Source organism: Helobdella robusta (assembly GCF_000326865.2).
Source record: "Helobdella robusta unplaced genomic scaffold HELROscaffold_1, whole genome shotgun sequence".
NCBI lineage: Eukaryota > Metazoa > Annelida > Clitellata > Rhynchobdellida > Glossiphoniidae > Helobdella > Helobdella robusta.
The window spans coordinates 3,459,872-3,517,371 of NW_008703570.1; the positions used below are offsets into that span (position 1 = coordinate 3,459,872).

At 33.4% G+C, this 57,500-nt stretch overlaps 6 protein-coding genes across 6 annotated transcripts in view; 4 read left to right on the forward strand and 2 right to left on the reverse strand.

Moving 5' to 3' along the window:
* HELRODRAFT_158703 (hypothetical protein) overlaps positions 1–735 on the forward strand; it is a gene marked incomplete at both ends in the record, with an annotated part of 2,976 nt that extends 2,241 nt beyond the window's left edge. Inside the window, one exon of the mRNA XM_009010705.1 lies at positions 710–735. Coding sequence (XP_009008953.1) covers positions 710–735 — 26 coding nt within the window. The remainder of the gene's footprint in view (positions 1–709) is intronic.
* Positions 736–10,956: 10,221 nt separating this feature from the next.
* On the reverse strand, positions 10,957–11,196 carry HELRODRAFT_63413 (hypothetical protein; the record flags this gene model as incomplete). Its single annotated transcript, XM_009010706.1, has 1 exon — positions 10,957–11,196. One exon carries the CDS (start codon positions 11,194–11,196, stop codon positions 10,957–10,959), a length of 240 nt encoding a protein of 79 aa, XP_009008954.1.
* A 5,420-nt stretch (positions 11,197–16,616) lies between these two features.
* Positions 16,617–18,424, reverse strand: HELRODRAFT_158705 (hypothetical protein; the record flags this gene model as incomplete). The annotated part of the gene is made up of 4 exons (XM_009010707.1): positions 16,617–17,023; positions 17,415–17,616; positions 17,694–17,806; positions 18,079–18,424. The coding sequence occupies 4 exons, from the start codon at positions 18,422–18,424 to the stop codon at positions 16,617–16,619; spliced, it is 1,068 nt and encodes a 355-aa protein (XP_009008955.1).
* A 5,291-nt stretch (positions 18,425–23,715) lies between these two features.
* Positions 23,716–29,649, forward strand: HELRODRAFT_105243 (hypothetical protein; the record flags this gene model as incomplete). The annotated part of the gene is made up of 8 exons (XM_009010708.1): positions 23,716–23,871; positions 24,005–24,186; positions 24,274–24,429; positions 24,535–24,700; positions 27,541–27,606; positions 27,709–27,909; positions 29,145–29,229; positions 29,537–29,649. 8 exons carry the CDS (start codon positions 23,716–23,718, stop codon positions 29,647–29,649), a joined length of 1,125 nt encoding a protein of 374 aa, XP_009008956.1.
* Positions 29,503–36,041, forward strand: HELRODRAFT_63317 (hypothetical protein; the record flags this gene model as incomplete). The annotated part of the gene is made up of 2 exons (XM_009010709.1): positions 29,503–29,645; positions 35,867–36,041. The coding sequence occupies 2 exons, from the start codon at positions 29,503–29,505 to the stop codon at positions 36,039–36,041; spliced, it is 318 nt and encodes a 105-aa protein (XP_009008957.1).
* An 18,546-nt stretch (positions 36,042–54,587) lies between these two features.
* The window catches only part of HELRODRAFT_158709 (hypothetical protein), a gene marked incomplete at both ends in the record, with an annotated part of 3,095 nt that continues 182 nt past the window's right edge, over positions 54,588–57,500 (forward strand). Inside the window, 3 exons of the mRNA XM_009010710.1 lie at positions 54,588–54,725; positions 56,186–56,476; positions 56,921–57,500. The exon at positions 56,921–57,500 is cut by the window's right edge and continues 182 nt beyond it. Of these exons, the coding sequence (XP_009008958.1) occupies positions 54,588–54,725; positions 56,186–56,476; positions 56,921–57,500 (1,009 nt within the window). The remainder of the gene's footprint in view (positions 54,726–56,185; positions 56,477–56,920) is intronic.

The window sequence follows — 57,500 nt, forward strand, 5'->3', positions numbered from 1 at the left end:
CGTCCTGTCAAATTGTGGCTCAGCCTCAGCATTGAGTAGATATACGAATCGCCACAACAAAATTCTCACATTGATAATCGATAATATCAGGGCAAGCGCAAGGCCGGGTATTGAGATTTTTGCAGATTTAGAAAAAGAAATGGTACAGCCAATATCGAATCTATTCAAATCGTTGAGACCTGACATCGCTGTCCTCAGCAAAGATACCATTGAAGTACTCGAGCTGACCGTTTGCCATGAAACAAACTTCATGAAATCTAAACAATATAAACTTAATAAATATATAAACAATTTAAAAGATAACATTTTAAACGATTTTAAACATTTCAATATTTTAATAAACACTTTTGAAATTTCACCCATAGGTTTTTACAATCCATTCAATCTGTCTTTTATTAATGTTAAATGGACTGATCAATTTAGATATAGCTTAATTAATAATGTAATCTCATCATCATATGCCATATATTGCGATAGAAATAATGCGTGAACAATATGTAATTTTTATACTACTTTATCATCACTATACTCATTTTTGAATGACGAGCAGCGATGACTAGCCATATCTTTTTAACAATTAACTGTATTTATTTATTTGTATATTTTATTTTGCTTGTCTATTTATTTGATTATTTTGATTTTACTTGGCTTTGATAATAAAAGAGTTCACATTATTATTATTATTATTATTATATTATTTTCTCTCCAGTATCAAATATTCAAAAAATAAAATAATATATATGTTTATTAAAAAATAACGAGTCAAAAATTAAATACATAATTAAATATGTATGAAAATAAACAAACAAATATAAAAATATATACACACAACCATTTAAAACGTAACATGATATTAATGAATGGATGAATGATAAATACATAGATGTGTACATTGCAATGATGCAAGAATTGTAACATGTTGTTGCATCTGACGCCTAAAAGTTGAAAATGTTTATTTCAATTAACTTGGTCTATTTCTTAGCTGTTTGAAATTAAAAGCATTATTGTTGTTAAACTTTATTGAAAAAGATTTCTAACAAGAAACTTTCGAAGAACGCATCAAATGTTTCGAAGCTTTTGAAAGTAGATGGATAGAACCTCTGTGATGGTATTAAGAACATTCTTTAATTTATTAATGAATGTTCCTCCTCAACATGTTTTTCATGGGGTGTCACAATTGATTGTTATTTAATTTAAATAACTGGCCACTGGAGAAGTCCTGTTGGAACGTTCCTAACAATTTTGTCCGTCCTTGTACGGCACAGCTCGTCAATACCTGGTCCAATCAGAAATCATCACCAGTTTATCAAATTAATATTAATTTCCATTCAGTCATCATATATCAAACCAAACTTTTATTGTTTTCCATCAATCACTTTCTTCCATCCGTCTTACATTGCCCCACATGTTTTTCATCTGTCAAACCATTTATTTATCCATCCATCCTTCCTTCCATTATATTTACTTATTCAACCACTTAACTTTTAACTTATCCATCTATCATGTTTCTAACAAAACAATTCTAGCAAAACAATTTCTGCTCTTCTTACTGATTCAAATGTTTTTTTCGTTATGTATTCATTTGCTTCTTATTTGTTCACTTTGTTCATTTAGGCAACTGTTTATCATTCAATGTTTACGAAACCTTTCCGTTCAACAGGTCTTGCTCGCTTAATATCAATTTATGGCTCTCGTAATAAAAAAAAACATCTTATAAAAGTTTATGGCATTTCAGATAGTCTGTAGCTACCTAGAACCATCAACACACGCAAGTGCAGTTAGATACATACAGCAACAGACACATCGTAGAAGTGATACATTTTGGTTACCAATCCATTCACCAGGCTCACCGACTTCCATGCATCCACCCTTTTTCAACCTATCTGGAAACACTTTGGTTTTTCTCTCACTCCATTGCAACCTTTCAATACAAATCGGTAGATAATTTTTTGAGTCATCATTTTCGTCAATTTTTTATATAAACAGTTAAAAGTGCTCATAAACGTGCGCGCACACACACCCACATATACTATATATGGGTTCGTCTGTGTGTGTATGTGTGTGCGTGTGTGTGCGGTGTGTGTGTGCGTGTGTGTGTATGTGTGTGTGTACACTTACACGTACATACGTAAGTTTGTATTATACTTGTGTGTGTTTAGGCGAAGCTGTTATGTTGCTTGAATGCGTGTTATTCACATCATAGAAGCACATGTTATTGATTGATGAATGGATGGATCGATAGATAGATGAATGAGTGCTCGTGCTAATTATAGTAACTGCAGGTCTACAACACACGTGTCTTCAATTGGTTTAACTCTTACAACATGTTGAAATTCATTGCATGCAGTCCGTAAATCGCTTGTGTGTGAGACGTGAACATAGTTTCAGCAAAATTATTGCGATGAAAATGACCATTATGATGGTGACGATGATGATGACGATGATGATGAAAACAAGTTTGCTTATAAAATATTTCAACGCTATTTATGTGGCAAATTCATTCTTTCATTGATGTACACTTGCATGAATATTAAAACGAAACGGTAATGAGCCTGATCAACAAATGTGGAAGAACAGCTGATGTGACTCAATAAATTAAAAATATGACTATATGTGAAAAAACATAAAAATATCGGATATAAAAGCAAAATATTCTTACTGCAAAATCAGACGGGCAGCCGAGGCTTGTATGAATTTGAAGAAGTATTCAAATTTTTTCAAACTCTGATAATGGCTTAAACAGGCTTGAAAATGTTTGAACAAAATGTTGGAACGAGAGTGTGAAAATGTAAATAAGAACAAAATACTTAGAAGATAAAGATATAAACTAATCAAATAAGATCGAAATGCACGAGGATCGTATCAAATCAAAAAATCAAACAAACGCTATAATAAAAGAAAATTTATGAAATATATATTATATATATTTAGGTATGACTTTGTCTAACTGACACTGCAAGTGTGATGGTCGGTGCATAACGTGCAAAGTTTCTAACCACCGCCAAAGGTGCATTATCGTAAACACCTAAATCGTTTAAACCAGTGGTCCGTCCGAGTTAAAACGTTTAATCTTGTATATAAAATCAGGGTTGAGACTGTTGCAAATAAAATTAAGAAATATTACTGCATTTTCAGCTCTGATCAGTTTCAGGTTCAGTTTTTCAATATTTCGTACCTTTGGTGGTGTTGAGAGGCTCGTGCTGATCATCGTAGACAAAGTCATACCTAGATATGTAATTCATTCTGTGTATTTCATAAATTTTCTTTACTTATAACATTTATTTGATTGAATTATCGAACGAGATACGTTTATCCCGAAATACAGAAAACTTCAGCTGGCTAGTTGCATTGCAAGAGGGTAAAAATTGTAAAACAGGAAATCACGTGACATCGTGACAGAAAGACATGTACATGAAAAGGAGAAAAAAAGGGGTAATAATAACACATTTAAAAAATTAAAAAACACTTCCTTTTAATAAAATTTATTTGTCATTAAAATTTATTGCTTACATTTATTAGTTACATTTACTACTTAATTTTATTTAATTATTTATTTATATAATTAAGTCCGTCGATTAATTCATGCATTGTCATCGGAAAATTGCACGCGCCACATATCTTTGAAATTTATTCGCTAGAGCATTTAGTAAAAAAAACACCACACTTTCAGATTTCACATTCTTTTAATATAATTTTATTGATACTCTTGTATAGTAGCCTATTGGCTGTAATTCAATTGATTTTGATCAGATTTAGCCAATTAACGAGCTAATTAAATTAAATTTAATTAACGCTCGTCGAACAGGGGACGGTTGTTGGATGTATTATTCTAATACACGTATTCTAAAAATTTCAGCTGATCGGGTGCGCCAGAATTGGTGAAGATTTTATTTATTTATTTGTTTGTTTGTTTGTATATTTATTTATTTGAAAAAAGGGTTTGGACAAACCCCTTGCAACAAATTAAATTATAAAAAGTCTCCACTGAATCATTAAAAAGTCATTAAATGCACTTTAATTTAATTAAAAAATTTTTTTGTTTTTTTAATGAACATGACTATTATTTTCAATTGGCCGGCGAGATGGCTTAGTAATTCAAATGCGCACTGAGTCGAAAACATCTCAATGGCTACCATATGTGATGCGGTGCTTGTGCGTCCACCGTCCACATAAATACATGTGTACGTCGTGTGAAAAGGATAAACAGCCTTTGTGGCAAAGATGGCTGCTTCAAATCAATGGATGAAGATTTGAGGAACATAATAAGGATAATATTAAGGCGTGTCAAATTTTAAAAAGTTTTTTTTTTTAAAAAACCAGGGCATGGCAAAAAAAGCTTTTTGATGTCCTGTTTCCGTTGCTATTTTTCAATTTTGAATGGATGCACTTTAAGCTTGGTAAATTTTGAGTGAAAGTTTTACAAATATAGTACATTATTTACGAGAGAGCAAGTAACATGACTTTAAGTTGAATGTACCCCATTGTTAGTTATGCTATAAATAATGAAAAATTCATGAAGCAGCATTTGTCAAGCTTGATGTGTATCTCTTTAATCAGATTCTGCAGTTTCATCTAATATTTTATGTTGTAAAATTAGACACAATTAACGCACATAAAATGTTGTAAACTTGTTTTTATGTTTTTCAGATATTGCAATAAATTAAAAAAATACTATCATTGTTATTTTGATTCTGATTATAGCTGCATCAATTAGAACCAGAGGAAAGACCTACACTCATCTTAGTCACTATGTGGAGTCTGGCAGGGAGATCCTTACCTCAGAGCTACCCACTGTGAGGATTTATTAAGATACGGTATTCTGCTAAAACAGTTGAACGAGAAGGACAGGAACAATTATACCAAAAAAGAACTAGCCAAAGATATTATGACTGCCCTCTTTGAGCAGTGGACCAAAGCAAAGAAGTCTCAGCACTGATTGAGTTAAAACAGACTGTGATTGATGATCTCAGCACAGACCAATATTATTGATACATGATTGTTAATGCTATCAGATCTGGTGTTGTGTCTGACAGGCTTGCGAATTTACAGATTGGACCTGTCTGTCACGCAAGATGGTTGACTACAGCTTTAAGATGTTGTAGATTATGATTGTTGAATTTATAGTCGGTTTTGCATGCCTAATTGGTTTAACATCAAAGTAAAGCATATTTGGATTGATGGTCCGAGACAAAGAGGTGATGCAGATAGTGATGCCTGTGGTAAGAAGATCAGCCTAGTATGAAACTGTCATCTAGACACTGATTTGTAGTGACCAGGAGGAAGAAAAAAAAATTAAAATTGAAAAGATTCTTGAGATCAGAGGAAATGCAGATGAGAATGTTCAGATGAGGGATACAAGTTTAAAACAAAGGGTAACACCAGAGATCAATCCTGATGCCAGCAGCCTTATTGAACTCATTCATTAGGATTCTGAAATGTATCAATCTCCTCTAACTTGTAGCTTAACAACGGCTCAAGTCAAACAATTTTTTGCACTCCAATGATAGTCCCAGAGTGACCACATTCAAAGTATTGAGAGATGTGTCAAGACGGTTACAGAGGCAAGTGAACATGTCTACAGTCAGGAAAGAAGGGATGGATATATTAGATCACAGATCGCCAGCAGACAACTAATGAGTAGAAATGCGAGCAAGAAGGACATGTACAATCTCGTAAAATTTAGAAATAATCGACACTTGCTGTAAGTTGTGAAACTAACTGTCTACTTTGTAATTGACATAACATTGATTAGACATTGTATATAATGCTAATACTATTTCAGTATTTAATAAAAGCATAAAATTTTTCGTTGATTAAAATTAGTTTTCTTTTTTCGATAATTTTTATAATTAATTCCTCAATTACAAAAATAAACATTTTAGCTAAAATTTCAACATAAAATTTTCCAAACTTAAAATTTTCAAATCTAAAATCTGATGGTTCAGCTGGATTCAGCATACAAAAATGTATCTTTTTGTAACCACTGGTTTTTAAAAATCTAAAAAAAATCAATTTTCGATGTACAATTGACACTGTGGTTCTGCGTATGTCAGAGCTACAATAATAAAGACTAAAAAAAATATATTTTTAGGGATAAAAATGAAACAACAATTTTAAACTCAAAGATTATAGTGAAATTCAAGTTCTAATTCTTTCTTGCATTTTTACAATACTGTTTTATTCGTATTTCAAATATAAGCATAGAAATTTTGAAAAATAAGACATCACATTTAATCGAATAAATCTATAAATATAATTATCAAATTGTTCAGCTAGGTCTGGCGCAAAGAAAAATAGAAAAAAACGTTATTGGTAGCCCTGTTGCAAGGGAGCACGTTGCCAGGTAAATGAGAGGTTAAAAAAATTCAGACGTCCACTCGCTGTAGATCTGTAGAGCCTACAAGGCATAAACGCTCGCAAACATTTTCCTTGATAGATAGATCCCTGTTGTGGTCTGCTTGTTCAAAAACATCTCAAACTCTTGTTTGATGTTTGGAAAAAAAATAATAAAAAAAATCTGTAACAAAACAAATAAGTTTTAAACTGAACATTCCAACAGATTGGGACAGCAACAAGCCAATAATCATAAATAATGCAATGAATCCTTTTTATATAAAATGAATGCGCCAAATTAAATCAACACGGTTAAATAAAAATTATGAAATGAAATATCTTTTAATACAAAGGTTCCATTAAAAATATTACATTAGTTTATATAAGCACGAAAAACATGTAATAAATTGTAATACCATAATATTTGTCAAGTCAACAACAATTTGTTAGCGATTGTTACTGAAGAGATTTGGCGATTTTTAGTTGAAGTTATTCTTATTCACGAGGATTGCACCTATTTTAACGTAAATATCCATAAAAAGCTTTCATTATTAAAATACCGATCTTAAACATTATTTGAAAATTCGTGTGAAGAAGACCTTCACGTAATTGCGGTCGCGCATTTTGTGTTGGAGGAAGGGTTAGCATTTAAAAATAAATGCCTGTAAATCTCTCTCTCTCTCTCTCTGTCTGTACATGCTTCTTGGTTGGGTATTGGAAACACCTCAGGCCATTTGCTGAAATAGTCCGCTACAACCAGAATGTAACGGTTTCCATAATCTGATACAGGAAAGGGTCCAGCAATATCTATAGCAATCCGTTCAAAGGGGACACCAACATTGTAGATTTGCATTGCTCCTTTTAGTCTTCTTTTGGGTCCTTTGACTGAAGCGCATGTGTTACATTTTCGACACCAGCTCTTTACATCTTCTCTAACGTGAAGCCAGTAGAATCCTTTTTGTATTTTGTCAAGGGTCTTATTCACTCCTAAATGTCCCCCAGAAGGGCCGCCATGCATTTCATCAAGGATTTCGGTCCTTCTACTTCTTGGTATTACAACTTGCATGCGGTGTTTTGATCCATCAGCTGATTCCCATTTTCGTTTCAGCAAATCCCTTCCAAATACAATGAGTCCCACTGAGCCCAATAACCCTTTAACACGGCACTATATTCTGAGATACTTTGCCAGTCCGGTCGCTTGCCCTCCTTCTTCCATGTGATCAGATGTTGTAGGTCCTCATCCGCAAACTGTGCATCAGCAAGATCCGTCGGTGTCCAACCGTCATCCGCTGATATTGTTGTTGCTCTTATGTCTTCCGATTGTATCTTTTCCTCGTGACGACAGCAATATTTGCATCCTGGTAAACATGGTCGACGTGAGAGAGCATCAGCATTACTATGAGTTGTTCCTTTGCGGTGCACGATCTCAAAGTCGTACATTTGTTAATGCTCCAACCATCGGGCCAGCTGTCCTTCAAGATCCTTGAAGTTGAGGAGCCATCTTAACGCTGCATGATCAGTTCGGAGAAGAAATTTCGGTCCATAAAGGTACTTGTGGAAGTGTTTTGTTGCATTGACTATTGCTAGTAACTCCTTCCTGGTCACACAATAGTTTCGTTCGGGCTTTGTGAATCCTCTGCTATAATACGCTAGCACCTTTTCTTCTCCGTCTATATGCTGTGACAAAACGGCTCCGATTCCGTTGTTACTTGCATCAGTATCTAACACAAACGTCTTGCCACGAACTGGATATGCTAGCAAAGGAGCATCACATAGTTCAACTTTTAACTTTTCAAATGCTGAGTCGCATAGGGTATTCCAGTTGAAAACTCGGTCCTTCTCGGTAAGTTGGTGGAGAGGTCTGGCAACTTTTGCAAAAACCTTTACAAAACGTCGATAGTACGTTGCCAATCCCAGAAAACTGCGCAATTCATTTGTATCCTTTGGAGTTGGCCAGTCTTTCACAATTTCTATCTTGCTGGGATCGTTTCGAACTCCATCTGAAGATACCACATGTCCCAAATAGTTAACATCTTTAGAAAATAACCTGCACTTTTTAACGTTCAGCTTTAAATTTGCCACCCAAAGTCTTGTGAAGATCTCCCGTAAGTTTTCCACGTGTTGATCAAATGTTCTTCCTAGAACAATTATGTCGTCTAAATAGGCAAGACAGGTTTTCCAGTTAAGACCTTGCAGTACACATTCCATCAGTCGCTCAAATGTAGCTGGAGCATTGCACAATCCAAATGGCATGACGGTGAATTGCCACAAACTCGATCCGATAAAAAACGCTGTCTTTTCGTGATCGTTCTTGTCGATTTCTACTTGCCAGTATCCGCTTTTCAAATCAAACGTAAAGAACCAACTTGAGCCAGATAGGGTGTCCATGATGTCATCAAACCTCGGTAACGGATAGCTGTCCTTTTCAGTCACATCATTTAACTTCCTATAATCAACGCAAAAACGGGTAGTGCCGTCCTTCTTCTTTACCAAAACAACTGGCGAAATCCAGAGACTTGATGACGGTTCGATGACGCCTTGATTCTGCATTGTCGTTATCATTTCGTTTACTTCTGTTTGTTTTGCTAGAGGAAGACGTCGTGGTACTTGTCGGATCGGTTTCGAATCCTGAGTATCAATTCGGTGAGTTACCAGAGCTGTTTTACCTTGGTCATTGTCACCGGTTGAAAACACGTCTGCAAAATCAGCAATCAACGCCTCGGCTTTTAGACGGTCTTCTTGATATAAATTGAGTTCATCCAGTAGATTTTTGGTAAGTTCTTTGAGTCTACCTTTGTCATTTGGTAGAACCTTTTCCTGTTGCTCCATATCTAATGATTTCGCCAAATTTATTGATTGGCAATTACCTATTTCCTCGCCTTTTTTAATTTTAATAGTGTGTTTAGCGGTATTCATTATTCTGACAGGAATAAGACCATTTTTGTTTGCTTCTATCAGGCATTTTCCAATGACCGCGTTCTGTACATTTGTCGTTGAGGTTGGCTCCATCAAATAGAACAGGTGGCCCCCAGGATCGCAATTCAACTTGCCCCATAAGATGTTTTCAGATGATTGAGGTAGTTCTATGTCACAATCGACTGTCACTCGAATGCATTTTTCGTCGCTATCCCCCATCATCACTTCTGTATTTCTCCATCTAAGAATGCGTTTTTCTAAGTCAATTTTGAACCCATATTTTGTCAGAAAGTCGACACCTATTATGCATTCGTCGATGATATCCGCGACTAAGAATGAACCTTCGAATAACAAGTCGCCTAGCTGAACAGTACGGAGAATCTTTCCATAGACTGGTGCTGTTCCTCCGGTAGCTGTTTGAAGAATTCATTTGTTAGAAGTCTCTTTCTTCAGATTGGGTACCAAATCAGATCTTAAAATCGATTTTGTTACTCCGGTGTCGACTGTAATTACACATTCTCGTTGATCAACTTTTCCGTTCAGCCATAGGTGGTTTCGATTTCGATGTAGTCTGGAAACGTTAATTAGGGTACTGGGGGCGTCAATTCTACTAGCCAACCTCTGCCCCACAAAGTCGGCTCTTATTAGTTTTCCCGCCCCGTCCCGATCGTGATACAGGATCATCTTCTCTTCTTTTGCGCCATCTTGTCGCGCAATTTCGGCAGTAGTTATCTTTTAGGCGGTGTTTACAATCACGACGTAGATGGCCTTTTTCACCACAAATCCAGCATTGGGGTAAACCATGCTGTTGGGGTTTGCGTTTCACAACCACCTTCTGGCAAGAGCATTCTTCATGTACTTGGCGTAGACGTACGTCACTTTTTGATGCTTGCTTTGCCGATTCAAAAGTGAGACTGTGCGCAACGGCATCCTTGAGTTTTCGTTTATCTGACAAGAGAAGGGATTACTTGAGTTCCGAATCACGAAGGGCTTTGATAAACGTATCCAGGGCAGTTTCGTCTCTATGCTCGGGGTCTGATGTCGGATACCACAGCAATGTCAACCGTTCGATATCTTGTGCCAGCTGCTGAATGGATTCACCAGATCGTTGCGTTCTGTTTCTAAGCTGAGACCGATAAATCTGTTTCATGTGTTCTTCACCAAAACGTAAATCCAACGCGCTAACCAGAACTTTATAGTTGAAGTGGTTCTCCGCCGGAATCGTCTGAAGAACCTCTGCTGCTGAACCTCGCAGGGCCAGTATCAGTGCTGTTGCTCGTTCTTTTCCGTTCCAACAGTTACTAGTTGCCGCTGCTTCGAAATGGGTTTTATAAACGTTCCAGGAAATCTCTCCGTCAAATGCTGGTACCTTCAAAGTTCTTCCGGATGCGTGATCTATAGGCATGGCCATTTTTTTGGATTGCTCCAATTCTCGCTTCATTTTGTCTATCTTGTGATCTACCTCAACGGTCTGACGATCAAGTTTCTGCTCGATCATTTCTATTCTAGTTGACTGTTCTTCAATCTGTTCTGCCACTTCCAATTTTACGTGTTTTAGCTGGTCCTTGATCTGTTTTAACTCCTCTGTCTGTCGTTCGGACTGTTCCTTGATCTGTTGTTTTACCTCTTCTGTCTGTCGTTCGGACTGTTGTTTTAACTCTTCTGTCTGTCGTTCGGACTGTCGTTCGGACTGTTCTTTGATCTGTTTCATTTCAGTTGACATACTAAGCAGAGTTCCATCATTTTAGCGGTTGTAAACGTGCCTGTGCTAATTTCATTGTCTTCGTCAGCACCATCAAACTTGAATTCGTCTGGGTTCTTACCTTCGTCAATGAGAGCTTCTCTCAGACGTGCTACTAGTACTTCTTTGTTGCCACTTGTGACAAGGCTTCGTTTCTGTAGTTCTTCTCGTAGCTGAACTACGTTCAAACCACACAGTTTTGACATCGTGTTCTTTTTCTATGAGTAGGAATTCGCTGGTCGAAGATCCACTTCTGACACCAATGTTATAATACTCGCTGTCGTAACCGATTTACGATGCGACGGGTTCGAATCTTCGATTGAATAAAATACTCCAAACAGTTATTAGTTATTAAACTTTATTTACAGAAGAAATCAACTAATCGTTTATTTCTAGCAAATTCCAAATTAACACAACAATTAACTTTTAAATTGTTCAAAATCTATCGTTATGACAACGTCAACAAAACAAATCAAATATCGCTTTAAATAGTTCACCGAATCGCTATTCACAAAATCACAGAGTCGCGAATTTCACTAATCACGAATTTCACTAATCACGAATTTCACTATCGCTAATCTTCTTGCGACGTGTGCTTATATACTCTTCGCAAGCGTCGTTTCTAGATTCTTCTAGATGGTCCGATTCTAGCATATTCTAGGATGTTCTAGTACGTTTGGTAGCACGGTTATAACAATATATATATATATTAATTGCTGTTCGTAAGTCTCGCTAAAACTTGAGAACGGCTGAACCGATTTATCTTATCTTAGTCTTGAAATGTTCATGGAGGTCTAGGGAAAGTTAAAAAGGGGAGAAAAATTCGAATAATTGCCGGTAAAACCCTAAAAGCAGCAGATATTGTGTTATGATATCTATGTGTTTCGATATCTATATATATAAGAACTTTCTTTACTTTCTTGATCCTTTGTGATAGTGACATTCAGAGTAATGGGCTCTTTTTTGGGATATTTTGTGATGTTCCTTAGGGTATATTTTCAATTTCATCAGTAGCTTGGATGTTCAGAGTACCAGAACTTCCGTCATTTACTCCATTTTTGTTGATAAAAATAAAAACGGAATGAACTTTTTTCAAAGTTTTATAAATTTTGTTGAAGATTTTTTGAATATTAACCGCAATTTTAAGTTATGATTTGTATGAAGACCTATTTTAGATTTTAATTTTCAATTGCATCATGTTTGCCGGACGACAATTTTTTTATATAAAAATATGAAAAACGACAGTGTACAGTGAGTTGAATATGACTACCTTTATGGATTGATTTGAAGCGAAGATAATTATGTTTGTTACGTTATGTTTGCACGTCCTATCAATGTTGCCATTTTAATTACTTTGAAACTTAAATTAATGATAAAACATCACAGACCAAATGCTGGATCCAAAAAATGACACTTCATTATAAAACTATACGTTTGATGGTGTTAATTAATTTTAAATTGATTATTTGAAATATTAAATGAGTATTTATTTCACAGATTAACCAACATTGAAATGATTTACATACTGTAAGAGTGCAGCCTTTCGATGACTAACGTTAAAACTGTAACTGGCAAAGGAATATTATTTAAGCGTCTATGGATTTACGGAAAAATTCATATATCGTAACGAAGCAACTTGTTCAGGAATGTACAGACGTAATGTCAAATTTTAAACTTCGCATGCAGTTGAACAACACTGGCTGTCAGTTTGTGGTGGTTGGCCCAGTAGCGCCATACATCATCGTGGAGGAAAATTCATCGTGGGGGAAAATTCATCGTGAGGGAAAATTCATCGTGGAAAAATTCATCATAAAAAAAATTCATCGTGGTGGGGTAAAATTCATAGTGCATAATTCATTGTGGTATTGTTATAAGATGTTGAGGCCCGGAGCGGAAATATATGTAAGGTCGTTTAATTAATTAATAATCGAAACCGAATTCGTTTACTTAGATTATCGTTGATAGTGGCGGCAGGTTCAATTCCTATCGTGCAATATGATACTAATTGCTAACTACTGTTTAATCGTTAAAATGCCGAAATCTATTCATTATTCGGCCTAATTCGTCAATTGATTGCCAAAATTGATTCATTATTCGGCTTAATTAATTAATTTATCGACTAATTGGTACAGTTGTTGGTGTTGTGTTCGATTCCAGACCTTCGTCTCAATGCTGTCGTTCAATCAACAATCTATTATTGAATGTTCGAAAATAACTCGTTTCAATTAATTTCGACAAATTTCAACTTTAATTCGAGTGAATTTCAGGCTTATTGCACTTGCTGGGCTTGCGATCGAACCCCTATGAGAAGGTCTACAGAAAACGGTCGGCACTAATATTGGCCGGACCGCTCGTTACGCCTGCCTCAATTGTCAACTACGGTGCCATCAAGATTTCGTTTTACCAACGAATCACCGCCGAAATTAACTATATATTATATATAGATATACACCATTTATTTATAATATACAACATTCATAGTGTGTATAACTGCAAATACTGTAATTTCAAATTAGCTTCACGGTGAATTTTCCCCACGATGAACTTTCCACGATGAATTTTCCGGACACCGCGACTATAGTATGTGCGTGGGTGTGGTGTGTCGTGGACTTTTATACCAGTGGTTCCCAACCTGTGGGTAGCGACTCACTCGGGGTCACCTTAGACTATCGGAAATTTGATTTTTCACTCCCTTATATTGTGTAATTGTACAATTTGTGAAAACTTTTTTATACTGTTATATATATTATTGTTATACTGTTTGTGCCTGCAATGACTCAACATTTGTTCATATGTGACTACCGGTTGGTTAACTTACGAAATTCTGTCTGGCTGACCCTGTTTGCTGCACTTGGCAAAACTCCATTAAAGAAAATTTTGAAGTTGTTGTTCTCGAAACACAATGAAAATAGTTTATATCGAGCATGTTTATAGCGATGTAGCGAGACGTAATTTTTCTTCAATGTCAGCTATGAATTATGCTCCAGAGAGAGAAATAGAATAAACAACTGACGAATGATCTGTTTTTAAACATAAAATATTTTCTCCATTAGTTATAGTTACTTAAGCCTTTGAACAAAATAACTTTTTAGTTGAGGGTCGTCACAACATGGATTATGGTAGCTAAGGGGGTCGCGACACTGAAAAGGTTGAGAACCGCTGTTTTAAATAATAGACCAGTACTGACGATCTAATTTAATTAAATTAGTAATGCTACCTGGAAAGGCATGTGTAATGTAAACTACGTAAAATTCCATATTTCCAACCATGGCGATTTAATTATTCATTATCAATAATTGTTTTTATTTATTTTAAAATTGACTAACCCATTTTTAAATTATTTAAAACCTATTCTTAGAAATTAAAAGCTCATACTAATACAATAATTTTTTGACTCGTCTAAATTTAAAGCTAATTCAGCCTCTTTTTTTAAGAATATTTTGGAGTAGATAATAATTGCTCTGTATGATTTGAAAACTCGATGTTTTTCATTTAGCTTCACTATTTCTTTTGACAATAAAATTTAAAATGCGATTAATACACGATTTGTATCAGTACAAACATTTTGTTTTGAGAAGTGAACATTACATTTATGATAAAAAATTCACTGTATTAGGCGATATACAATGCATGCAAAAATGAACGTCTGGTTGCACGAGAACAGCGCTAGTTAACCAATCCTATTCTTTCAACAGTTTCTTGGATGTATCGTAGCCTGTCAAGACACGAGGGTGTAAATGTAAAATTATTAAAGACAACACCTTACACTTTAAACATTATTATTATCTTTGAAAGTAAATCGAATTTTTGCAAAGTGCTCCAAACGTCGTAAACCAAAATTTGTTCGCGAAAATATTTACGCAATTCATAAATTTCAACAACACTCAAACAGCATTTATGAGTACGTGCCAAACAAAGCATCAAATACACAGCGTGTGTTAGGCGGGGGTTCCCTTTTTTATTCGAGCCCGCTTACTGCGTTCCAGCACCAGGCTCCTTTTAACCGCCAGGGCATCACTCTAATTAGTAATTTCTATGTATGAACATGATTAATGATGTGCATGAGTTAATAATAGACGTAAGAATTTCCTATTTAATTCGTCGTTTCTGTCAACAGCTTTATAAAACCCTGATTGTGTCGCTTTGAAAAATCACCGAATTTAAAAAACTAGACAAGATTGAAACTATAGGCTTCGTTGCTTTATCCATCTAATGTAAATTAAAACATACCATTGATTGACAAAATTAATCATATTCTTTAAAAGCCTTTTTAAAAACTGTCAACATTATTCTATAGAAATCAAACCATTGATTATACTATTATAATTTCGTCTCTTAAAATAACATTACCCATCTTCGTTATTATAGTAACTTTTTTCTTCCACATTTTTTCAACCTCGCAGGAGAGCAGTTAACATGCAGCAGAAAGTGAAGGCGTCCATAAATTGGAAGAGATAGATCTGGCAAATAGAATAGTTCCATGTCTAGATCAAATCTTCCAACTTATATCATGCCACACATCGCTTAGTAAATTCATTCGTTCCAATAACTTTTTTCAAAAAATTTAAAACGAACTTGAAATCTTTAACAATTCTGAACAAATAATTTACAGCTAGACTTAAATACGTGTCTGAGGCGCCTGAAACGTTGCATGTTTACCTGTAATTTACCTGTATAAGGTTTAACGTTCAAGAGGTTCTTCACTCGTGTACACATTTTCACTACGCCTCGTCGTAAACTACATCGCAAAAGCGCCATCCCATTTTATTATAAACTGTCTTGAAGATTTAACAAAATACATGCAGACAAAATGTGGTTACTAGTATCATTTAAAACACGTTTCTATTCATATTCTAACGTTCAAATATCATTCAGTTAGTAAAACCCCGTGATTTAACGGTAAACAGTAAATGACGAAATATAAATCTACACAAACGAAGCACTTACGCATCTTATTTCATTCAAGTGTTATTACGCTGCTTAAGATATTAAATGATTAATATAAAAAGAAGATATCTGGTAACGGCCAACAGTTAACATTCTGCAAAAGATAAGATAAGAATATTTTATTGTTCAACGCAACTGACGATTAAAAACACGTGCACCAATCACGTTTTGTTAAATGAGTGAGTTGGCTATAGGCTTATAGCACATTTCAAAGTTACGTGAAAAATGGAAAAAATAGATAAAATAGATACTAATAGAAATACTGACAACCAATCTAGAAATACTAATTCACATTTAAATCGCCTCCATCAGAATGTAAGACAATAATTCTTGAAGGGACCTCAGAAATTTGGTTCATATCTGTTGAACTGCGGCGAATCTTTTTAACTGAAATGCAAACAATGTTTGAATCAAATGAAAGTGCGAACCATTCTTAAAATGCATGTGGTATAGGCACATATCCAACAAAATTTATATTTTATATATAAAAAAAATTAGGGTTGAAACTGTCGTAAATACTAAAATATGTCGTAAATTATTAAAAAATATATGCATTGTCAGCTTTGATAAATTTATCGTTCAGTTTTTCAATATTTTGTTTCGTATTTTATCATTGTTTTTTAAATTTATTTATATAAAAAAAACAAAGTTTTTAACTACTCATCTATTAATTTTTATTTTAAAATAAAATAAAATTGAATAGAAGAGTAATTAACTCACAAAATCTTTTTCTGCTGCCGCGACATACGTCATTTTTCTCGTCTACCGTAAATTGTTCATCGCCATTAATATGCCTCAATTCGTGGCTCTTCCAATAATTGACGACCGGTGCTGCCCAGCCACTCGTTTTGACTTCTAGCAACGATGATATTTCATGGTAAGTAGACGATTTGAGTTTCAACATGGCTTTCAACTCTGTGACACAAAGATCCTTTAATGTTTTAAATAAAAATTCACAAACAACTATACAGTACTGGTAACAATTGCAAATACAAACTGAAACAGATGTTCCTGTTAAAATGACCGTTCGCAATTTTTTCATTCTTGTCAAATATTTCAAGGCCTTATCGCCAATGTGAACATTATCTATGATTTTGTTAAAGATTAAAACTAATACAATTACACAAATTATGCATAAAATTTTGGTGTACTTGATAAATCTATGAGGATGAGGTTGGTTAATCCTGATTTTTGAACCACAATAACAGTTGTTAATCTTCTCAAATCTTCTTCATTAAGACTGTTATCTTGTAGATGGAGATAATTTAAACTGAAAGAATAACCAGTTAAGAATTTAATTCTAAAGCCGCACAACCATATCAATTACCTCCATCACTCGTGCTTCGGTAAATAATACAGGAGCATATTAATAAAAACAGAATGCTAAAATTAATCATATTCAACAGCGTTCGAAATTTTACGAATAGATGGGTCTTGAGATTTGCTCTGAACTTCGTAAGTGATATATTAATTGAACCTAAACGCCCCGGTTTACGATCGTCTTCTTCTTCTCGCTTTTTCTTAACTCGTGTTAAACACTCTTTTGCCAAATCTGCTTTTGCTTTTTCTGGTCCTTTTCTCTGGAACTCTCTACCTACTTCTCTGACTACTTCTCCATCACTTGCGAAGTTCAGAGCGGATCTCAAGACCCATCTGTTTTCAAAATTCATTGTGGAGTGCTGTTGAACATCGCGGAAATAGCGCTTTATAAGCTAATTGATTGATTGATTTATATGATATGGATGGAGCTGTTGACCAGGTGGCACAAAAATGGCAAGAGCAAGTCCAATTGTTCTTTTAGAAGAAATGTTGAGAGCGGATCAAGACTGCATGATTTCCCATTTGACGATTGAATTAGTTTTTTTAAATCTTCAGTAGAGATAGGTTCAAAGTGGTCGAACCGATGTTGAGTTGTTGTGAAAACCGGAAGAAGCCACCTTAAAATGATACCTCAGATTTCGATTTGATGTGTTGCAAGAAATCTTGAGCTGAGATTGACGAAACTGAAAAGTTAGGAAAAATATTTTTCCCAAGCAAGGTAGACACGATGTTCCATAGCTTTCTAGGATTTTGAGAGTTTGAGACAATCATCGATTGGTAAAAATTTTTTTCTTTATTGACGAATAACTTGTGTTTTTCACCTATCGCACTCTTCCAGCGATTGAGATCGATTGGGTTTTTTGTTGAACGATATATCATCTCAAATCTTCGTGTAGAATGTTTTATCTTGTAGCATTCATCATCAAACCAGCCCCTGGATTTTGAGCGGACTTTAATACATTTTATAGAAGCATATTGATCTATGAATTGCCCGAAGGTGGATTCATATAAGTTGAAAAGTGTGTTTGTGTCATATCCGGAGTATGTATTTGGACAGCATAGATCACTTTTTCTAATCGAATCCCTGAATTCATCTCGGTTAATTTTCCTGTAACTCCGAACACTTTTGAAGAGTTGTTGAAAGGGCGGTGAAACCATGACAGCCATTGAACATGAAATAAATAAATATATATATATATATATATATATATATATATATATATATATATATATATACTATACATACATACATACAATTAGGGTTGAGGCTGTCGGAGACACAATTGTTAAAAAATATCACTGATTTTCAGCTTCAATCAGTTTCTGATTCAATTTTTCAATATTTCGTATTGAACTTTTTAAGACATATGGCAGATTGTTTTTCCTGATGAGGATTATAATAAATAAATAAATGAACAATATTAATGGCATTTATGAACAACCGGTTATGCTGTGAATTTATAGTGATCAACATAAATATGCTATTCACTCCAGATGCCTGTGCCACATGAAGCGGCAAAAAAATACTATAAACAACAAGTATTTAAGCCAGCTTGCCTCGTCTGTCTGAGCGCTGTTACGGCAAGAGTTCGTGTGTTATGGATGATATTTAGGAAACTGGGTGGGATACTGTGTGGAAAGAAATGGTCAGTGAAGATGAAAGGGAGGGTAAATAAAGCATGTGTGAGAGCAGCGATGGTATATGGTGGTGAAACTTGGGTGTTGATGAGAGAGGAGGAAAGTATACTTCATAAGACTGAAGGAGCTATGGTGAGGATGATGTGTGGGGTTAATGTGAAGGATAGGAGGAGTAGTACAGAGCTGATGTCGATGATGGGACTGAATGAGGACATTGTGACATTGATAAGGAGATCGAGATTGCGGCGGTATGGACATGTGTTGAGAAGGGATGAAAGAGTCGAGGTTGAAGGAGTGATAGGAAGGGGTCGTCCGCGATTGGGATGGAGAGAGCAGGTGGAGAAGGATAGAGTGAAAGCGGGGTTGCGTGATACTAAGGCGAGTGACAGATGTGAATGGCGTCGAGGGGTATTTCGGGTTCATCATAGGTAGCCAAACGGCAACCCCCAATCTCGGGGAAAATGTCGTCTAAACGTGTGTTGTTGTTGTTGCCTCGTTGTCTGCCATGGCGGTTTTGGTAAAAGAAGCCTTCGTTTACATTAGCTTGCCATGTCAGGAAAACTACCTCAGACAGGATCTCAGAAACTCTGCTATTTGGCAAATTGGATGAGAACCCACTGCCCAGGTTACCATAAACTTTGAAACAAAAACGTCTGCTAAGAGACTGGAGAACTTGGAGGATCTCGCTTCATAGGACGCTGGAGAATTTTACCAAAAAGCGGAACACTAGCAGCTGAAACAAAGTCAACACGCAATGATAACAGAAGGTCTCAAAAAACGGACCTTAAGGGCTTTATGTTTCTAGAAAATGTGTTTGCCAACTATGCAGAAGGTACTGTTATGCATGGATTAGATTGGTTAGCCACATGGAGTGCAAACATAAGCTAGACCATCGTCTTATAGATGAAAGGATGCCACCCTATATGTTAACAGTAGATTATTATACATTTATAATATATTAATTATGCTTCAAATTTGGTAACTTACTTATTCAATCTGGCAATATAATCGATTAGTGGGTGTGCATTTCCAATATGACACCCACTCATATCCAATTTTGTTAAATGTTTAAAACACATTATAGCTTCAGAACATGTGTCAACAGTTTTTAAGACATATGGAAGATTGCTTTTCCTGATGAAGATTGTAATAAATGAATAAATAAACCATATTAATAAAATTTATGAACAACAGGTTATGCCGTGAATTAATAGAGATCAACATAGAAAATGATAAAAAATTAGAGTAGCATTCATTTTCTGTAAATTAAAAGTTTTTAAACATTTGGTTTGACATCGTAAGTTTGGTATGAGGGTTAGGGCATAATTGCCTGCACATAATTATATAGAGGCAAAGTTACACACATAAAAAATAATGTGATTGGAGTAAAATTGATGTAGATTTTGTCAATATCATTGATTGCGTTAAGTTGATGAGATGACCCAGCTTGGTGATTTCAGTCTTGAAAGGATTAAGTTACAGAAGTAAGGAAATACAAGATGTAAAATTATTGATGTCAGGAGTTGGATTGCAAGGATTAATAGTATAGAGTAATTGAGTATCATCAGCATATTGATGGAAAGGTATGTTAAACTGTTGAAAAATATGGTTTACTGGAGAAATGTAAGCAGAGAAAAGCAATGGTCCCAAAACAGAACCTTGTGGCACACCTTGTTCTAATATTGTGGTGAAGTAGAAAAATTGTCAACTTTGACAAATTGATATCGATCACTTAGGTAGGATTTAAACCGGGCTAGAGCAGCATCTCCAATGACAAACTCTTGACTGAGTCTATTAAGTAAAATTTTATGATTGACAGTATCAAAAGCAGCAGAAAGATCAAGGCTTGCTAGAAAAGTGATGCTCTTGCTATCATATGAATTGAAAGTTTTATCTAAAATATGTGGAAGGGTTGTTTCTGTTGAATGATTCACATTTAAACAAAACTCTTATACAATTGATTTTCTTCACTCATAGGTATAGAATTTTAGATTTTTTCAGTTTAGGTAGTAAACAAGAGAAGCGTGGAAAGGCTGGTAATATCTAATAAATATTCAACTGCAATTTTTATTAAGCTCTATTTAATGTTCAACTAAACATCTCAACAAAAATTATATAAATACTATTACAGTAAAATACTAAATGACTGCCTGGTAAAATATACTATAATGATTTCCCAACCTTCATACTGACTACTTTATCTTAATAGTGTTAATAACAGTTTAAGCAAGAAGACATAACAGTACAAGATGACAATAAATATAAAATAAATAAATAATGTTTGTTTGCTTAATTTAAATGAAAAATTTATAAATGACACGTTTAATTAAAAATACAATCTAATAATAAATATAATAATAATCTAATCTTTATCCAACACAATATCTTGGCTGAAACTAAAATTTAATTCTTTCAAAAAACTTTCTTTATATGCTTCGTCAAATATTTTCAATACTTTGTTAGACTTTCTTGAAGGGCAATAAAATAATAATTTTGTATTAGTACTACTAGCAATATTAAAATCAGAATTGTAGTGTGGATGATGAGTTTTAATTAATTTGCTAAATATTCTTTCTCCAATTATTTCTGGTAAACCGACGAGAGAATCCAAAAAATCAACACGATCAGCGATATATTGCAAGCATATACTCTGAAGATTGAAGTTGTTAAAACCATGGCATTCTCGCTTATTTAAATTACCCTTATTCTCATTTATTAAAACCCCCGCCATTTTCATTAGTAAAGCTTCCAACGACTATTTTCGTTTTGTGGTTGAATACATATAATTAGAATAATATATATATATATATATAATATGTATAATATATATAATATATATATCTATATATATTATATATATAGGGTTGGGAGTAAATGAGTAGTTAGATGTAATTTGAGGTATTAGACTGAAATAGAGAAATGTAGGATTGGGTAGAGAAATGTAGATAGATGCTTGGCAATTTAAGAAAACGTGGCAAACCCAAGCTCACCTGGAAAAGGTGTTTTCAAAGGACATGAGATGGGGCACTGGGCCTGAAACCAGACGCTTAAGTGTGTGTGTTCATGCGACCAGGTTAACCCGGGGCTTTACCAGCAAACCCTGGGACGGTTCTACCTTTCAGGGTTGAGCGTCATAAACGTACATGATGATGATGGTGGATAGAAATTTACATGGTATAGCGCTAACTAAATTTTTTCAAAAGCTCTACCATAGTTAAATAAACCAAACAGTTTACATCATTAACCAAAAAACACAAAAATTAATAATCTATGAACTCAGCAAAAAATTAAAAAAATTTTAGTTATTAATATTTCTTAAATGTTTCAAGCGAAAGTCCTGATATACGCAATGATGGCTACAGGCTGTTCCTGACAGTAGAACCTGCGACAAAAATAATCCTTGAACCAATCAGCAAATGTGCAACTGGGACTGACAAAAAATTCTGGTTTTAGATGAGACGACGCAATCGTTTTGGTAAACAAATTTCAACAGTCAGCCAGTGTAATTATTACAGGATCGGTGTTACGTGATCAAATTTTAATGCACTCAGCACTAGTCACCAGTTTTCTAGCTCTGTCCTGAATTGATTGAAGAACTTTTGATTTGTCTGGCAGTTTATAAAACAGAATGTTGCAATGTTGAATGGTAGACATGGATCAACGTCTCCATTGCAGATCCATCTGATGAGAGTCTGATTCAATACATATTTCTTAGTTGCTTGATACAAATATTTTCTTAATATTTTTTTTATTGATAATTTGCTATCAAGCAAGACACCCAAGTTAGATCTTAGATGCATGGATCTTGGATGCATGGAAGCATATTATATATATCAATCTATCCATATTTATGGTCAGATATCGTTGGGTGAATAATATTTTGACATCACCTATCTCAACCGAATTGAAATTAAGCTTTGACAACTGCTACCACGTATACCACCGCGATGCAACCATGGGATGTAACTGTGTTTTACATACGGCGAGCTTGAGCGAATTTGACGAGATCTAATATCCAACTTTTTTCAAACACTGGATAAATCTGTCGATTATGGAATGGAATGAACTTGGAAAACTAGAACTAATGTGTGTGGTGTGTGTGTGCGTGTGCATATGGTAGCAGCCTTTTTAAAAATATGTTTAACAGTATTTTATAACTCAATAGTTTTTTTTATCTACCCTCTACTTGCCTTTACCTTTACCTATTAAATATATCGTGAAAATTCTATTTACATGACCGTGGTCTTAAAATTGATCATATTATATAGCCATATTATAAAGATTATTATAAGTATGACATATTAACCAAATACATAAAGCATGGATATATTTATATATCCATGACTTAAAGTTGATTTAAACAAAACATTTCTCTAAACTAGAATTCACATTTACTTTTTTTCGTGGCGCTGATCACTGTTAAGCTGTGTTTTGTTCATTTGATTGTCTACTCGTAGGGTTGCAAATTGAAAAGGAAACACGATGGAGGAAGGTGACCAGGAGTTAAATCCGGACGATGTAGAAAATAATGAAATAGACATTATGCTCCACGAAATAGACACGGATTCAGGTGCAGTTATTTTATCATTTCGTTTTGTTTTGACACCCCTGCTAGTCCAGCCTACCAACCACAGCTGATTACAAGCACAACACAAAACATGCACGGTTATTTTGAGCTTATGACGTTTTATTGCGTCGTTATTTTCTCAATTGAATCGAGGGGCGGCGAACGGTTTTCAGAGGCTTTTCAAAAGTCTTTTTGTGGAAACTGTTGTCAAAAAGATGAATAGTTTTTGATTTTGGGAAATAAAAGCGGAACTATGCAAAGAATAGCAAAATTTCTAAAGAAGAAATGTTTTGTTCGTTCTTCAGATTCGGGTCATAGACTTATTGATGACGATGGCGAGTTAGATGCAAACTTTAATGGTTTACATGGAATCATAACTTTTGATGTCACATTGCCAACAGCCCATTCAGTATGTAAAATCTAAAATGTTTTTACTTCTATTTACTTTATAATTGATTTTAACTAATTTTATCTTGCTTTTTTTATTTAAATAAATTTTTTGTATTGCTGTTTGTTTATTTTACAACAATTCTGGATTACAGTACTTAAGTGACGATTGGCAAGAGGTAAGTGGTCGGACATTTCATGAAGATGGCATGATTCTTCACATTCCCATTTTGACACTTCCTGGTGTTGTCTTAATGCCGGGCCAAATGTTGCCTTTGCATTTGTTTAGCAATTCAGATATTGCAATGATTAAACATTGTTTAGATCGGGATAAAACGTTTGGACAAGTTGATAGACTGTAAGTTTTTTAAAAATGTAAAATACTACCAATGTCCAAACCATTTTATTGAGTTACAATTTTCAGTTTTTCGGCAAATAACAATCGCACTCAAAAGTTGGCCTGTGTAGGAACGACAGCAGAAATATTAGCAGTGAAAGAAGAAGACAGTATGGTCATGAAAGTTAAAACGATTGGAAGGCAGCGTTTTGAAGTTCTCGACACAAGACTTGACATTGGGGGGTTTGTTTTAAATTTAAATTTACTTTGCTTTCAACAACGTAGCAGTGCTATTTGCTAAAATTATTCAAATAATAATAAATTTAGTCTATTTTTTCATCATTTCAGGATAATAATTGCTCGTGTGAAAATACTTCCTGACATTGAACTACCTGATCTGCTTCAACCCATTTGCCCATCTTCTCTTCTTAAACACACTCAACAATACAGTGATCATTGCAAATATGATTTTTCTACTAACACAAATCAGGCTGTCATTAACTCTATACCAAAAGTTTGTTTCATGTATTCCATTTCATACTCATCTGGGTTTTCAACAATTCAAATTTATTTTTTTTTTCACTTAGATTTGCTCAACCAATTACGTTTTTACTGAGATATGTCTTATTGTTTTTGATTTAAATTAAAATTTTTGCTTTTTTTCATTTCATGATTTAATTTATTTTACTTTGTGTTTATTTTGCATTTGCCTTTTTATTCCATGAAATTTTACAATAAATTTTAAAATATTTAAAGTCATTTGTTATTGGCAGGTGTCTGTTAAGAAAATGTTTGTAGGTGATGAAATTCTTGAGTTAACATTGAAAACTGACATTTGCAAAAACCAAGGATTAATTGAAGGTAGTCTGAGCTTCCAACAATGAGAGCTCCCTGTCTCTAAAAAGATGAATAAATGAATTAATACACCAACGTTTACAAAAGAATCCATTTTATGTAACTTTCTTCTTGCAAAACCAACCACTAATTAATTGAAATTGTGTTTAGATGATTTTTGTGCATCTGAATAGCAAGTTCATTTTTACAAGAGTGAACGAGCATCTTCCTTACATATTGTGTTAGGTGCAATCAGAAAAAGTAGGCACATTGAAAATTTGGCTGTTGATTCTAATTTTTATGGTTTTGAGCATTTTAAAAGAACAAATATGTTATAATGGCAGGGTTAGTTTAAGGGTCATTTAAAGTTGTTCTTTGAAACGCCTCCCTGTTATTTCTCTGCATGGCTGTAGTTAGATTAAAGTACCATGCATTCAGGCTTGTGACTTGGAACCTATGTTTCAGAAGTATGCCACAGAGGTCATCTTCATCTTGTTCAATTTGTGCAGAAATGGTAAACCTAGCAATTAAATGCTCTTCTCAGCTGTGTGTTTTATTTTTCTATAGTCTTAAATGATTTCGTTTGCGTGACTTCATAGGTACCTGACAAACATGAAGAAAAAATAATGTGAACATGCATTATAATACCTAATGTACCCGTTGTTTTTTCTTTCTTGTGCCTTATCCTTTCAGGACATTGGCGACCATCGACCTCCACAAAATCCGATTTTTAACACTTGGTAGTAGTTGAAATGTGGTGATATTCAACAAGTGACACAAAGACTTCACGAATGTTATTCGTTGTTGGCCGCAATCTCTTTTTCCTGTGATCTTTCCAGTAGTTGTGAAATTTTTCATTCCTTCCTTCCGCAAGATGTGACCAAAAAACTTTTACTGCCCTCGTCGGATTATTTGTTGTAATTTCCTCTCTTCATGACCGGACTGTTTTAATACATCCTCATTGGAGGTAAGAAATGTTCAACTAATTTTCATAATTCTTCTCAAAAATCACATTTTTGCAGCATCAATTCTTTTTTTCCATTTCTTTAGAAATTGGCCAGGAGTTAGCACAGGAAATATGTAACACTCTAATAGTTTCAATTTTGTTGCTATTCTGATTTTGCTGTTGATGAAGATGTTTTTCATTTTAGCATATGCATCTTTCGCCATAGCTATTCTTTTTTTTTGATATCCATATAGCATTTACAACCTGAGGTAATCAGACTTCCAAGATAATTGAAGCTGTTGACTTGTTTTACCTGTGTACCATTAATTTTTGTGGAGTAGATCGGGGCAGTTTTGATTTTACTGATTTTACCATGCACTGTTTTGTTGATGTTAATTTGCAAGCCTCATCTGGGTCTGGCAGTTTATTCGATTTCATTTTGGAAAGAAGAGGACAAACTGCTTTGCTCTTTCACAGGTATAACTTTTCTTGCTGATTCTGTGAGGGCATTTCTAAATAATTCATATTTAGATTTATTTACATTTTTCGTTAATAACTGAAAATGGTTCAGCATTTCAATGCTCTACTTGGCCTTGATCTCATCGTAAAAATATAAAACTAGGAAGATGTTTGAATGTTAACTGTATAGGTTAAACAAATGTGTTTTATGTTATAAGTTTGCTTCCAGAATTTATTAGGAAAAGTTTTGAAACAATACTAATTTAAAAATTAAACGGTCAAGATAATTGACTTCTTGTAAGGATAAAAGGCCTTACAGCAGAGAACCTCATGATAATTGGTCCTTTAATGGTAAACCATAGTCTTCTCTAGAGCTCCTTGATAGGAGCTCACATAATCAGGGTGCAATAAAATTTGTAGTCAAAAGGCAAATTTATCGCAGTGCCATGACAATTTATTCATTTTCATCCCATCTGCATGGTTATGAATCTTTAAGAGCTTGGCTTGCAATCAAATGGTTAGCTAGCAGTTCGAAGAGGCACGGAGTTTCAATTTTATGAAATTCAGAAAATATATGGAGGAGGGATTTTCTGAAATTAAAATAAATTGCGTCATAAATGCTCATCAACCCCACAAAATGTTTTTGGCTTGTGCCCTTTTGGCCCCTTAACCCCAGAGCACCTGGGCGCTGACCTAACTGGCCACAAAAAAAAAGTGAAAAGTTATTTTTGTGAAATGCTTTGATAGCTGGGCGTTTCATGGATGTGAACAGGCTATCCCAAACTTAAGAAAACTGAAAGGAATCGAAATTTATGTTTTTTTGCGTTTGTTTTATTATGCTTTTAAAGTATTTTTATCTAGTAGTAATAATAAGGTAAGATTATGATACAAAAGTAAAAAATTTTTCTGGAAGTTAGAACCTGGAGTCAGAGTCGGGAGTCGGAAATTTTTATTTGGAGTTGGAAATTTTTGACGGGTGGGAGTTGGATATTTTTCATCCGACTCCAACCTCCTGGTTAAGTCAATAAATGTCAATATTTCAAGATAACTCCACTTGTAATTTTTTATTGTAGTAACAGTAAATTTGTGTTTGATAAAAACTTTATCTTTTACAGGCAAACAAATTCCACGCCTCCATACTCACACAATGGCCTTCTTGGGTGTACGACCAATATAACTGTGTGAGTTAAGCCATTACATTTTCAAGCTATTTTTCACAGTATTTCAATTGATTTTATGATTTAAATTAAAAACTTAATTATTGATTTCAACTTGTCTTCCAGGAAAAGCTGATGATGCAGATTCGCGATGAGCTGCAGAACTGGAACGAATCGTTCGATCTGGACAAGGTGCCCACTGACCCAGCTAATTTTTCATACTGGGTGGCAAGTACCCTGCCACTGGATGATTACATGAGACTTGAACTGTTGAGAATTGACTGCCCTCAACAGAGATTGCGATGTGAGTTGACCATCATGAAAAAGGTCAGTTGACTTTCCTTATGGCCTCGTTTTTTAAATTGATACTATCATCATGGTCTTAGAAATATCACTCATAATATCTAAACTGTTAACTTTACTAATGTTTTATAACTTCATTTGTCATCTCTACCTTCTGTCCCTCCCATTCTTCAATCTACACTTTTCTTCATGCTTTGAAATCATATAATCCTCTTGCATTTCCTTATCCACTCTATGTTCTGCACAAATTAGAACATGTCTTTTGTTAGCAGTAGCTGTCATGGTTTTCTTTAGCAAACATTGAGAAACAAGTGTCTGATTGAGTTATTCTTTTCTTTGCTTTTAATATTTCCCTAGTTACTAATGTGGGCGATAAGCTGAACGCGGATGGAGGATGTTTGAGCGCAGTTACGGCTAGAGTTCGTGTAGGATGGATGAAATTTAGGGAACTGGGTGGGGTAATGTGTGGAAAGAAATGGTCAGTGAAGATGAAAGGGAGGGTATATAAAGCATGTGTGAGAGCAGCCATGGTATGTGGTGGTGAAACTTGGGCGTTGAGGAGAGAGGAGGAAAGTGTACTGCAGAGGGCTGAAAGAGCTATGGTGAGGATGATGTGTGGGGTTAAAGTGAAGGATAGGAGGAGTAGTACAGAGCTGATGTCAATGATGGGACATTGATATGGAGATCGAGATTGCGGTGGTATGGACATGTGTTGAGAAGGGATGAAAGGGTCGGGATTAGGCGAGCGTTGGAGTTCGAGGTTGAAGGAGTGGTAGGAAGGGGTCGTCCGCGATTGGGATGGAGAGAGCAGGTGGAGAAGGACAGGGTGAAAGCGGGGTTGCGTGATACTGAGTCGAGTGACAGATGTGGATGGCGTCGAGGGGTATTTCGGTTTCATCATAGGTAGCCAAACGGCAACCCCCGATCTCGGGGAAAATGTCGTCTAAACGTGTGTTGTTGTTGTTGTACTAATGTGGGCGGTGCTATGATCCCATGTTTTGTCTTTAAGTAAAACAGGCTCTTTCTGTTAATTTTCCCATCCACTTGAAGGTACAAAATTTAGTAGACTAAAACATTAAGTCAGCTTTTTGTAGATTGTTATTCTTTGATACAAATTTATTTATTTTTATGCACTTCTTTCATTGTCTGTTTGCTTTGGTATTAACAAAATTTCTAAATTTTATTAATGAGTCTCTCTATGAGTTGACATTTCTTCATCTGTTTTTGACATGTTAAAATTGATTCACGATGCCAACCAGTGCACAGTGATGTGCTGCAAAGGTTGTGGTCAGTCAGTTGCCGAATTAACAAACGTTTTCAGCATGTCTTTGGAAGGTCCACTAGGTTTGTTTATTTTCCCTGTTGCCATGTGAAAATATTGATATCTTCACTGTTATGCTAAATTTTAAATGTCATCATTGTTACTTTTTTTGAGGAAGTCCATGAAGATTTTCATAATGATTCATTTTTTTCTGCTGAAATTTGATTTCAAACTTAAGATAGACTTCGGGTGCTGGATGCAGTTATATATAAATTGTAATTGGGCACTTGCAGATGCGTATTTTGAAAGAACAAATATTTTGGACACCTGTGTGTATGTACTTAAATTTGGTTTGTATGCCGAAGTTTGAATGCTTCACTGCTCTTGCAGGTACATATGTCAATCCAGGAGGTCACGTGCATGAAACTTTAACGGTGTACCATGCAAATAATTTGAGCACGGTGGGCAGGCCCAGCACAGAAAGCAGCTGGTTCCCGGGGTGAGTCTTTATAATATTATATTAAAATACCATTAGTTTTTTCAACGTTGAGTTGGTGTATAGTCATTTTTAAATATTATTCTGAATGGAGATGCACAAAATAATGAATTTCGCTGACTCACCTTAAGTCCAATATCGAAACCTCAAGCAAAATAAGCACTAAAAATAGTAGCATTTTTTTATATCGCTAAATACCATTGGGATCTGTTGGACCTTCTTTTTTGCATTCAAAACTCATCCAGGATCATTTTTGTTCATTTACTATAACGAATGCTAATATAAAAAAAGATTCAACGTTTATTTGGTGGCAAACTAAAAAATTGTCGGTAGTGACATTAATTGGACTTGCAAACACGAATCAGAACTAGTATTTTTTATATTTTTTAAACTCTGTTATATTCATAGGCTTCCACGTTTCTTTGGAGACTGCCTGTCCTCATGATTAGTCCAAATGCAAAGTTCATTCTATAATTTAAGTTCAATAACCGTATTTAATTTAATTTAAATACGGTTGGCCAGTACGAGTATATAAAGTACACAATCTCTCACCACGACCAAAGGTTTATTACTGTAAATGAATACCCACATCGAGCAAGTCGGAAATTCGTACTTATATATATAGTTTTTTATTACATTTCTCAATATTTCTAACCAAATTCTTGTCGCCATTATTTATTTTATTAAAGTTAAAATAATATACAGTTTTCCAATTCATTCTCGAGTGTATAGGACCTATTTCGATTTTTCAATCATCTTCAGCACTTGTTGCAATTTATATAGAGAATTTTATAACCCAGGCCTTTATTCCTGTGATTGTTATTAGTGACTTTGTTAATTTTACTGTCTTCTTTACTATTTGATATGGTTTCTTCGCTCGTCACTTTGCTAATTACTTCAGTGTTATGTTTTATGTTTTATTGCTTTTGTATCATTTACTTGCTCGTTGGTCGATGCACTTTGGTCAATGTTGCTTTCTTCAATAATAATGGTGTTGTATATTTTATTATTGTTCTTCTTGTCGGGAGTATTGTTAAAATCTTTTGTTGTTTGTTTATATATCGATGAGAGTGGCTTCTGAATGGCTTTGGCTAATTTCAGATGGGAATGGCTGGAATTACAGTTCATTATTTTGGTGTTTTTGTCCAGGATTTCCTTTATAATTTCAGTACTGTGTGTGTTCTAAGTGTGGTTTATTGAACCTTCCCTTTTGTGCATGGTCAGACATCTGGTTAGCGATGTTGCAGTTACTCCGATATATGAAACATTCTGACGTGCACAGCCGTCAAGGGGACATGTAAATTTATATAATCAAATGGCTACGTTTTAAAGCCGAACCATACTGCACTCCTCAATATGGTAAACAAACAACAAAAGATTTTAACTGTATATTATTTTAACTTTAATCAAATAAATAATGACGACAAGAATTTGGTTTGAAATATTGAGAAATGTAATAAAAAACTCTCCAACGCTAGAAATTCGGTTAATTTAATAAATTTCTGCATATATATATATATATATATATATATATATATATATATATTTATTTGGGTGTCCCAAAAATATGAAGTTTTAAAATATTGATGTCTCACCCCGTTAAATATGTCTGTATGGTAACAGTAATTTACCTGCCAAATTTTAGCCCATTTGGACAATGTTTAGAGGTCTCCCAAGGGGCCGAAAGTTCCGATTTTGGTGTTTGATCGTTCGCGACCAACTTTTGATACAGTGTTATATGATATGATTATAAATGTTTTATGATTTGTTTATACAAATGAAACAAAATATATAATTTTGAAAAAATATATAAATCTGCAATGCCTTTTATTTTTTAATTTCAAAAATTAGGTCAAAAATGATTGAAAAACAAGATTTTATTGAATTTCAGTTCGCTTGAATATTAATTAATGCAAATAATTCAAATTTTAGCTAGCAGTTCACGATCATATTCTGCAAAGTTTTTCCTATGCTGTTCAACTACTTGAAGCAAAAATTGTTTCTGCTCTGCGTCTTTGGTGATCGTTTCATTGAAATGTTGTACCAACGCTACTCCCCGTTCTGCAGAGTCATTGATGCAAACCAGATTCCTTACAAACACTGCTGCAACTTGGAAAGAAAGAGTATCTGACCAGTTTTCAACAGGTACATCAAGAAAACTGGCATCAATCAATATTGGATGTTTCAAAAAATGTTTTAGACGCACGCAAATTGTCAAAAATTTGTGGTAGTGTTTTAATCAGATGTGGGCCTCGATCTGCTTGTATTGTGCGGACAAGATCAGTCTTTTCTTTGTCAGACAGGAGAGATGAAAAAAGAGCAAGAGTTGCCAATTCTGGACTCATGTACCAAGAATGACGCAGCATCATTTTTAATCCAGTTGAACCAAGAACTGCATCGTCGTAGTCATGCAAACGCTGTATCAACAAAATATCATTCACAGGTGCATCAGCAGTGAGCCTACTTGAAAACCATGACTGAAGATAAACACAAATGATAAACCGATTCAAACGTTGAATACCTTGTAATTCTCGAGCTGTTAAGTTAAAAATGGTTTTATTTACGGTGAATAATAGTTTAATTTTCAATGTGTAGTTGGCTTTTGCCATTCATCGTGCCCTGTGCAGTGCACCAGGTTTGCGAATGGCTACATCAACTTGTAGCCCAACTATTTGTGCAGCAAGAAGTAGAAACTCTAAATAGTCATCTCGAGAATGTCTGACCTCAAGTTGACATTTGATGAATGCTTTAATTGCATCTGAAACAGTTATCAAAGGGGTTGATCTGGCTTCTGGTGTGTGATTCATTTCTGTCCATTTTTCACGAAACCTTTTGAAAAATAAAATTTCTGGTCCAGTGGATGGTCCAAAACAAACATTGAATACATCGGCAAGCAGTACTTCTAGCTTATGATGACAGCAAGCCATCCATAATAAATTACGTCCCATGGCTTTTTCTAGAAGAGTGCGAGCTCCATTGAGTTTTTCAGCATTGGAAGATGTCGTGTCAAGGCACATGCCAATAACCATTGTTCACACTTCCAAGATTTTATATGTTTATGAACTGCATCAGCAGCTGCTCGTCCTAATCCAGATGCTAACCTTGGAACTCCAAGAAGTTTTGTAGTGCCATCGACAAGTGATGAGAGCAGGACAGCTAACGATCTACGTTGACAACACCAGTAACATCGCGAGTTGACTGGTTAAAAATATACATTTTTTGCATTCTCTAATAAAGATTATCATTCTATAAGTAATTTTTAATAATATTTTAAACGCTAATTAATGTCAGCAGTGAGATAATTAAACTAGTTTGCATTTCTAGCTTTATTTCACTCATTTTGTGCATATTGTTTAAAATTATTGATATGGATTTTGAATTAACTCGATAATAAAACTTTAAAAGCCCTTGGGGGACCCTCTCAAACTTGTTCAAATGAGCTGTAACTTCACCAATTTAATTATTGTACCCAAGAGACACTTTTCAGAGGGTGAGACATCAACTATTTAAAAAAAAAATTCCGTGCATTTCTGGGAGACCCTAATGTATATATATATATATATATATATATATATATATATATATATATATATATATATATATATATATATATATATATATATATATATATATATATATATATATTGGGTTTAGACTATCATAAATACAATTATTTGTAAAGATCACTGCGTTTTCGGCATATATATAATTAGATAGATAGATAGATAGATAGATAGATAGATAGATAGATAGATAGATAGATAGATAGATAGATAGATAGATAGATAGATAGATAGATAGATAGATAGATAGATAGATAGATAGATAGATAGATAGATAGATAGATATGATGTATATATAATGATAATATACATGCGCCCAACTCAGTATGATGAAATAAATAGAAAATGCATATATAATTTAGTGAATATATTCCCATACATGTATGTCCAAAAACAATTAAAAACTAAAATAAGGAATAACATAACGGTAATTATTTTAGATGAAGGAAAATGAAACGTCACCAATTTCAATTATACTATTTACACAATGTATTTCAAATCCACAAGTTTTTCGTTTCAGCCATACAATTCACACATTCGTAAATTGTGTCAAAGTGGTTCTTCGGTTCAAATTTCATTCACCACTCTGCATATCGCACAAACCATTCAATAGAAACATCACTTCTTCATATTTTAGACAAAACTTCCAATTCTTGTGATAGCAAAAGTGTAACCCTGCTAACATGCCTTGACCTTTCTGCGGCGTTTGATACCATCAACCACGCAACTCTATTAAATAGACTCACTCACGACTTTGCTATTGATGATACTGCTATAGCCTGGCTGGATTCCTACCTGAGCAAACGTTTTCAGTTTGTCATGGTTAACGAAGTTTCTACTTCACCTGTTTTATTAAAACATGAAGTTCCTCAAGGTTCCGTTTTGGGTTCATTACTATTTTCTGCTTATATATCTCTTGTAAGTCACATATTTCATCAGTTCAACATGCCTTTCTATCAATATGTGGATGCTACTCAGTTATTTTATGCTTTTTATCCACACAACTATATTCAATATATCAATAAACTAACATTTTGTATTTCAACTCTGGAAACATGGTTTCTACACAACAACATGCAAAACAAGACAGAATTCGTCAAATTAAGAACATACCAGCAATTAAAAGAAATTAACAACATTGACAATATTCGAATCAAGCCACACATTTTTATTACAGTAAGCAATCAGGTGAAAACACGCGACACCATACTAGATTCAAGGCTAAGTTTTGATAAGTATATTACTTCAATAATTCAAACATGCAACTATCATCTTAGAGCAATTAGTCACATCAGACCATTTTTGTCAACAACAGTAGCATCTCCATTAATACATTGTTTAATCTTATCTAGATTAGATTACTGCAATAGTCTTTTATATGGCATCACACAACTACAAATGAAAAGACTTCAAACATTGATGAATAGAAGTGCACGTGTTGCCCTAAACATTAAACTTCCAGCATGTGAGACCAACTCAATAAAGAACCTTAAAACTCTTCAATGGCTTTCTATAGAATTTCGGATCCAATTTAAAATTTCAACAATAACATTCACTTTCAACATCACAGCCAATTTACTTAAGAAATCTAATCGCCATCCAAGAATCCAACAGAAATTTGCATTCATCCAAAGCACCTACAATAGTCAAGCAACATGTGCCAACCAATATTGCTAACCCGTGCTTTCCTTCATTCTTCACCATCAATTTGGAACACATTACCAGATCATATTAGAACCTGTTCTTCACTGGCTACTTTAGAAAAATTAAAAACTTATTTTTTTACTATTTGCTAAAATCAACAACACGTGTCTGGCAAAGAGCGCTTCAGTTGCTTCAGTTCATCCCTTCTCAACACATGTCCATACCATCGCAATCTCGATCTCCTTACCAATGTCACAATGTCCTCACTATTTGCTATAATCGCTAATAACATTTAAACAACATTATATCTAATTGTTTGGCTTTATATGTCATTTCTATATAAGTTATTATTATTATTATTACTTAAACTTAACATTTATCATTAGTTATCAAATCTCTGTTTTAAATGCATTCACATCGTCAGCACTAACAACAGCCTCATTCAAACTGTTCCAAATATTGATGATTTTATTAATAAATGATTTGCATATTTCTGATTTATTATGTACGTTGATACTAACAAGCCAAAGTGACGCATTGATAACATCTGAACATTACTGTAATAGATGCATCGTGTTAAATATCATGATAGGATGCGTTTAATCTCGAGGTGGTTCTTGTGTTAATATTCAAAACATAAATAAAAAAATCATTCGACATTATTTGAAAAGTAAAAAATTATTTTTTATGCCAATTTGAAATATTTTTAAAACTTTTTCATCTGAACGAAAATAAATTTGAATAATATTTTTTAATAACCTGCGTGTGGTGAAAAGCCGATATAGTGAAGTTCAAATAGCTGAAGATAAGCGTCAATTTTTGACCGGCTTCACGGCCAAAGGAATATCTCTTATTATTTCATTCAGTCAATGAACCTTTCTTTGTTTTTTTTCACCATTTTTGCCATGTTCTTGTCAAAGTCTAGTGCAAAACCGTTAAGAAAAATGTGTTTTGAACCGCTATTATCACCGCTATGCTTTTGTTTGATAAACTTTTATGTTATTATTCTTTATACAGTTATGCTTGGACAATTGCACAATGCAGCTCCTGTCGCAAGCACATGGGCTGGAAATTCACACTCGACAAGAAGGACCCTTACGTGAATCCCCAGAAATTTTGGGGTCTCTGCAGAACTAGTCTCATCCCAAATTTGAGGAATGACGTTGAAGAACCTTTTCATCCCATCATGTGAACTTCCATCTTATTTTCTACAAGCATCTCTACATTTTTATGCATGATTTAAATCAAAAATATGTGTATATATATTATTCATATAATTATGCGTGCGGGTGTGTTGTGTGTGCATATACATTTGTACATGTATGAATATGTGCGTGCGTGTGTGTGTGTAGACTCCAACATTTTTTAACATTACTGATAATATTGTGTATAACTGAACAACCTCATAATGATCAATGTAAATGAATGGCATCGCTTTAATGGTCTCGGTCTTGTCTGAATGCTTAATGATATTCTGAGCCACGCTGACATTGTCATAGTCTGTTTGATAGCAAAGGGAGGCGAATTGCTTAGCTAGGTGAATGTCGAGATTCGATTGCATATTTTTCTTCAATATTGAAGCACGCATGAAATGAAATGCAACTTGTTTCTACGGACAGAGGTTAAAGAATGAATTGAGGAAAAAACAACTAAAATTAATTGTACGAGATAGCAGCATGCAGCTAATATTAAAAGGGCTGGAAAATAATCGAACACCGAAAATAAATTCTACAAGTCTAATAGTAAGTAAAGAAAGCAAATGACTGGTGGCAGTGGCGCATCTAAACAACTTTGAATGGGGAGGCCAAAATTTTGAAAGTGTTTAAATTTTGAAGGGGGCCGAGATTTGTGGTAGTATGGCTGACGATCTTTTTTGGATCGATTTTATGCGTTTTTTCTGTCATTAAATAATTGCTCTCAACGGGGAGCCCTCGGTCCCCCTAGATCCGAGTAGAGTGTATGATCCTAGAACAGAGTATGATGCTAAGGTGTGGGACACTCACGCATTGCATTTTATTGTCGTGTGTACGCGTGATTTGCTATTTGTTCGAAAATTTATGTCTGTTTAATTCATTAAGCTTTAATGTTTTTCACTTTTGTAAAAAGTTCATGGTACAACTGAAAAAGAATTTTTTCGCTGCCAAATTGATAGTGGTTATTTGTTGTTTTTGCTGATGGGATATAATTTGTACATAAAACCAACTGTGATTCGTCTTTAACAAAATGATTGCTGTTTTTATTTATAAATGAATCGTCATAAATAAATAAAATATTTTTCCATGTTTTTTCAAGTTCAGTAAATATTTTTATAACAGCCACTCATACATATATAAAAAAACTGTTTTAAAAATCTAAGAGGTCCACAGTTCCTGTATTCAGGTTTGCAAATTTTTTAAAAATATAAAAAATTAAATCGTAAAAAATGTGTACATACTTTTTCATTCAAACTCTTGTTAAAAATTCATCAATGTGCTATACACATTATAGTGAAAACCGACAAATAGAATCGATTTGAGCCATATCATTCAGAAACGTTACAACCATACCGAACCATTAAAATTCATCCATCAGACACCCAATTATTTAAAGTCCTGCATACACATACCATTCATTCTCATTAAGGACAACTCATACACACACAATACATTCAACACTCACACACGTAAAAAACGTGTTCATATACTTACTATATAACTACATACATACGATTCAATAATGTTTACATATTCGTATATAATCCATCCGCCATATTCTCATACATGTCCGCTCATACCATAAGTGTTCAATCCGCAACATCAGACCACATAATCAATATTAAGAAACAAAATTTAACAATATATATATATTTACAATATTCTATAAATTCTATCGAATGTTAACTTCTAATTCTCGAGAGAGATGGACATTCGGTAGAATTTATAGAATATTGTAAAAATTAAGGTCTATTACCAATATATATATATATATATTCACAAACACGCAATACGCATCAATCAATCAATTAGTTTATAAAACGCTATTTCCTCGATGTTCAACAGCGCTCCTCAATGAATTTTGCATACAGAGAGGTCTTGAGATCCGCTCTGATCTTCGTAAGTGATGGAGAAGTAGTTAGAGAAGGAGGTAGAGAGTTCCAGAGAAAAGAGCCAGAGAAAAGAGCTTTGTTGAATATCGTCGTGCCAGACCGTTTTAAACCTTTGAACATTAAAACGTAGATTTTGAAAGCAATCCTTTTTTCCATAACTAACCGATGCAAATCTCTAAAAAATTTAATCACATGATCAAACTTCCGACTACCCATTACTACTTTAGCCGCCCTGTTCTGCGCCAAAACACCGTTCAACAGACCATTACAATAATCTAAACGTTAGCGGATGAATGAATGGATCAATGCTGACAAATCTTTTAATCCGCTGTAGTTGATGCAGGTGGAAACAACACGACCTTGCTATACACCTTATATGATCTTGCATGGTAAAGTTTGTGATTCGTGTGAAGCCAAGTATCGTGGCTGATTTTTCTAATCTTACTGTGGCTTCGATGTCTACTGCCATGTACCAACTGAAACAAGCTTGGTTTTATCCTTGCTCAACTTGATGCCATTTTGGACATCTAAATATTTACTGCAGACAACCCATCTTTCATTTTTTCCGTTAACTACCCAAACCTTTCAACAGAAGCGCTTGATAGCAACTGAATATCATCAGTGTACGCGTAGCATTTCATGACTGTTCATCCTGAGGTACACCGATTAACATTTCCTCTTCATCAGAGTTATCGTTACCAAAAAAATATTTGCTTTGATCTATTGCTCAAATACGATCTGAAAAATCCCAATGCAGTGTCTGTAATTCCAAAGTTTGCTAACATTCTTCGAATGAGTATATCATAAACGACGCTCATACACTTGCTGTAAATCTGATGCATAAAATAATGTTGAAAACAATTTTAGTAGTGCAGTTTCTGTTGAGTGATACTTTTTATAACCCGATTGATTGATTTTCTTTTTTTTTGCGAATTGTTCATGTTTCATAATATTTATATCCATCCAAGGCATTTATTCTTCCTATATTTGCGTTCAAACCTTCGACAACCAAGTTTCATTTTTCTATAGTTACCATCAAACCACAGTGCCGTTTGAACAATTCTTGTTTCAACCATATAAATGGGCGAAACAATATTAACATTCATAATCATTTCACTGTTAAATAGTTCTGCAGCTCCATCCACATCATCGTCATTGCAGGGACAATTTATCGGTGATTCATCAATTTTATCAAATAACCATCGTCTGAATTTTTTTTCTCAAGATTATTCTTTATCTCCCTTACCTGGTTACAAATGACTTTATCACTCTCTTGAATCTTTTTAATATCCTCTGACATAACATTTAATTGATTGCTCGGTTTAAAAAGATCCATCTGTCCAAAACAAGTGCCCTGATTCCAGAAAAAACTGCCAGATTGCTGAAGCTCCTTCACTGCTTGATCAGAGATATAAGCACATTTCCAATGAATCACGAATGAAACTACAAAATTTGCAGTGCAGTATATCCTTAGTGGTTACATTATTTCCACAATCCAAACATTTCATCATTCAAAGTAACGGACTTAGTTTATCGCCTACGTATACACAAACACTGATAATGTAATTGAAAGTATTTTAGTCTGCAAACTACAACTTAGAAATCAACAAAAAGTGTAAGCATTCAATACAACTGTTTACAAACTTAGATATTAACTTTGTTATATGAATATTTTAAATTTAAATTAAACAAACAATTCTAAATTATTTTATAAAATAAATTTATAATTATACTCCATAACTTTTTATCCTTCAATTAAACCCAAAATAAATATAAAACTATGCTGATAACAGTATCACTCTCTATCGGTCCTTCATTCTGTTTGATCCGAGTGTATGTATGTATGTATGTATGTATGTATGTATGTATGTATGTATGTATGTATGTATGTATGTATGTATGTATGTATGTATGTATGTATGCATGTATGTATGTATGTATGCATGCATGCATGTATGTATGTATGTATGTATGTATGTATGTATGTATGTATGTATGTATGTATGTATGTATGTATGTATGTATGTATGTATGTATGTATGTGTGTGTGTGTGTGTGTTTGTGTGTATGTGTATGCGTGTGTATATATGCGTGTACTTGTATTTATTCATAATTTTTTTGTTCCCTATAAGTCAGTTTTTACAAACGCAGAAATACATACAGTTTTATTCATGAATAAAATAACGTATAAAAACAGATACAAAATTCTTCACCAAAACCTTATTAACGATGGTCTTACAGGTCGAGATAGAGTTATGGTTGTTACACTTGTTATCTCAAATCAACGCATGTATACATCAACGCATCACACACTTTTGCATGTGAGAGGCAGAGATTCGAATCTATTCTACAGAGCCATACACCTTAACCATTACACCATCGGGCCGCCCAAACTGTACTAGTCTTCAAACCACAGCAAGCCGTTCGCGACACTATGCTTGTCTTAGCTGCAATATGTACGGTGGTCTTTATAATAACATCATCAATGATAACATGAATAGCAATAATAATAATAATAATAATAATAATAATAATAATAATAATAATAATAATAATAATAATAATAATAAACTGACGTCATAACTGTCGCAAAACACGCTCAATTTTTACCGCCAATATCGCATTCCAATAGCCTGTTTGTCTGTACGTTGTAATGATGACGATGATGATGGTGATGAGGATGATAGTGATGATGATAGTGATGATTATAATAATGAGAAACTAATGATGATTATGAAAACTGAAAATAAAACCTAAATAGTTCAGTGTAATGAAATAAATAAATGAAAGAGTGAAAAATACTTGGAATAAAAAGATAATATAAGTAATTAAATTTAATTATAAAATATAAAATAAAATACAATATAAATTAAGATATAGGTAAGATATAGAATATAAATGTAAAATAAAAAATATAGTATAATATATAAAATAAAATTAAGTAAACTTATTAAAAATCAATAAAATGGAGAAACTAGTCATCATTGCTCGTCATTTTAAAATGAGTACAATGGTGATAGAGTAGTGTAAAAAGTTAAGTCACGCATTGTTTCTGTCACGGTACACAGCATATGACGACGATATAACACTGAAAATAAGACTATGTCGAATTTGGTCAGTCCATCTGACATCGATAGAACTTGGCCATATTGGTCCAACTTCCTTAATGTTGATCAGCTTCATGGCGCTGATGTGTGTTATTGTGATGTTCAATAACGAGAATCAGGAGAATTGGCTGGTGGGCATTTTTTCCATTACAATTTTGGAAAAGTTGATCTCTTGTGATATAATTAATACTGCAGAAGGTTTAAATTTTCAACATCAACTCCTGGTTTGAAAATTGTATCTGATGTGAGTTTTTTTTGTAATTCATATATATATGGATATTCTTAAAATTCACATACAAACATACATATGTACATGCATACGTAAACACGTAAGTACAAACATTTATCTTTATTTTTAAGAACACACATACACACATTAAACTGTATACACACGTAAATTATATAACATAATATTAGTTTAATATATTGTTAATATTGTTAGCATCCATTCATCAGCTTCATTTATCAAGTTGTACTTATGACTGCGTTGTCGTACAATGTGTGTGCGCGGGGCAAACTGAATACAACTTCAAACAAACGTTCCGGAACTCTCTTTAAAAAGGTCCAGGCTAGGTGTTACTTGATAAAACATTAATATTTAAATGATTTTTATATGATTTTATGATCTTTTTTTCAATTCATAAAAATTCAAAAAACCCTAAAAACAGTATGGGTACCTAATTTGTTAAGTTGTTATTTTGTGCATTACATTACACACACACACCACACACACACACACACACACACACACACACACACACACAGACACACACACACACAGACACACACGCACGCACGCGCACACACAATTTATTATTGACTTTGTTTTCAGTTCATAAACAAAATTTTTATTCATTTTCGTATAAACATATGTGTACATTACAACCAAAAAATGTCTTTTTCGCCAATCATTTGAAGTCGTTCAGACTTATCAATTGGTAGATGGCCTGTTGGGTGTTGATATCAGAGCAGAGTTCGTACCAGCAACCGTGCAACGTCGAAAATAGAATGAGGTAAATCAAGACGATCAGTAGGAAATAAGACTAATAAACATTACCTTGTCTATTGGGAATAACAAATTATAAAAGACAAAACATAAACTAGAATGAAAATGTTTATGCATGTAACAACAATAACAGAAGATGTATGTTGCAAGTGAATTCTGTAAATTAGGCATTTAAGCTAGTGGTTAAGTTAATATATATCAGTGATCGACCGATGGGTGCTTGATTTAAGGTGACTAGGAACAAATATTTTATCTTAGTATAATGAACGTGGGGTGAGTGCGTAGTTGTGTTTGCGTTGACACTGCTTAAACAATTGATTCATTTTATTTATATACATACAACATACATGCATGCGATATCATAGCAAAATGATCAATTTTTATCATAGATCATATAATTTCACAATTTCTAAAACATTTCAATTTGACCGCGATTTTGATATTTGATGCTATGTACAGCTACACGATTTACTCCCAGTATTTGGATGTTAATTTGCAGATAGAATCATCAGATTGAAGCAAGTCAGAAATATTTGTGTAGATTTCCAAACTCAACATGGAAGCGCTGGATGATGTTGCAGATGTATACAGCTTCGATCGGAGTCAACATTGAAAATCAATATGATGATGCAATGATAACAGAACATCCGCCTAAACAAACAAGCATCACCATCCTCTACAACGTGATGTCCGAGCATTATTGACACATTGTATGACCGACAAATGACCAGGCCATATATGTTATATACCCATGAATCATAGTCACATTTTTGTTTAATTTTGAAAGATAGTGTTTGAAACAACATACGTTTATTAAAAATATTCCAATTGGTGCTTAATGACATTTGTTTAATTATTGTTTGTATATTTCCCTTTAAAAATATGCATAAAATTAAATTGGAAACTTTGCAAAATGTTCCGTCTTTCGAAGCTTTTTGAAACTTGTTATTATATATAAATTAATTATCATTAATATATTTGTTTGTTATGCTGAAATTATGGTCAGGGCCGGAAGAGGCCTGTCTAACGCTCTCTGATAATTACGATTCATATAACACCAAACAAAAAAACTAAATATGCTGAATAGTTATGCTAACCTTGAAATAAAATAATTAAAAAATAATGGAAATCAATAAAATCTTTAAAAAATGACTAAAAATTATTAATAAACTATAAAAACATGAAAATTTTAAAATTTGAGTAAATTGTAAATTTTTTTGAATAATTGTTAATGAAAACTAAAGAGTGACACCAACATTTATGAAAAAAAGACGCCTCTGTTCAAAGCAAAAATGTTACTATTATTTTTGCTAATTTGTTTAATTTATCTTGCTTAATATAATAATAGTAAATCGTTGTTTAAAACGTTTTTTGTCATGCAATTATTATCTCGAATTTTCTTTCATATTATTCTATCACTTTGTTACGCTTTCGTGTCGTAACAATTTTTGTTTTGTCGGAATCTGGCTGGCTTTAAAGAATATTGTAGAAAATAAATATTTAACAACTATTAGAAAGAGCTTGATTGCAAAATCTGGAATTCGGCCCAGATTTAAAACGCATGCATTTTACGACCAAACCCGAAAGTAAGGGTACGCCATAACGACAGGATTGCAAAAGTGCTAATAGTGGTTATGTTAAAAGCATATATAGTCGGCAAGTTGGTTCAGTCGGTAGAAGTGTTATATCTCGTGCAGTTACGTGATGGCCTGGTTCGAATACTGTCCGAAACTCAAAATCTATCATACGCGTATGATGCGGCGCTTGCACGTGTATACATAAAGTGTATGTGTGTCGCCGTGTAGTGTGGTAGGTTTAAATATAAAAATGATATGTAGGCAGCTTTACGTATGTCATATCTGCAAAAAATAAACAATAAAAAACAGCCGCCTGTATTTTGTAGCTGGTGAGGATGCCCTGTTTGATTATTTAACAAGTGCATCATCTTACATACATAGCTGATTGGTACTCTGAAATATGGATTGGGTTTTTAGACCATTGAAAATAATGAATGTATTTTTTTACATTTTGGCATAGGCTTTGTTTGCTTAGTTTTGTGGTCCTAAATTTATCATTCTTTCGTTTGTGTTTAAGAACAATACAGCATTTGATATTGAATTTTGCTTATCTCAAATTTTGTTTAATATTTTTGCTTTAAGGTCGGAAAATTCAAGTTCAGTCGAGTGAGAATTTTTGAATCTCTGCTGGTAATAATTGGAAGATAAAATGCTGAGATGTTCAAGAATTATATCGGGCTGAAATTGAGACTCATCTGCATCTCACAAATTTTCAAAATGTACAGGAAAAGTTACAGTTTTTTAAAGACAAGTTTTATACGTATGTGAATGAGCTGTATAAGTGAGAACAAACGTTTCCAAAATTATCATAAAAGCAGCAAAAACCACGTGCTTCAAGAGATTAGTCTCAGTATCAACATTAATGGACATGAAATATTCTAACAACAAATCGTTATTTTTCTTTCCATGAATTTATGATTATTTAACAAGTCGCGGTTTCCGAATGTTTGACAAAATTTTAAATTATATTTTATCTTCGATAAGATGAACATGACAACAACATTGCAGTTGATGACTTGGTGCGAATGCTATCTGTCCAAACCTCAAAAACTACCGTACGCATAATAAGCGGTGCTGTTGCGTGCATAAAAAATATTACGTACTTTGTGGGGTTTGAGTGAAACAGTCTTCGTGGAGCAAAAACTTAATAATAATTAAGTAAAAAACGATAGGTAAGTAGCTTTGCATCTTCCAGAACCGCATACTAAAGAACAAAATTGTATTTTGTTAGGAGAATTAGATAAAGTTGTCAAAGTTTAATTGATTATTTTTAATTCAGTTCAACTAGATTTTAAATTTGAAGATTAACTTATAGTTAAACTAATTTTTTTAGTTTAAATTTAGTTTTAGTTCAATTAAAACAATTAGTTTTTTTCTCATGACTGGCCGCTTTTCTGAGCTCAGCTAAGCTGACAATATTTTACAACTCTTTGTTAAATGTAATTTTTGTCGTTTAAAAGCACCATGTTTTCCAGTTTTTGATTTGGAGTATTTATTAAAGAAGAAATTTGAAAATTGATTTTTTATAAATTTATTAATAAGGTAAATATAAATATAGCATTATTTTCTCTCGGTTTCTATTATGCTTAGAATGAATGTTGCTAAAGTGAATCAAAGAACTGCAAAAAAATTCGAATCAAAACACACAACAAACCATAAACATGTCATGCGGCTTTGGTTGAATTTAGTTACTGGTCCAATTAAGTTTCATGTAACTTGCTTATTAATATTTCATTGGATTGTAACATCAATATTATCACCACTATGAACATTAACGTCATCAACATCCCAATCACCATTAATGTTATCAACCCCATCATCATCAACATCATCTTCATCATCATTAATTTTCATCGAAACCATCATCGTCAGCGTCATCATGAACATCGTTACCATCATCATCTTCATCAAATTCCATCAATCTTCCCATCTAGAGCATCATCACGCTGCCGATATCATCGTCCCTTCAATAAGCTTGTTATCCATTTCGCTTTACATGTTTTTGCTTGCAGCGATATTCCTTTGGTCATTCGTCGTGACGTCATTCGTCGTAATGTCATTGAAGCTTTTGCAATATAACCTTACACGAACATTATTCATTTCAACTTTCAACTCCAAATTGTCCCAATCATCTATGAATTAATAATATATTTATTAATTCAATATTTGTCTTTTTAACACACGAGCTGGAGAAAATGTTATAAAAGTATCTAGTAGGTTCCTCTATTATTTTAAAATTTAAACTCAAAAGACAGATGTTACATAATTACGAAGACATAACGCATCACGCACACTAAAGGACACACCACTTTTTAAAGATGAAAATGGTTGCGTAGCGCGCTTGATAGCATCTATTTTCAGAATTAAAGAAAGATAAATGTGTATCGCTGCACACATATATCTTCTAAAGAAATCGAGCTAAAAAAAATTATTTTTAGAATAAAAATTTAAAAAATTCAAATTCTTAGAGTCGAAGTCATCATCAGAGAGTCTGATGAAAAATATTCGATTCCGACACTGCTCAAAACAAATATTAAAAAGATTTTCAAAATATTGGAGCTGGGTGTCAGGTCAGATAAAATTATTAATTGTTTAAAAAAAGTTCTACTTCAGCAAAAACTTCGACCATAACATGCTGCAAATGTCATGACATGAAATGAGACGCAAGCATCAGGCGACAAAAACCATCATGTGACTCAGTTATCACTCAAATTATGTTTTCATATTTTTAACGTCCTAATGTTGTTGCCCGAAGCCATTTGAGCTGATTGCCGAAAAGTTGACTACATTGTTAGGAGAAGGGAAGCAACATTTGCATCAGTACACGTGCATACTATGTATGCATTATGTGTGTAAATGCATTTATGTATGCATGTATGTATGTATGTATGTATGTATGTATGTATGTATGTATGTATGTATGTATGTATGTATGTATGTATGTATGTATGTATGTATGTATGTATGTGTGAGTGTATGTGTGTGTGCGTGTGAGTATGTGTGTCTTTGTGGTCCCTTTGTTGATAAAAGCAGGTTCTAGTGTTAATTTGTAAATTTATGTTCAGGGTTACTGCAGAGATAGGTACTTTGTTGCTTCCTCCATAATACATAAAGCATTAAATTTTTGTAATAATAATGATTTGTATTGGTTCATATAACGCATATAACGTTTTTCCTCCGGATTGCCAGAAACCTCGATAACCTTTGATTAATTAATGTTTGTGTTGGCCTATCAGTTGGGCCAAACGTTTCAATGCATATTGGTGTATTGGTGTAATGCAAATGCATTATCAAATATTGTATTTATATAGCGCAAATTATAATTGCTTCTCATCAGCGCTCTTCTCGTATAAAGCATGTTGAAAGCAAAGCCATCATCTGTGGAGATCACTAGGAGTTACCAAATAGGTATGTCTTTAGACGTTTTCTAAACTCAAATAATGATAACCCAGATATACGTAATTTGATAGGTAGGTTGTTCCAAAAAACAGGCTCAGCAAATGCAAAATCTTTATCTGCTGTTTTCAGATTCCGATCTCTAACATACAGCGTGTTTGAATCAGCAGACCTTAGACGCTCATGTGATGACATAGATGAAACTCTAATACATTTATCTTCTAAATATTTCGGAGCCAGACCATTCAAACTTTTAAATACCATTACACCCAACTTGAACATGATTCTTTGTTTAACACGCAGCCAATGCAACTCCTTTAGAATTGGTGATGCATGATCAAATTTTAATTTGCGATATATCATTCTAGCAGCCAGATTCTGAACCGGACAACAGTTTATCAGTTATAAGACTGTTACAATAATTCAATCTAAAGTTGACGAAGGCATACAAATAAAGTCATTGTATCTCTATCTACCGATTTTGTGACTTGACGTAACTGACGTAGTTGGAACATACATTTTTTTAACCAATATACTGACTTGTTGACCCATTGTCATGCGAGAGTTCATCACAATTCCCAAATTGGTGACCGTTTTACCGAAACTTATATCGGTCATACTGATGTTAATCGAGGAAGGCTCAACCGATGACGTTTGTTGCCACGTACCAGCCAACATGAACGGAGTCTTAGTCTGATTCAACTTTAGCTTCTTTGACCCAGCCACGAGCCGACATCAGATATAGTTTTTGTCAGTTTCTCTAATACGGTAGGCATCTCATCTGGAAAACATTAAACACAAATCTGCATGTTATCTGCGTACCCATGGCAATAATAATTACCTTTATACATGTATGTATATGTAGTATGCATGTACGTACGCACGTTTGTATGTAAGCGAGTACTTATGTATCTATGTTGTGTATACATACATGTATGCAGTGTGTATACTTATGAGCGCGTGAAATAAATTATTGTATGATTTTTATTTATACACCAGTACATTAAAATAATATCCACTTGTATGTAAGCAAATAAATTATGATTATGATCTTACTTAAGTGCATTATTCTTCACGTCTTCACACACACACTCACATACTTTCACATACACTCACATACATTCACATACACGCAAATATTAAAGCGCAAATATGGTTGAGTAGTTAAAACTCTATCTTGATTATATCAGCATCAGATGGCGGCATTGTTGTGCAGTTAGAATTCTTGAACTTTATTATTGTCTTTAACTTTTTGAACTTTATTCTTGAAGCCTTACAGTTCATAATGTTCATTTTTAAATTATCACTTCAAAAATGCAAACAAGATTAAATTGCTTATGAGTTCAAACTAAAAGTTACAGCAGCAAGCTGGACCATGCGGTTAATATTCGACGCTCATCACTAGCCCAGCTCCAGTTAATAATTATGTATATTTCATTTGTTTTGGTAGCTTAATATCTATGTTGGTAAACAAACAATGTTGCCAGACATAAGTGGTGGACAAGCTCCCGAACTTCAGAAAGTTGCTGTCAAAGGTCATGTCAGCCAGGTCTTGTGAGCGTAACTGGTCAATATTTGGCTTCATTCATACAAAAAACCATGCAAGAAAATTGTGAAGTTTGTTAAACTTGGACCTGATTGTCATTCCATGTGGTGTTGTTGTTACTGACATAAAAGTTTTTTGTCACTAACATAGAAGTTTTTCCAAATGGAATTTATTTTGACCATGATTGCCATGGAAGCGAGTAAAAGATAATGAATTTATTAGGCTCATCTAAGAGTCCCCTATCAGCACACCTTGTGATGGTATAGATGTTGATAAGATGTTTGAATTGTTCAATAGCGTAATTTGTAATATTGTCAATAAAGTTGCCCCATTACATATGATTGAGAGTCGATGTAATTTGGATGTGCCATGGTATGATGAAGAATGCAGGCAACTGAAGAGGAAGTGTCAAAAATTGGAAAGATGTTACAGTTGAACTTGATTAAATAATAATAAACAAGAATGGGTTAATGCTACCAAGATGAAAAAACAAAAAAATTAGTTTTGGCAAACTTGATTACACAAAAATAATGAAAATCTAAAATGGTTGTGGAATCTACTCAAAAAATTCTCACAACAGTTGCGGTAATGATGTCAAAAATTTACTAGTCATGATATTTCTCAGTTATTTCTCAGAGATAAAATAGATAAGTTGGCGTTGGTGTTTACGTTTAGCGTGATGGCGGCACGTTTTCTCGGTTGTTTTGTAAATGGGTGGTTTCCTACTTTTTGCTTTTGAACAAGTGAGTTTTCTTCTTTTTTATTATTTTCTTCTAATATCTTATCTTTTTCAAGATCTTTTTTCTATATCTTATTAATATTATTATTTCTTCTTCTAGAGACTTTCAGAGGCGTCATTTGGGGGGAGGCAGGGGCCCCAAGAAAAATTATAAAATATTAAAATTATAAATTATAAAAGTGTTAATTTTAATTTTTTTGTAAAAAGGTTATATATAGGATATATAATTTAGTAATTTTAAAACTTTAAAAATTTTGAAATTTTAAAAACTTTAAAAATGTAAAATTTATTACAATGTTGCACTGACGAGACTAGGTAGTCGAAATAGTACTATATGCATACATGTAGATAATGACATCTTCTGTAAATAGGAATTTTGTTAATAGCATTAACAAGTTAAGCTTGGTAGATCGGAGAATTATTCGAAGAATAGAGAAACTATCATATAGATTGAGTACTGTAAGAAACGCAGTGATCTTTATTAATAATATATATATATAACATATATATATATATATAACATATATATATATATATATATATATATACATATATATATATGTTACATGCTAAGTCATAGACCACATAAGTTCGCCCCCCCCAACCAAAATCTGAAATGACGCCCCTGGAGACTTTCTCTTAAGCCTTTCTAATACTCCTTTGACTCCGGCGAGAGTAGTTCGGCGGCGAATCTTTAACTTTAATCTTAGGTCTAATAACAATAGGTGCAATAAATCTAATTATAATACGACTCATAAGAAAATGAATATATTTAGTAGCAATAATAATATTAAAAGCAAGCAAAATAAATTAAATAAATCCTATTCTAATGTAATAAATACTAATGATAAGAATAATAATTCTATTAATTTAAATAATATAACTAGATATAAAAATAACACAATTCAACCTACTTCTACATTTTCACTAATTAATATTAACGTTAGATCTAACCAGCCAAGAAAGAAACCTGACACCTAATTTCCATCTAAGTTCACTGTCACAAAGTCAATATTTCCCTATATAAATCAACTTGCACTGATGATGATTCATTCGGAATCGAAATATGGCCTTATTTGCAGCATGAATTCGGAAAATAAGTTTATTTTGAATTTAATAAACTAAACGTTCTCCAAAAAACTTTAGTGAGAAAAATCGAAAAAATGAACTACGAGCTACAAACATATTAACGCCAAACATTCGGTAAAATTTATAGAATATTGTATAAATTATGGTCTATTACCAACATATATAAATAAATAAATAAATATATATATATATATATATATATATATATATATATACATACATACATATATACATGCATAACATAATGACAGTATCAATAATACATGAAGTATACATATAAAGTTAGTCCACACTAAATATATATCCTATACACTAAACTATCCACGAAAATCACAGCACCTCCAGCATTGCCCAACCCCCCATTCAACCTCGAATAGAAAGCCGAGCAACGACGCAAATGCCGCAACCCCCACAGACCACTGTACGTTTAATAGTCAAAATCCCAGTTATACCCATACCAACACATACATTAAACATGCATATCGTACAAGCAAACACATACACAAATTAAGCTTTACATTCAGATTACCAATGACATGCATGAATAAGTAGGTTTTAATAACATATAATTCAATAAAATTAAATATCTATCTACTGATAAAATCAATTAATCAATTTAAAGTTTGTCTTTTCAATTTTCCTCCTAGAATTTTTCAGGAAATTGTTCTATTTTTGAAAATAGAATTATCCAAGTTCATCATGAAAATTTAATGAAACTGTTGTTATTCAAATTCATCATGCAGATAAGGCCTTATTTCGATTTTTCATATATCATCTTCAGTATGAATTTGGTTTATATATATATATCTGCATATTTTTATATAAATAGCTATTTAATTCTAGTTATTTACTTCAAAACGTTTTTTGAATTGTTTTGGGTTAAAAAATGAGTTAACTTTTATAATTAAATTTTAAATTGTGTTTCAGTACGCTAAAACATGAATCAGGCCAAAATCGTAAATAAATCTTTTTAAAAAAAATTTGTCCATTAAAGAATATAAAAAGGAGAACTGTGGAAAGACACTGGCCATCAAACTTACAGGCGGTTGCCTTGCGTAGTTGACGTTTTTTTAAAATAAATCACATCGAATTTTCATTTTGTTCAACGACCCCATTTTAAACTCGATTATACAATTTTTCTAAAGCAACGTTTAAAAATAACCATAAATTGTAGTTTAAAACAATTTGACATCAAGTTAATAACAAGCAGAATTACAATATTTGTTTATGTGTTCATGGCCTTCAAGATGTTGCTCAGGTTATATTGACAGTTTAAAACTTCGCATACAAAGATGTTTGAAATGTACGACGCGTTGTTTTGAATGTTTGTGTTTATATAATATTGTTATGCACACATCTGCCAGCATCTATGCAACTTTGTTTGCCATGCACTGAACATAGTGTGCAATAGTGTTGATGTTGTTGATGTTTGCGACAAAATGGCAAAATATATGATTATTGATGACATTTTGTTATTCGTAAACTTGTTATGACGACAAGTTTCTAAAATTTGTGACCTCATATGTTTCGTAGCTAATCAGAAACTGAAATTTACATTTTGGTTAAGTGTAAACAACGAGGCAATCTTGCAAATCAGATTGATATTAATAACACTCACTCTTCAAAAACTGTTGCTGACTTTCCTGCGTTACAAATTTAAGATTATTGCAAATAAAGTTACAACTCTAAAAATGTACCACGACAGTAATGTGCAAAATGCCTCTGAAGTTCTCGATTACCTCAAATTCTTTCGTTCACTTGGAATCGTGCAAACCCACGTTCAAAAAATGTAAAAATTATGACAAACGATTGACCTTTTTTCAATTGAGAGTTGATGCTGGATTTTCAGATTAAATAATTAAAAATTGTTTCTGCTCTGAACGTGCGCCAGTTAGAAACTGCTCGTCGCTATTTAAATTCTCCAAAAATAAACATAATTATTTGGTTTTACGTATACCTTTGTTTACAATGCGACAGGCACTTCATATAATTTATTGATATTAACATGCGACAGCGTAGCGCACATGGTACTGTACAACTCTGTACTCAAGTGATGTAAAATTTTGCAGTTGTTCACTTACATTTTGTAAAAAAATTATAACTCGATATACAACAACAATATATAACAACGTATAACTCGCAATACCAAGAAACAACTGGCTTGTGCAAATGTTTTCTACAATTTAATATAATGATTGGCCATGCTGGATGTTCGTATTCCACATTTTAACATTCAATTTTATATACCATTTCCTATACATATGTACCTACAACGAACTGGAAATACTGATAATCTCATGCTTGTTCAGCAGCCATTTTTTTAAAGTGAGCAATTCGTTAAGATGAGGTGGATATCTCAACTTTTTTTACCACAAATCTTCGGTAACAAAATACTCTTTCGGGTAACAAATTTCTTATTTTAAATGATGCGGAAAATTGTGTTTGGCCGCTCTTTGATGTATTTATTTATCCTTGGCCTCTTTTTTTTATACAGATTGGATAAACGTTTTTTTGATTTGGGATAATAAAATATTTTTTTGACGGGACGCTTTGTGATGTTTCGTTCAAACACTGTTTTGCAGATGCAGCAATGTACTTAGAAAGCATAGACATAGATAAATGCATTCAACAAAAATGTTTTCATAGTATTATGCTGGCTTTGATGTTCGTTTCATGAATAAAACTGCACATGCATGAATTCGTATGCTTCTATTTGCTCATCATTTGGGAGAAATTTGTTTGATTACTTTTTCAAGCTCGCTTGACTTTTTTTCTTAATTTGAAGAGACAATGAAAAAAATAGTTTTGTCAGAAAAATCGAAAAACTTAACTATCAAGTCAAACAAGATGGTAATGCAGTGGTTTTTTTGTTGATAAATTGAAGAGATTATGTATTTATGTATTTATTTATGTCTGTCTGTCTGTTTGTCTGCGTGTATGTATGTATGTCAAAAAACACAGCTATAATATAAACCACGCTAACAATGCAGTAGTTTGTATTTATGTAAACGTGCCTTATCAAATTGGCTTTGACTTGCTGTCCGAAGAGTTTAAAACGTTTTTCAGTACAACTCCACTATTACACCATTTTTTTATAAGACACAACATTCGCCAAAAGCACCTGTCCCACCACACAGCAGAATTGATGGCCGTAAAACCATAAAAAGCGAGTCGTTGCAGAGAACTTGTCTTGATCGATATGGAAGAGACAGTTGTTGACCAATCGTTAGGATTACTTATAGGATGTTTCCCAACCTTGAATATTGACAAGTTTTCAAAAAACTGATTCACTACAACCGAATGAAATCCAAGTAACTCTTTCAAGACAGAATTTGCGATATTTACCCTGCAACTCCCTATGAAAAGCTTCATCAATACAAATGGAAAAAAAAGAATCAAACTAATTTCGTTTGCAGAAATTTTTGGATCGTTGCACAGTTCAGTTCATTCAATAAGATGTCAAAAACCAATCAACCACTTTTTCTTTACACGGTTTAGGAATATGGTCGACGACCATTATACACTTATAAAAATAAACAAAATCCTAACTGATTCGCAAAACTCCGAGCAATTCAGGTCATCAAAAATGTTTAAAGCAGCGCTCAATAAAAATGCGTTTCAGTCACTTCAAACATTATATTCAACCTTTAGAGAATGAAAAATTTGAAATAAAATATTCACTAAAATTAAAAGATATTTTAATGTTTGTTATCCGTAATTAATCAGTAATTTCATAAAAAGAACGACAGGACAGAACATGTCAAACCATTAAGAGTAAAACATTTCTAATAACAATTTATTTATTCAATCATTTAGCAAAGTTATGACGATTATAAAGACTGGAAAGTGGATAATAAAGTGATTATATTAAAAGTAATTATCCTCAACCAATTGATGATCAACAATGATTCAATGAAATTATATGATATACCATAAATGTCTAAATGTAGTAACACCCTAACACACGCATATCATTACTTGAGCATAGTAGGCCCTGGATTAAGCTATCGCTTTGCTAAATGAATGACCTTTGCTGATACTATTTTTTTTTTGTGTTGCACGTTGTTTTATAATGCTGTTGAGTTTTGATCATCGTTCATTTGCTAAAAACTTTTGTATCTGTAATTGTTAATTTTCTTTTTATAAAATAATTTTACATTGTATTTAATATTTTGTTTGTAATTATATATAAAATGGTGAACAAATGCTCAGCTTACGGATTTAAAAGTGGATACAAATCAAATGCAACAAATGACGAGAAAAATGACCTATCGTTTAACGCCTATCCACTAAAAAATCCGGATTTGTGCACTAATCCTCACATAGATCATGTTAAAAACAAACATTCCAATATTTGTTTACTCCACTTTGATTAATCAGATTTCGTCACATGTTTTAGTGATAGGTACCATCCAAATTTCAAAATGCATTTTCGTATTTGTCCACTCTAATCCAACAACCTCGATCGACAACAAAATTTTCATCAGCTACTCATCGCGTGTTAAATATTGAAATCTGTTTCTATCTGTATATCAGAATCTGAAAACTCTTTCTTTATGTATGAACTGACAAAAGAGTTCAAACTGTTGTATGCTTCATCAGTCCTCATTTCAACAAATTTGCTTTTAGTAATATCAATCAAATTCTTTGCAAATGCTACATCAATGTTATTACTTTGCAAATAATTAGACAAAAAGTTAATGTTATTCAACACTTTTTGTAAAAAAAAACATCAGTAAAACAAAAGAATAGTTAGTCAACAACCTAAAAAGTCCAACAGCTTCTGCTCGGACACTTCCTGTATAACCTTTTTCTCCATAATTAATATCTTCTAGAGTTTCCAAAATAGCAGAAAATGATTCCACATTCTTTTTTTTACAGATAAAAAAAGGGGCGCCAATTTTAGCAAAAGACCGCGCGGGGGGGCGACTATGGTAGATCCGCTACTGATGAGCGTTTAAAGGTTTCTTATTTAGATGTTTCGTCGAGACATCTATGGATCTACATATGGAAATCAAGTAAATTTACGAGTTAATTACCCAAAATTTAAAAAAAACACGTTTAAATATATAATAAAAGAAATTAAACCCCTTGTCATTCGGTTTACGTCGCATCAGCAATTACAGCGGGATTCCAATCAGAAAATTTATAATACAAGTTTCGTTTAGAAATAATATTATAACCGAATGAAATTACACAAGAATCATGTCTGCTCAAAAAAAAATGTAAATATAGGAAAGTTATCAGACAACAAGCAAGATTCACAGCCGATTTATGAAAAGATTATTATTAGATAAAGTATGATTATTTAATGAAGAGTCTTGGTGGTAGAAAGTTGTAAGAAAAACTATAAGAATAAATATGGAACATCATTACATTTATTTTTAATCAAGTCAATATATTTGTTATATATATATATATATATATGTATATAAAATATATACATTAAATTCGTTTGAAGTTTCGGCTGGTTTCGTTTCTGCTCCGTGTTTTTCTTGATTAGATAGAATTTTCATATAGTGATTTAATTAAATTTAGTTGCATATAATAGAGGAAATTTAGACAAACAAATTTATATATATTTTTTATCGATATTATTATTTGTTAATTTTACTTTAATTTATGTTATTTGCTTTAATTTAATGGAAAACCTAATTTAAATAAGCGTAGTTATAAAGTTGAAGTTGTTGCAAAGACAAAGTCAGATTCGTTGAAAAACTTCAGCTGTTTTCGTTGCGGTTGTGTTTCAAATCTTACGTTAATACCTGATGATGTGTACTGTTTTATTCAGAAGTATAATAATTTCAAGTGGTTTTGTGATACATGTAATAATGTTTCTCCAGACACCAAATCATCAACGGAAATAGACACGGATCTGCTTGCGAGGGCAGTTGACAGAAGTAAACAGGAATTGATGATTAAAATTGATGGGTTGACAAATGCCAGTAAAATCATAGAATCGGAGCTCCGGAATATCAGATGTGCAGTAAAATTGAATGATGAAAAATTAAGCAACATTAATCATGCTGTTGATGAGATGCGTACGGGCAGTGGTGGAGTTAGTATGTCATGGACCGATATAGTAAGCAAAGAGGTTAAAAAAACATTGATGTAATTAACGTTGAAGTCAAGAATGTGCAAAAAAAGTTGAATGATGCGACAGATATCAAGGAGAGAGAAAAAAATTTGGTGCTTTTTAGACTTGCTGAAGGAGACGACGACAAAGAACGTGTTATGAAGATTTTTAATCACTTGACTCGAAACGAAGTTGCCGAGAAAGCAGTTGTTAAAGTAACGAGACTGGGGAAAAAACAAGAAAAAATAAACAGACCGTTATTGATAAGTCTTGATAGTGTTGAGTCGAAAAACTTAATAATGGATAATGTATCACGAATGAAATCGTTGGATGATGTCCTAAAAGGTGTTTGGCTTAGTCACGACCTATCAAATGATCAGAGAGATGAGCTGAAAAAGTTGATCAATGATGCAAAAAAGCAGGAATCTGTAAGCGGTGATTTTTATTCAGAGTGAGGGGACCTCCGGGAAGATGAAAAATAGTCAAGTTTTGGAGGGATCAAAAACTGAAAGAAAAAGTTTGATTGAGAGAGATGGCACTGATGGTAGCGTTGATGATATTGATTTTGATGGAATAAACGTTGAAAGTTGTTTTAGATATGCAAATAATAAAAGCCATTATGGTAAGTGTCAATATAAAATCTCAAGTCTTGATGTGTGTGGTGAAAGGGGGTGTAACAATAAAAATGCAATAGGTGAATTTCAGTATGTTGAGGATGATAAAATCAAGGAAAGTTTTAATGAAGCATGTGGTAAAGGTAAGCCTGCTAAAATTGGAAATGAGGAGCGATCGGTGGTTCTGAGAGTTTTAAATATCAGATCTATAATAACAAAATTCAGCTCTATTTATGGTTTGATTCACGAAGGCCTAGACATCTTTGTTTTGACGGAGAGCTGGCATGGTTCGGCAGATAATATTTCCATTGGGTTATCAATGCCACCTGGCTATCAGTTTGTAGACCGTTTAAGATCGCACGACCCACATCATGGAGGTTTAATCATTTTTTTCCGATCAATTTTTAGATATAAAA